At 30.6% G+C, this 53,887-nt stretch overlaps 5 protein-coding genes and 1 long non-coding RNA gene across 7 annotated transcripts; 4 read left to right on the top strand and 2 right to left on the bottom strand.

Annotated features, from left to right (window-relative positions):
• Nucleotides 1-2,348: 2,348 nt before the first annotated feature.
• LOC101252557 (polygalacturonase 3) lies at nt 2,349-3,773 on the top strand. The gene is made up of 4 exons (XM_026029100.2): nt 2,349-2,780; nt 2,871-3,160; nt 3,244-3,472; nt 3,555-3,773. Exons 1-4 carry the CDS (start codon nt 2,349-2,351, stop codon nt 3,771-3,773), a joined length of 1,170 nt encoding a protein of 389 aa, XP_025884885.2.
• A 7,195-nt stretch (nt 3,774-10,968) lies between these two features.
• LOC112940929 (uncharacterized) lies at nt 10,969-12,905 on the top strand. The gene is made up of 2 exons (XR_003245242.2): nt 10,969-11,389; nt 12,490-12,905. It is a non-coding gene; the product is annotated as an uncharacterized lncRNA (long non-coding RNA).
• A 6,800-nt stretch (nt 12,906-19,705) lies between these two features.
• Nucleotides 19,706-22,967, bottom strand: LOC101260601 (senescence-associated carboxylesterase 101). Of its 2 annotated transcripts, none has more exons than XM_004233289.5 (4): nt 22,391-22,967; nt 21,930-22,266; nt 20,819-21,367; nt 19,706-20,646 (listed from the first exon to the last, which is right to left on the bottom strand). In XM_004233289.5, the coding sequence occupies exons 1-4, from the start codon at nt 22,405-22,407 to the stop codon at nt 19,852-19,854; spliced, it is 1,698 nt and encodes a 565-aa protein (XP_004233337.2). In that variant the 5' UTR covers nt 22,408-22,967; the 3' UTR covers nt 19,706-19,851. The 2 variants fall into 2 exon arrangements, with proteins under 2 accessions (XP_004233337.2, XP_010317094.2); XM_010318792.4 differs by having other exon boundaries at nt 19,706-20,649; nt 22,391-22,766.
• A 4,190-nt stretch (nt 22,968-27,157) lies between these two features.
• LOC101260299 (DNA repair protein UVH3) lies at nt 27,158-36,484 on the top strand. Its single transcript, XM_004233288.5, has 15 exons — nt 27,158-27,416; nt 27,514-27,764; nt 28,241-28,410; nt 28,528-28,645; nt 28,997-29,074; nt 29,194-29,247; nt 29,733-29,917; nt 30,021-31,734; nt 32,804-32,998; nt 33,346-33,431; nt 33,638-33,896; nt 33,992-34,128; nt 34,217-34,301; nt 34,531-35,055; nt 35,555-36,484. Exons 1-15 carry the CDS (start codon nt 27,329-27,331, stop codon nt 36,227-36,229), a joined length of 4,620 nt encoding a protein of 1,539 aa, XP_004233336.1. The 5' UTR covers nt 27,158-27,328; the 3' UTR covers nt 36,230-36,484.
• Nucleotides 36,485-36,874: 390 nt separating this feature from the next.
• Nucleotides 36,875-39,739, top strand: LOC101260009 (RING-H2 finger protein ATL46). Its single transcript, XM_004233287.5, has one exon. It carries the CDS (start codon nt 38,133-38,135, stop codon nt 39,285-39,287), a length of 1,155 nt encoding a protein of 384 aa, XP_004233335.1. The 5' UTR covers nt 36,875-38,132; the 3' UTR covers nt 39,288-39,739.
• A 2,056-nt stretch (nt 39,740-41,795) lies between these two features.
• Nucleotides 41,796-43,696, bottom strand: LOC101259704 (UDP-glycosyltransferase 90A1). The gene has a single exon (XM_004233286.5). It carries the CDS (start codon nt 43,313-43,315, stop codon nt 41,942-41,944), a length of 1,374 nt encoding a protein of 457 aa, XP_004233334.2. The 5' UTR covers nt 43,316-43,696; the 3' UTR covers nt 41,796-41,941.
• Between the last annotated feature and the right edge of the window lie 10,191 nt (nt 43,697-53,887).

A 53,887-nucleotide genomic window follows, 5' to 3' on the forward strand; every position in this document is an offset into this window, starting at 1 on the left:
GTAACAAAAAAAACACAAATCTAATTATTCATGAAATAATCAATACTTTATGACAAAGTAAATGTGATCTGAGTATTAAGTACCATATAGAAAATTATCGTGGAATATGATGCACAGAAACAAAATCAACCAACAAGCCAAAATAAGCATTAAACAAGTATCTTAGATACATTAATGTTCATGTTATTTGATACTAAATAACAACAAAACATAAAAGGTACACAAATTCCATTATTCCTTACATACAGTGACAAAAAACACAAATCTAATTGCTCATTGAATAGTCAATACTTTATGACAAAGTAAATGTGATTTGAGTACTTTACTTATATACAGTTCTCTTCACTTTTGATACAATAACAATTTTAAACAAATTCACAAAAAATTAATGCATCTGAAAAACAACTGCAAATTTCAAAGAGGATACTTAATTGAAAAATAAGAATCATCAGATTAAAAAAATAATAGAGGATACATATATGATAAAAATTGCATACCGTGGATAATGTTGGTCGAATAATGGGAAGGCAATCTTTTTACCCTTTGGAATTTTTAAATTTTTTGAAATAGATACATATACTCTTTTTTCCCATTTTTTTCTTACTAGAACTTTGATTTGTTATGACTATGGGCTCATGCAATCTTCAATTCTTTGCTGTTAGAATCTCCTGAAACAAAAATTATAGATTTGTTAGATGTTAGATGCATAATGCAAGCCTAAACTATTGATACACAATAATAATAATTAAAAAAACGAAAATCACAATGAAAAAAATGAGAAAATCTAATTTGAACTCTGAATATAGTTGAATAGTCATAGAATTCTTTTGAATTGAAAATTATTTGATTTGATAATTCAAATCTTAGTGGGAGAGATTGAGGGCGATAATTAGGGAATGAAAAAGGTCTGATTTTGCTTCAAAATAATAAAGTATCCGATTAAATATTTTTAGGAGAAAATAAAGAATTTTTATATTTTAATAAAAAAGTATAGAAATATTGAAAATTAATAAAGTTATGTTATGTACTTAAATAATTTTCCTATTAAATAAGGAGAATTATATAAATGGGCCATAAAATATAAAATAATTATATTTTTATAGAGTCCAAATAATTAATGATTTATAGCATATACCCCTATTTAGTTTAAGCCAAGTTTTCCTTCAACTCCCTTTAATTTTAGGCTCAGCTCCCAGGCTTTTACATTATAGGCCCAATTTGCTCCAATTCAATTTTTTTGTCCTATTATTAATTATTTTTATTCTTTTTTTCTCATTTATTGTTTTTATCTTATCATTTATTACTTTGTTCTTTCTCATTAATTATTCTTTTCTCATTTTTGTTATTTTTATTCTTTTTTATAGTATCTTTTATTAGAGATACCATTTAGTAATATTTTTATTTTTTTCTCTTTTTTTGGTTAGTTTATCACCCGTATATATATATATATATATATATATATATATATATATATATATATATATATATATATATATATATATATATATATATACAATCATATATACTGATTTAGTATTAGCAAAAATTATCAATTGATGCATATATAGTAATTATTTAGTGAGTATCAATGTAAGGGATATATATTTGTAATTAATTTATATTTATAAAACATTTTTTTATTTTTCTATTTCCTCCGTTCACTTTTAATTGAAAGAATTTCTATTTTCAATGTCAAACTATAAAAACTTTGACTAACATTTTAAGGTGTATCTTTTCACCATGTTGATATGCAAAAAATTGCAACTTATAGTACTTTTTATATATTTTTTGAATTTTTGACTTAAAATATCAAATTAATGCAATCTAATAACTTTGAAAAACAAATTGATTTTTGAAAAGCACATCATCACAAATAAAAATGGACGGAGTGAATATTAAATAAGCTCATCACCCATAAAAATATAAAGTCAACTTAGAATAAGTATATTCCAACAACTTGAATTAGTACTGGCTAAATCTTTTTGACACAATTGTTCCTAATTCATTCGTAATTAATTCTATGCATATAATTGGGTCCAGAAAGCACTAGGTAAATGGGAAGTTGAAGGTCAGAAAACGTTATTTTTCAGTGTTTGTAACGCAAGTAGGTTGTCAACAAAATTGTCAATTTCATATTTATCTGAATTAACTATTCTTTTTTTTTTTCAACAAGAACCAAATCTGGAAGAAATAACTAACTTTCAATGAAGTCAAAAATAACAATTAAAACTCTTTACCTTCTATTGACTTCACCAATAAGGTACACCCTATAAATATCACTCTAAATTAAGTACTTCAATTCCTCATTACCTCAATTTGATCATTCCAAAAGTTTTTATTTGGACAAAATGAGTCCCTTAGCAATTTTCTTCCTCTTTTTAATCAACTCATCATTAGCAGCAAATACCAATATTTACAATGTCCAAAATTATGGAGCAAAATCCGATGGAGAAACTGATTCATCAGAAGCCTTTTTGAGTGCCTGGTCAGCAGCCTGTGCTTCTACTAGCTCGTCCACTATTTACGTGCCACGTGGAAATTACTTGATTCGTAATGCATACTTCAATGGCAAACGATGCCAGAGCAACGCTATTACTATACGCATTGATGGGACTCTCTTAGCTCCATCTGATTATAATGCGATTGGCAATGAAGAAAATTGGATAAAATTTGAAAAAGTCAATGGCGTTTCCATATATGGTGGAACCTTTGATGGTCAAGGTGCTTCTCTTTGGGCTTGCAAGAACTCCGACTACGACGACTGCCCTGATGGCACTACGGTTCGTTACGTTTTTCATAAAAAAAATATTTTTCAGTATTTGACATGATGATGAGTAAAAATTTCAATTTTACCTTAAATTTTGGCGCAGGCATTGAATTTTTACAAATCAAACAATATTATAATGAGTGGAGTAACCGTACAAAATAGTCAAAAGTTTCAAATTTCGATAGACGGATGTCGTAACGTAAAGCTACAAGGACTGAAGGTATCAGCTCCAGGAGATAGTCCCAACACAGATGGAATTCATGTAAAATTATCATCAGGAGTTAGTATTATGAAATCACAAATTGGTACTGGAGACGATTGTATATCCATTGGCCCTGGAAATTCTAACTTATGGATTGAAGGCATTGCTTGTGGCCCTGGCCATGGAATAAGGTTTGGAACATAAAATTTATTTTCATTTTCATTGATTTATCATTTCAACTAAAATTTATGTCGATAACATAATGTTGTTGCAGCATTGGAAGCTTAGGCTGGAAAAAGCAAGAGTCAGGAGTCCAAAATGTGACAATTAAGACTGTGACTTTCAGTGGAACAACAAATGGTGTGAGAGTTAAAACTTGGGCAAGGCCTAGCAATGGCTTTGTTAGAAATGTTCTGTTTCAACATATTGTTATGGTTAATGTTAAAAATCCAATCATCATAGATCAAAATTATTGCCCTAACCATCAAAGTTGTCCTCATAAGGTATTGATTGAGTACAAGTTAATTAATTTATATATCATGTTCCCTTACCTTAGTCTAATTATATTATTAATTTTTTTCATAGGGCTCAAGCGTAAAGATAAGTGATGTAACATATCAAGATATACACGGAACATCGGCTACAAAAGTTGCAGTGAAAATTGATTGCAGCAAAAGAAATCCATGTAGCGGCATAACACTTGAAGATTTGAATCTTAGTTACAATGATCATCCGACTAAAGCTTCATGTATTAATGTTAGCGGAAGAGTTTCTGGTTTACAAAAACCTGACAATTGCTTATAAAAAAACATAGAATAGATAATAATTGATTTGTATGATGCCATACATACTTTCACAAAAATGAAACTGAAATTGTAATTATTTATCATTGTTATGTTAAAAATTCAATATGTTACCTCATGTATCAAATATTAATGTTAAATGAAATGTATCACATTCCTATTTTTATGAAAAAGCTATATAATCTGCCTGGTTAGAGTAGAAAATTACTGTACTACTGTTGGCCCAAGTTATAAAATCAAGTTTTTGACTAAAATCATCTCTTAATTATGACTCAAATCTAATGTACATTTTTATATTATCTAAGTGAGCAAAAAATATTTTTATAGTATCCAAAAAATAACAAGAATCAACCTGCAGTCTATTTTTGTTAAGAAACTAATTGAACAAATAAAAATATTTTTTTTAATTTAGTCATGTCTTAGCTAAATCGAGAAGATCAATGTCACCTAAAAAAATAAGGATATGAATAAAAAAATAAATATTTTATTCTCATAATATAAATTTTGTTGTTAGTTTATATTATTTTTCTTTTTGCATAATCAAGTAAATTGACTTGCAACAAATAACAATACGTAAGTTGTGAAATATTTATACAGTAGGATTCAATGGTTTGAAAGATTATGCAAAAAAAAAATCATTTTAAAAATTCTCTTTAATACAAAAAAACATATAACACGTATATACTATATAGACAATTCATTTCACATTTTATACAATATATAAAAGTACGGTAATTTAGTTAAATTATGTAGACATTTTGTTGTGAAAAATTTTTTGTTGTGAAAATTAGATAATAATTACTTTATTTGAAATTTTTGAAAATGGAGTTGTATTTGGACAATTTTTTACAAGAATATTTAGCATTTGAATATATTTTGTTCGATTATTTTAATCCTTAAATTTCTAAAAATAAAAAAATCACCCAACTTGACTAACTTAATCGTGTGTACATATAGTCATTCGACTTAACACATTTTTTGTAGGTGACTCGAGTTTTTAAAAAAAATCGATAGAAAAATGAATCTTGCAATTTTTCAAATGTGCAAAGATGTTTTTTGTTCACTTTCTAATATAAAGATGTACTTTAGATTTAGGTTATAGTTGAGGGAGATTTTAGTCAAAATCTCTTTAAAAATCTACCAAATATGTCCCTAAACTCTATTTTTCTTATGAATTTATTTATTTATCCTCTCAAATTAACCTCATCTTTATTCAGTTGTTCCAACTTCTACTTTTTACGAAGTATTATGACTTCAATAGATAATTGCTAGAAACACGTTCAATTTTTCAGTATATTTTTTTGTTTTCTGGTTACAGAAAGACCAATATATTGAGAAAATAAATATAACATAATTCCTTTCTATATTATATCATATAAAACCAGGTTATTTTATAACCATTTTTTCAAAGTAATATAATTAAATAGTGGGAGGAATGACGATGAAACAAAACAGAATGACGATTTCATGCCTTAAAGTTGAGTCCGGAGACTAAAGGGTATAAAATGTTAATAAAAATTCTAAAGCAGTATATGAATATTTATTTTAACCAAAAGGGCAAAATCGCTGGAAGGGCAGCGACTTTGCTTGCCGGAAAAAGTAAAATCGCTGTCTTGGCAGCGATTTCTAAAATATTTTTAAAAAAATAAATCGCTCCCTAAGGAGCGATTTTCTTAATTTTTTATTTGAAATTAAAAAAATTTAAAAAAAATAGGAACAAATCGCTGCAAGCGCAGCGATTTGTCTCCAATTTTCTTTTATATTCTTTGAAATCAATCTTTTAGAAAAATTATAATTGCTACTTGTTTTAAAAAATTATTTAAAAAAATTATTATAAAAAAAATTATTTTGGAATAAGTAGTAGAAAATTTTAAAATTAAAATTTCTTTTAAAAAATTTAAAATTTAATTTTAAAAATTGTAAAAAAAAATTAAAAAAATTGATTGGAAAAAAAAAATTTGGAGACAAATCGCTGCCCTTGCAACGATTTGCTCTTAGTTTATCTCCAAATTTTTTTTTAATTTTGTCCAATCAATTTTTTTAATTTTTTTTTTACAATTTTTAAAATTAAAATTTAATTTTTTTAAAGAAATTTTAATTTTAAATTTTTCTTCTACTACTTATTCCAAAATAATTTTTTTTTAATAATTTTTTAAAATAAGTAGCAATTACAATTTTTCTAAAAAATTGATTTAGAAAAATATAAAAGAAAATTGGAGACAAATCGCTGCATTGACTCTATTTATTATTATGGTAAATCAGTGTATCAAGATGTCAATCTGAGATCTTATTTCGGTTCGATACGTCCACCTACGAGACTCACCTTTGGCTTTCGTCCTTGCAGCGATTTGCTCCTATTTTTTATTTTTTTTAATTTCAAATAAAATATTAAGAAAATTGCTCCTTGGGGAGCGATTTATTAAAAAAAAAATTTTTAAAAAAAATTTAGAAATCGCTGTCAAGGCAGCGATTTTACTTTTTTCGGCAAGCAAAGTCGCTGCCCTTCCAGCGATTTTGCCCTTTTGGTCAAAATAAATATTCATATACCATTTTGGAATTTTTATTAACATTTTATACCCTTTAGGCTCCGGACTCCCTTAAAGTTAACTGAAGCTTCCCTCTTTCCTGATCTCCATTACCCCGAAAATTCTTTTTTCATCACTCGTTGCACATGAAATCGAATAGTAAAGTTTAACGATTCTTCATTTTGTCAGACAATTTTATCTTTTTGGTTAAAAAAAAAATTGATATGCTCTCTTAAACCCAATTCTTTTCACCACATTGTTTCACACGAGAGACGAAAGAAAACAATTATAGACTTCAAACAATCGTTATTGAAATTTGAACCTAATTTATAATTAAAAGCTTTTCAAACTCCAATCTGTTAGTGCTGGAATTTTATTACTTGTTAAAGTTTCGAACTCTAACATCATGTCTTAGGATTGTTATTGTTTTTGGCGAATGTAGTTTTGTTCGGGTATTATATTCGTATTACATTTGAATTAGTGGCTAAAATTTCGTTTATTGGCTCAAAAGTTGGCCATTTAGTCAAAGTTTTACATATTAATTAAAAGCATTTTAACTCATATTAGCTATCGGTTAGTTTGTAGATTTTGAAAGTAAATTTTCCAAAAAAAAATTGAAAACATTATTTGATTATGATATGTGGTCAATTATTTGCTTATGACATTTGGTAAATTTTTGAAAATCTATCCTCCAAAAACTTTCGATTTATTGGGTGAAATTTTAGAAGTTCAAAAACAATTTCAAACATAATGATATCTGTGTCAGATTAGATCTTAGGCCTAACTCATCCCAAAAGCTAGCTCAAAGAGAGGAGGACTGTCCAAACCTTATAAGGAATTCAACCATCTCATTAATTATTGATGTGAGACTTTTGTCATTTTTTAACACCCCACCTCACGTCTATGCTTAGCATCTGATGCGTGAACAATTTTGATTTTTGAAGGTCCCAAAATCGAGTGAGATGGGATCCTGCTCTCTCTGATACCACGTGTTAAGTATTAGGTTTAACTGTCTAACCATAACTGTTAATTTAAAAAAACTTTTTTTCAGCAAACATAATGAACTCATTATTTTGAGTCTGTTTGTATTGTTATTGGGAAGTCAGAAGTGTTTCTCTCTTTTTTTTTAGAAAAATTATTTATTTATTTTGAAAAATTAAGTGTTAAGTAAATCCTTAGAAACTGCTTTTGAATGAAAGCACAAACAATTTTTCTATTGTAGAAGCTAAAAGTTTCTGCTTTTTAGAAAAAGACAAAGCAAAAAAATTATTTTTTTAAAATTAAAATATTTTTAATATAAAAATATATTTATCAATATATCTCTTATTAATTAATTAATATATCTCACAAGCCTCATTGATTTTCATTCAAAAAATTTATTTCTTAATTTTTATATGATAAAATTTATTTTATTTTTTATGTTATTATTCATATTTCTACTGTACATATCATTTACGTATTTTTAACAGAATTTAAAACAAATGTAACAACAATAATTTTGTGGAATAAAAAAAATGTAAAAAATAAAGATTTAGACGCTACCAATAAAGTGACAAATAGCAAATTTTCATTTTTTTAATTTATGTATTATTTATTTGAATTTGAAAATTTTAAAATTTTTAGAGTATTATAACAAAAAGAAAGATAATAATTGAGATTGAACCCAAGAGAATAAGTAACAATAACAAAAAGATTCTTCTGTTCAATATTTTTCTAACAATATTTATCTATTTACAATATTGATTTAAAAATTTAAATATGTGCATTTTAATTGATTAAATTATAAATATAACTAAAGTTTTTGTATTAGTTATTTAAAATAGTTTGTCTCTATAAAATAATTTTAATATTAAAAATACATTAATATTTATCATTTTCATAATTGACTTTCAAAAGCATTTTCTTAAAAGAAATAGTCAAACATAAATTACTTATCAAAAACACTTTTTAAACAAATTTACCGACCATAAATTATTTTTTTTGAAACACTTTTTAAAAAGCTTATCTTTTAAAAAAAATACATGTAAAAATAATCTAATAATACTATCAAACAGCCTCTAAATTAAATTCAACTCGATCTAATTTTCTTTTTTACATCCAAACCGTTCCTCCAAAGTGATGGATAATTTCCAAAGTGGACCCTGGTCCTAGCCATAGAGTTATGTCTTCTCTGCTTTTCCCGTCGAGTGCATTTCACAATTTCGTGGTTGCAGTAGGGTAAAATAAATCGTTTAATATATAATAATTTTAAAATAAAATATATGATTATTTTATTGTGTATTCAACCGAAGGTATTAATAAATTTAAATTATTTGTGAAAAAAATTATATATTTAGACATACTTTATTATCATATTTACTATTATTATCTATATTTTTAAAATATTATGTATCTTATCGGTGATACATGTATCTTTGCTCTAAGATACACTAAAATTGGGAGAGAGACGAGTGAAATTTTGGAGGGAGGTGAATAAGAATCATTATATATTTTAAATACATGTGAATTACATTAGATATACGCATTTGTGTGTGTGTGTGTGTATATATATATATATCACCTAATTTTGACCCATATATCTCGAAATGTATGTATCTGAATGTATCTATACACATTAAAATTTGATAAGATATGTAACATTGCAAATCAGAATGTATTTAAGTAATTAGCTTGTAACTAATGAAATCTATGTAAGTTTCCCATTATTTATCACATCATATACCATAATAATAAAATAAGTTATCCCCTCTCTCTCTATATATATATATAATAAAATGACTTATTTCGAAATAGTCCCTCTTCTTTGAGTTACGGCTCAAAGTGATCCTTGCGTTTTCACATGAAGCACTAATAGTCCCTCATGTTTGCAATATTGGTGTACTTTTGGTCCTTCTTCAAAATTTTATTTTTTTGCATTGATTTATCAATAACCTATTTATGGGATATTCAATTATCATTTTATATATTTAGTAGAAATAACAACTCCATATCAAAGAATGTTAGAAGAAAAACACTTTGTTTTGTTTAGTAGACAGGTAAAGTCGAAAGGTTCATTACGATAATTTCACGCGCAATAGTATAATTTTTTCTTTTCCTGCAAAGTCATATGTTAATTAGAAGTTCTTAGTTTAGCTGCACTAATATTTCTAGTGAACATAACAAAATGTTTTTCTTATCACCTTCTCTCGGATAGATTTATTATTTATATTAAATATATATAAAAGACGATTGGACATTCCTTATATAAAATTTTGAACAAAATTGATATTAAAAAATAGACAAAATTTTAGGATAGGATCAAAAGTAGATAAATATTACAAATACGAAGGACTATTAGTTCTCTACGTAAAAATTCAATGATCACTTTAAGCCTTTACCTAAAGATGAGGAATTATTTTGAACCTTTTCTCCCAAAACTCGTTGTACTGTAGTACTCGTTATTCGTTGCATCTACAGTTTTGCAGCGTGCAATACATCCAAAACGGATCATTACACTTTTGTTTGTCGAGGGAAACAGTTCATTCTCTGTAGTTGTACTGCTATTTTATTTTATTTTTTTATTTTTCTAGTTTATGTGATATGTTTGATTTCATGTAAAGTTTTAAGAGAAAATTGAAATTTATAAACAAAAAACAAACTTTATATATTATATGACTTTTAATCACTAATATTACAAGAGGAAATTTTAGACCTGTTACTATATACAATCTTTTTCTATCTTTGTCAATGTTAAATTGATTTTCAGAAACTATTTTGGGCAGTATACAATTGATGCTCAAAGACGGATGTTAGAACTTAGACGAGACACTTTTAGAAAAATTATTTAGCTCATATGTAGTTTAAACCTTTTTTTTTTCAAAATGTATTTTTTATAGATACTATTCATAGTTAAAATTAAAAAAAATGAGGTATTAATACTTATAAAATTACAAATAAAGGAATTAAAACATAGTAAAAGTTTAATGGATTGAATTATAACCCATAGTTCAGTTTAGTTTGACTTAAGTAAATTTGGATTGATGAAATTCATTTTAATCCGTTCAAATTCAACTCAATCCGTACATATTTCATCTCTAATGAGATTAAATGATTGTTTACCATGAATTCAAGTAACAATTTGACTCAAGTAACATTTGGATTGATCAAACTCTTTTTGATCCGTTCAAATTCAGCTCAATCAGTACATATTTCATCTCTACCATAGTTTAGTTTATTCAAACTCAAGTAACAATTAACGTCTCTAGTTTACAAGACAAAAAAAATATCAGAATAGAATTATTAATTTTTCCTTATTTTTTTCTGTCTAAATTTATGTAATATTTTTTAATTTTTTTTTCAAGAGTTATAAAATTTAAGTTTAATAGAAAATTTACGCATAGAATTTAATATTTTAAAATAAATTTTATATATATTTATAACTAGGATAAGATATATAAAAATTAAAATATTTTATGAAAAAAACTTGTAATCACATTCTTAAAAAGGCAAATAAAATGAAGATAGAACAGGCAAAAATGACTAGAAATTCTCTCTCCTCCTTATGGGAAGAGGCAGTACGAGGGAGACTTTGGGTAAAAGAAAAGAAAAAAGAGTGCACGAAAAACATTGAGAAGGTGGAGACTATCATCATCATCTCTCTTTATATTCCTTTCTCCCTTAAAACTTTCAAACCCCCCAAAAAATCAAAAGCAATCATCATGTTTTCTGAATCATCACCACCAAAACCTTACTTCTTTCACCGCCGTCATCATTGCTCCCACAACCAAAAATATTTCAAAATATCATCATTACCATCATCACCATATACTCCTCGTCAGAAAAAACGTGGTCATCATAATGATGTTTATCTTCGCGATAATGATAATGATAATGATGATGAAGACGACGAAGAAATTAAAATGGAGAGAGTATATTTAATTAATTGATTTGGATCAATTGAAACAAATCCATTCTCTCTCTAAACTCACTCTTTTTTTTTTTTGCCTTTGTTGGGGAATCAAGCTTCCTGGTCCGATCCCTTTGCTATTTCAAGCAAAGTTATCACGTTTTTTACTACTAGATCTCGCACTCGAAGAAATATTGCTATTTGCAGGTGGGTTTCGTTTTTTTTTTTTTTTTTTTTGTTGAAGTTTTTAGGTGTGTTGTGTTACTGAATCTTAAATGGATCTGTTTTTATCTAAATGCTATTCATCTTTTACTTCAATTCTATTTTCAAATGCTTTATATAACATAGATCGATGGATCTTCAATGAAGGTATTATAATCAAATTTAGGGTTTCAGTTTGATTAAAAAATATCTTTTGTATATATGTATTATTAGGTAAAACGTGTATTTATAATTGTATGAGAACATCAACAAAGTGCGCATACTTAAAGTTTTAGACTTGTCAAATATAATCATATGTATTAGGGGACATGTTTGGTGTTTAGATCTATGATAAATAAGCTAAAGAAATTAATTTATTGATGTAGCAAGTTACCGAACAGACTATGGTAAGATATTGAGCTATTGTTGTTGGGAATCTCAGGATTATTTCATCCCAAAATAAAATAATTTTGGAATTAGCTTAATACTTCAAACTAAATATGAAATAAAATTAATTATCTTAAAATTTATTCCAAATCAAACGAGTCTGGAGTGTTGTTGGACTTATTGAGATAATAATGGTAAGAGTTATTGGAATTAGTTCCAAATTTGAACTATCAGGTGGAGAGTTTGGCTTTACGTGTGGTTGGTTGGATTTTTTGCCATTATGTTCATCATTACCCTCATAAAATACCAGCAAACTGAGTGTGTGGATCTACATGTATTTGTTGTTTGGATTGATGTGAGGATATGGGATGCTTGAGTTGATATAGAATTGTAGTGGGAGGATTAGGATATAAGCTAGTACCATAAAGACTTAGTTATACTCGTTGATCGTTTATATTTATTGAACGTGTGTGATCATTTCATTTAAAAGTTCAAGATGTTATAGAAAAATACTAATTTGATTACTTATTATGTATGCTAATTTAGATATTCTTTCACGTACTGATTTGATTTATTTCATGGATAAGTATGTATAAGTTTCTTTTGATAGCTATTTTGATCTTGTATTACATATATGATTGTCTCAACTCCGAAGCTTTAAGTTATTAAAGAAATTGTAGTTTTCAATTACTTAATAAGAAAAGTATCTCGTTTGGCAGTTCAGAGAAAAAACAATAGAAGAGAAGTTTTGCGAATAGCCATCAAAAACAACTTAATTAGGCTTGATATATAGCTATAATTTGTAAGTTATAGTTCTTAGTTATATGTTAGAGGGAGGAGAGAGACGAGCAAGATTAAAAGAGGAAGGAGAGAAGCTAGCGAGATTGGAAGAGAAAGGAAAGAGGAAAGCGAGAGAGGTCGAAGAGTTTGGAGAGGTGAATTATATTTGTATATCTTCGAACTGTATATGTGTATCTATCAGATACATACTTGTATACATAGGTGTATAGCTAAATTACTGCTATGTAGAGAGGAGAGAGGCATACACAATTATAGCTAAAACGAGATTGTAAATGATAACTAATTCAAACTATAATTATATTACATAACTTACTAATTTGTTTAATTTATTCGCGTAATTTTTACTCAAATGTTAGAGCTTATAGCCCAACTCATGAATGTTACGATTTTAGCCCTAAATCTTTTCTTCTATTACAAAAGTGGCTAAAGCTTCTTTCTATCTCTTTTTTAATTAAAAATAACAATAAAAAATTGGAAATCAGGTAAGAAAATGGATAATTAATATTTATAGTTTAAATAAGGGAAATTTGTCAATATTTTAGCATTTAAGAGGACTCATTAGCAACAATTTCAATATTTAGTAAAAATGTTATTTTAGTTTGTTATGTATGAATATTATTATTTAATAACAAAAAGGAGAAAATTAAGGGGGGAAATATTTAAAAAAAAAAGGCAAGATATTTCAAAAAAAAAAAGGCAAGATATTTCAAAAAAAAAAGGCAAGCATCCTTAATTTTCTCATCAGTTACATTTTCAAATAAAATTTAATTTTTTTTTCTCCAGAATTTTTATCTTTTTAAAATTATATTCATTCCACAATATATTCTATTTATATTTATTATAGTTTTTATTAGTTTATATTCATTCCAATATGTATGCCGAATTTATATATATAGTCATTTAAGAAATATATTTGTATTTTCATATATTTTTTTCCTATATAGTTATTTTTTTCTTCAAAAATCCTGTATGTATTCATTTCAATATGTATTTTATTTGTATTTTTATTTATTCTAGTTTTTATTTAGAATTTTATATAATAATATATAAAATACAAAAAATTAGTATGATGAAAAAGTGAATGAAATATAAAATTGAAAAGAAATAATTGAATATTTGGTGTACTCATTCTTAAATAAAATACATAACTAGTTGACATACCTTTAGAATAAATATAAATTAGAAAAAAATGTCAAATTCAGTTGACATACCTTTATTAGTTTGTATTCATTCCAATATATATGTCAAATAAAATGTAGCTATTTAAGAAATATATTTGTATTCGTATATATTTTTCACTGTGTATTTATTTTTTTCTTTTTAAAATCTTGTTTCCTTTTCTAAGTCGTATTCATTTCAATATGTCTACTATTTGTATTTGTATTCGAATACAAATAAACTAATAGAAAGTTGTTCTTCTTATAAATAAAATACATAACTAGTTGACATACATTTGGATGAATACAAATTAGGGACAAATACAAGATTCATAAAGCATGCAACATGAAATTTTTAATAAATACAAATATTGATAGTATATATAGTGATTTAAATATAAATTAAGAAAGCATACCAAATTCTAAATAAATATAAATACAAAACAAACTAATAGAAAATTGTTCGACAACTATCCGATCTTCGTCGTCTTTTTCAAGATTCTCACGAGTAGACAAAGATTCTACATTTGCGTTCTGAATTTGAGAAAGGTTTTGCACACCAATGAGTCTTGTAAATGTTCTTACCCTCTTTCTTCCCTCATTTTAGCAGCGGATCATACATTATACACTATTTGTTAAGTAATAAATAAATTAAAGGATGAAAAATCACCAGAAATTGGTTAATTAAGATGAATACCTCTAGTAAGCCTTTTGGATTCAGCCATTGGAGAGTAAATCATAACGGAAATTGAAAAATACAAACAACATTTTTTTAAGATTTAAACAAAAATAAAATTAGAAAAGAAATCTGAAAATAGGATAGAGATTAGAGATACCTTAATCAAAGGGATTCTTGTTGATTCAACTTTGGATTAAAAAAACAACCAAAATATATGGAAAAAAAATATTTGCAACTTCAATGTTGGAGGAAAATCAGAAAAGATAATCATGAGAGAGAAAAAAAATTAAAATGGAAGAGAAAATGATTATTATTTTAAAAAAAAAAGATATATAGAATTAATTGAAAAAAAAGAGATAAAATAGGAAGAAAATTGGGACACATAAATTTTTTAAAATAATGACATTTTTGACATTATTGCTAATATTTATAAAGTATGGATATTTTTACTAAATATGTTACTTATTTTGACTAGTTTACTAATTTTCCCTTTTAAGGGGAGAATAATCCTCAATGTATTATAATATTTATGCATACTCCTTCATTTTGGTATTATTTATCATTATTTCTATTTTTAGAACCAAACTATAAAAATTTTGACTAACATTTTAAGTTGTATTTTTTAATCATATTAATATGCAAAATAGTACTTTTATATAGTTTTAGAATATTTAATTTTTTATTTAAAATATCGAATTAATGTAATTTAATTTACTTTTGAAAATTAATTAAATTGACTTTCGATAAGCGCCAAACAATTTCGAACGGAGAAAACAATAAATTGAAAATATGCTACTAGTGTTTCTTGTTCTCTAGTGTCTATTTAGTAGTGTGTCTTTTTCAATAAAAGTTGATGCCATTAAATTCAAAAAGTTTAGCTTTTAATGGTACAATGGAGAGAACCATATTGTTTTCCATCATATCTTGGTATTTCCTTTTTCTGCTTCTTTCCCTTTTACGAGATGTGAGAGTACTGTTTGTTAATCTATTTGGTCATGAGAACTTTTCAAATACTTTTTGGAATTTTTTTTCATTTTGTTTGAAATTTACTTTATATTGTATTTGAAATTGTTCTGAATTTTTTATTCCCTATAAAAAAAATTAGTTGTTGTTTTCATGTCAAACACATCCAAAGGGATCGTTTGGTTAGGAGTAAGCTATTTCAGAATTAATTATTTCAGGATAAATTACTCCGTCCATGTATATGGAATATCTTATTCCATCACTAAGATATAAATGATGGAATACGCAATTCAAGGATCACATAATACCTTCAACCAAAAGCATGGTAAAATAATCCTAAATTTTATCTTGAGATTATTATATCTTATAACCTCAAACTAAACGACACCCAAGGTATTATTCTATACGAATTTCTATACCAAACACACCTTTGGTATAGAAACAAAAATTATTTTTTCTAGAGATTAAAAAAATGGAGAATCTTGATTTAGTTTTTTATATATAATAAAGTGAAAACATGGTTTTGAGTGTTTTCATATTTCAAATACAATATTAGGTTGATTTTCAAATAATATGAAAATCATTTCGAAAAAAATTAGTTATGGAATTTATCTAACAATTTTAATTTATTCATTGTTAAATGTGAATATTCTTATAATTCATAATTAAATAAAATTAATATAAAGAATTTACTATTTAGCTAAAAATTTCTGGGTGATAATTTCTTATTCCTAGTCGTGATTGTAACTCACTACTCATCATCATTACATAGCTTATGGCTCCCTACTGTTGACCAGCTTTTTCTCTTTTACACTTCACACCGTTCATGTACACGTCAAAAAGATTAATGTTGATGTACTTATAACGCTGTCCAAAATATTTATATAATAAATTAAATCAAATTTGAAAGGTGAACAAATTGATATGATATCTATGATGAGTAATACTCAATCGTCTAGCTAGCTAGTAAAAGTGATCGACTAAATTTTTATATCATTAGTTAAAATTTGTTTTCGATGTTTAGTTGTTTATATAACTTATGAAATATATTTGCATGTGTATTTGAATCGAAAAAGATTCATAGAAATGAGTAGAGTTTTATCACTACTAGTCTTAGATAACGAGATACTCCTTCCGTTTCATAGAGAATGATTTGGTTTGACTTGGCACAAAGTTTAAGAGTATAAAGAATACATTTATATCTTGCGGTTCTAAATTAAAGTTAGATTACATGTACAAAATTGTCCTTTCATCTTGTGGCCTTAAACATGCCAAAGTGAAAAGCTGAAATTACAATTTTATTCATAAAAAAGAGAAGAGATCATTCTTTTTGAAACAGACTAAAAAGAAAAGAAGATAATTTTTTTTAAACGAAAGAAGTAACATTTTAAGTATATATTAATATCTAATAAAAGGGAATAAGCAAACAACATAGCATCAACACGTCTCCTTGTGATGCCTGCTTGTTCAATAGAGATAGAAAATAGTGTGGTGGATTTTAAGCTTCTAAGTTTGTTCACTTATATTCTAACTCCACCTCTGATGGAACCCCCTTCTAGATGAAGATGATGATTGTCGATAGTGAGGGTAAATAGGCGATTGGATAAAATTTGAGCGAGTTGAAAATGGGTTAATATTAAATGGGTAGTAAATCAATCTGCGCTAATATTAAATGGGTAGTAAATCAATTTGTTCATATTTGATATGAGTATAAATAGATTGGATAACAAACGGGTTGGATAAAATAATAGTTTATCTATATTTATCTATATTTCATGAGTAAATAATACTCTATTTAAGAATTTAACATGGAGAAAATATTTTAATCTTTTTTAAGATTACAAATATTAAAAATGCGTCATAAAAGTAAAAAAAATCCTATAACATCTCATATAAAATAAATTTATGTAATAACGAGTGCAAAATATTTTTAATTTCAAAGTAAATGAATATTCATATTTTAGGACTAAAACATATTTAATGCACTTTAAGCAAGATCAATAGTAATACATAATATGGTTATTTTACATTACTATATATTATCCAATATAAAATTAAACAAATAAAAAAATTAATTATAATTAACAAAAGAAATATACATTTAAAATATTTATTTTAGGAGGGCCAAAGACTTCATATTTTCAATTAAAGAGAAAAATAATTAGTTCTACCAAAAAAACATATAAGGAAGAGAAGTTACAATATTTTTAGTGATATCATGATATTTGAGTGCATAAAAGTTAGAAACTAGTTTGCCGTTAAATTTCAGTTCTCTAGTCTTGATAAAATATAGGGAAAATTTCATATATGGCAAACTTATTAGATTAAATAACATTATATGGGTATAGTTTACCTAATTACATAATATGGGTATAGTTAAGTTATTAAAGGTGTCTTTAATTTTGTATATAATTTTTTTTATTATTATTTATACAATTCTATTTTAAAAAGTTGTTTGTAACTGAAGCATTAAATATGGTAACAATAAATCAAGATAATGCCACAATTTTAGGGAAACGTCCCTATTTTCAAGCCATACGTTCAAATTCAAAAAAAAATTCTGTTTATAATAAGTCATGTACAAATTAATTTCTGTATATACATACCTACCTATATATACAAAAAAAAATAAAAATAAAAAGTCATTCACAGATTATTTTCTGTTTATATATATGAACTTACCTTTTTTGTATATAGTATATACCGGCACATATTCAATGTCTTTTATTGTATATGCACATCCAATTAGATTGCAATAAATATACATATACAATCTTATTGAATAAATATATACATGTACAAAAATGCATTTTACGAATTTGTATAACAAGAGATATATGTTATTCAGGTTTTTAATTGTATATAGTATATACTAACACTTATTCAATGTTTTTATTAATTGTATATGCATATTCAATACATTATATTCGATAATTTATATATAACTACTACAGTATACAAAATTATAATCACATATGATATTTCCCCATCTATATATAATCCCTACTACTAGCTATTAAAACAGACATGTACATATCAATTTTTGTATATGTATGTAAATTTAATATATACTAACTTCAAAAATTTGTATATAACTAATAGAATATACAAATTCTAATCATATATTCAAATTTTTCATCTGTATAACTAAGTCCAATTACTATTCTGTATATATATACAAAAACCAAAAATAACATAAACATGCAATATACTATATACAATTACTCAAATGGAATATACTATATACAATACTTAATTTAATGGTTTTTGTATATTGACAATTAATTAACAAAAAAATTGTATCTAAGTTTGTGTTTTAAGACACTATCTCATGATTATGAAGTTCTTCAGATCCGACTTCACAATCATTTTCCTTTGATTCAAATAGTACAGCTTTCCTCTTTCTTGTACCTTGTACAATTTTAATGCCTCTAGCTTTGGCATTTTTAATAACTTGTTGAACTGCCATAGGGTCGTTTTTTTTCCTTTGATCTCAGCTCTTCCATGGTTTGTTCTTGTATAAGTTGTTTTGATTTTCCCAAAGACCCTACATTAACCCCAAATTCTTGAGTTAGCCCCATTGAAAAGGATGGTAAAATGTCAACAACATTGACATGCAAAGGACTACCTCTGGTAATCCTTAAAGATGTAGACGATTCGTTCATTGTTTGACGAATTTTAGATCTATCAAGACCAAAAAAACAATTATTTCATCAAAATATATGAAAAAAAAGAAACAGAACACATATACAATTTTTAGATAAGTTAGAAAAAAAGGTAAACAACTAAAATTAAGGATAACTTATGAAATTGACTTCAACTTAGGGAGGAGACTTCAACTTCAGGAGGGATTACTGAAATTTTGGACAAAAATTCGAAATTCAAATCTGATATTGGAGTATTAAATGTAGGAGAAGACGTTAGAATGGGGAAAGGAGAGAGAAAATTAATTGTGAATAGGAGAGAGAAAATTAGATTGTGTATAATTATATACAAAATTAGAAAATAAAGTTTTTATACAATTGGTTACATAATAGGTTGTGGGCCCCCATTAATTATAGCAAAATAAAATAAACTATAATTATATAATGTAAAAAAATTAAACTATACCCCTAATATATAATTAGTTATGAATGTTTGCCATTTCATATAATTTTCCCTTATCACATGTATATATACCGTGTATATCACTGATCATACCCATATTTTCATGGATATATGTAATATGTGTATGTTATACATGATATATAGGAGATACAAAGGGGATATACATAGATGCAGTCGTTTTCAACCTCAAGTTTTTAATTTGAAAATCAGCTCAAATTCACCTCAAAATAGTCCCCAAACAATTTGAAAATTGATATTCAAGCTTCTTAAGATATTACAGCTGAAAAGTAAAATCCAGTAAGATAAAACTTCATTATAAACAGGAAGGGATACATTGTTACATGCCAATCTTATTAAGTATGCAACTAAAGTAGTTAACTTTTGTATTCTCCATTTTCCATGTAAAATGCCAAAGGCAAATTACTCAAACAGCTTAGAATATCTTGCCTATATTCTTGCCACCAATTCATGAAGCTACTATGAAGCTGGAAAATATCAGAGGATACTGAATAACTCCTTATCATATTCATAACATATCCCCCAAAATTAACCAAATACTCCCTTGCATTTTCCTTCTCTTGTAGACTCCCTTCTCTCAGTCTTTTGGAATTTATAATAGCTTCCTCCAAATATGCCCAAAAGCACGAATCTTCGGTGAGGCTAACACACTTCCTTCTATCGTTACCACTTCCAGACGGGTTGTCTTCTCTCCTCCATTCCTCCAACTTTTTATAGTGCTCGGATCTACCAAGATTTACATAGTCTGTGTTCCCTGGTTTCATATAGTATGCAGCTATGTCGAGTGGTTCGACCATCCTTCTATAGTTTGTCCCTGCATACAGCCAACGAGTACGAAAAACTGCCTCCTCTCTTTGTGGCATTTTCTCTGCTTCTGCAACCATTGTTTTCCAGTACTTAGTGAGGACTCTTTGGTGCTTGACAATTTCTTGTCTGCTTTTGACAGCATCCCTGCCTCGATACTCACTGCGTTTGTAACTATCATAGTAGCCTCCTTCTTTCAGGGTTACTTTCTTGTACCACTCTAGCCATGTCATAGCTTCTTTCATTTTGTTTAGCTTCTTCCCAGGATCAAAGGCATTCCTCTTCTTTGCAAAAGATTCTTCCACTCTTTTCTTCACTTTAGTCCTTATAGAGTTCATGTTACTGGTCTGCTGCCACGACAAAATATATGCATTGTAGAAGTTAGAAATACAGGTTTAGAAACAAGTTCTATAAGTTTTTCGAATGTTTATCTCTACTGATTTCCTATTCATTCAACTTCAGCTCAAGAAAAATGGAAACTATACTTGCTTTCAGTTAAGGAGTAAGAGTTTGTTTTACCTGTCCACCAATTCCGATTGCTTCTAGCTGTAGATCAATACCTGCTTGAAGTTGATCCACGCTAAACTGAAACAACTGAGAAGCTCCCTTAAGGATTACTCTATGCTTGAGGCGTTCCAAAACCTGCTCATAGTCGAAAGCCAAGGAATGATTGTCCTGGTGTTGGCTATTTAAGTTCATTTCCGTCATAAGATCCAAAACTGATTCAGGTTCCTCAAAACAAGAGCAGTCTGAATCTGAGCACAGCAGGAACATACCGAATGGCATGTAAATACATGGTTGGGGAATAGAACCAGCAAAGACATTAGTAGGTGAAATTAAAGATCTTGGGATTGGATCTTGGTTGGAGACTACGTGCAAGAAGCTTGAATTCCATGATGGACGTTCTGATATGGCTTGTTGCAGGCCACTATCTCCAAGAAGAGGTGAACCAAAAGTGATACAAGTGGGACGCTTATTACTGTCCTTAAGTAGCCAGAGAGTGAATAGAGATGCCACAGAACCTCCCAACGAAACTCCAGTGATTATTAGAGGACTAAAACTGTCCAACTGCAGTCAATCAGAATGAACAAAATAGCAACATGAATATATGAACAACAAGGCTCCTGCAGACCAAACTAACACCATAAAATCTATAAAAGATTCCTTTTTTTTTGGGAAAATGCATAAGTAACTCTCAACCAATGCCCGAAATCCCAGAGACAAACTTATACTATACTAAGGTTCTATTACCCTTTTAACTTATTTTATAAGTCATTTTCTACCTCTTTTCGGCCAACGTGACACTGGTTTGAAAAAAAAAAGTCAATAGAACCTTAGTATAAGTAAGTTCAGAGAATAATAGAACCCTGCTATAGTATAAGTGTGTCTCCGAGATTTCGAGCATAGGTTGAAGAGTTACTTTTGTGCATTGTCCTTTTTTTTTTTTTTGCAACTCTTTGATTCTAGCTTTCTACCTACTATGTCTTAAGACTACAACATTGAAATAGCATTTCCACACAATTTTAAAGTTTCTTTGCATCTTTTAGTTTCGTACCAAGTTAAAAACAAATTGAATCTAGCACAAGAGAAATAAAAATTTTTGGAGAGAAATAGAAGAATATAATAGTACCTGTTCTTTGAGGGCAGAGAGGTCATTCAGTAATGAAGCAAAAAGGGTTATTGCAGCTTTGTTAACTGAGAAATGAGGGTTGAGTTTGGTAGAAATGAAGTCAAAAGGAGATTGAGAGCCTTGAAGCTCTTCTGAAGAGACCATTTCTTTCTGAAGATTACAAGTGGGAGAGGATACAAAAGCAACAATAGCACCATTTGAATGATATGGGTAAACTTTAAACAAAATTGGTTTATTGATATAAGGATGACTGCTAAGGGCAGAGATTGTGATCCAAGAATGATGAAGTAGATCTGAGCTCAGAAACAAATTTGCCAATTCTTGGCCACTACTGAACCTGTGGAACAAAAAAAAAAGAAGATAAATTGAGTCATGTAAACCAATACAATCTTGAATAATAAAGCAAAAAGATTTGAACTTTTTGTAGTATATGCTATAAAAGAATAAAAATTGTAACTCACAAGGAAACTTGGCTCATCTTGGCCTTTGGAGAATTTGAGATATTCCTAAAGGCATAGCTAACATTTAATATAAATAAGCATAGTAGTAGAAGATAAAGTTAACATACAAGTTTGACAAATGAGAAAAGTAGATGTAAAGGACAAGAAGAAAATGCCCAGAAATTGAAGGAGAAGAAGGGACGGATGGTTTACTTCTTGATTTTGCTTGACTCTCAAGTCTACTAGTATAACTAACACTCCCTTCGATTCAGTTCAGTTTATGTGACAGTGTTTGACATGACACAAAATTACAGAAATGTTAGAGTCATTACGGGACAAATTAAAGAGTACATATGAGTACTTGTAAATAGAAATCGTTTAGTTGATTGACTATCTCAACTTTCGATTTGTTGAACACAATTTTATTTCCACTTTGTAATTATCTCGTCCCCACACCCCCTGATTCCTTTTCCCTCTCAATAATTAAAAAGAAAAAGAAAAGGTAAGTAGTCGTAATCAGTTAAACTTCTTGGTCAGCTTTAGTTTAATCATCTTCCATTCTTGAAGACTTTTTTTTCCTCTGCAAGTTGAACAAGTCCTACACTATTAATTAATGCCTAGTGTACTATATAGACATGAATTTGAAAATTTGGGGAGGAGTTGGTGGGAATAAGAGGATGATTCCATTATATTTAATTCAAGAAGATAGTGAGTAATAATATTTCTTTATATACTTATTATACTTAATGATATCCTAAAAATAAAACACATTTATGGTGTTTCCTGAATATAAAAAAGGATCAATTGAAATATTTAATTTTTTTGAAAGGAGAGAGGAGTAAACTAGTGGTAGTTTAATTTTTAAAATGTAGTACTATCACAACTACAATGATTTTTGTAACATAAAGCATAAAGTGGTATATTCTACATGTCACGACATAAACCAATTAATTAGTTTGAAGAAGTTGCATCCCAACTTCCTATGTATATGACATTATAATAACATGGTCATGAATAGTCTCAAACTCATATGATAGAAGAAAACTTTAATTAGTAGTGTGTGGAGTACTATATTAGTAATTCATAGAAAAGTTGCTTGCCAATTTTTATGGTTGTCGTTTTCTTTTTGAGGTGGAATTAGAGTGAAACAGATATATTCCGTAACTTTCAAAACAATTAACAATTGACCTCTTGTGCCTGTTAAAGAAAGGGAAGCTGAAAGCCAATGAGTAAGCTAGCGTTTGGCCATAGATTTTCAAATATTCTTGACAAATATTATTTGAGTGAAAATTTGGATGAAATTTCACCATGTGTTTGGCCATAAAATTTGGGAAATATATTTCACCTTTTTAGAAAAATATGATTTATACACACAAGTTTTAAAAACTATCAAAACTAATTAAAAGTTTGTATTACAAGTCAATTGAATGTTAGTTACAATAATAACAAATAATGTCCATGACACTGAAGCAATGTGGTAATTTGGAGCGAGTGCAACAAGAATTATTCCATACATCGTGAAGTAGATAAAGTACATGACTTTGTTAACTAAAGCTAATTTTTAATAATTTTCATCAACAATCATATCATTATTTAATATTCACTAAATATTTCATCACTATTTTGGTGTTCACGTAAAAAATGATGTAATACAACGCAAGCAACTGCTAGAAAAGGTGTTTTTGTAAAAGATAAAAGATTGGGGTAAAGTTTTAATTTTTAAAATATCCGAAATAATGATATTTGGCCCAAATACTAGAAAAAACTAGTATTTGAAAATTTGAGATATTTGCCAAAAATATTTGCCAAATAATGACAAATTGTATGGACAAACATTATTTTCCAAATTTTTCTCAAATATTATTTGGAAAATTTATGGCCAAACGGGCCCTAAAAAACTTGCAGAAAAACATTGATTGGGTCAATTGTATTCCAATCACAAGCTTTTTTGAGTACGACAATTACAGCTGAAATGTTTCTCGCTCAAAAGGAACTTCTAAAAGGCATAATACATAAATATATTTTTTAACTTGGCTTTGAATCATATTTATGTCCTTCAATTTTGATTGTGCACAAGTAGACACTTAAACTTGCCGAAAGTTGAACAAATAGACACATGTCCTATATGTCATTATTTGTCCTACGTATATTTTGTCATGTAGGACTCATATATTTATTTATTCAAAGATTGGATAGTTAAAGTACATGTTGGTGCAATATAAAAATTGAAAATCAAAATTAAAATTTGAAGTCAAGTATTAGGTCTAATCCACGTATTATGCCCTTCTAAAAACTTTCTGTTTTAATATCTTGAGCTTGAACTTTTACCTAATTGATGGAGTTTAATCCCCACATTGCAATTCCCTCGCACATTTCCCCTGCCATTACCCCCAAATGAAATTGATCAGACAAAAAGGATAACCATCTCAAATGAACATATCAGTTCACCTCCACCTTTATCAGTTCAACTGTTGTTGCATCAACCTCCTATAGTGAAAATCACCCACTAATTTATCCCTGAAGAGGGCAGTCCACCTGCCCTACCCGTGACGGTGGTTCTCTGCCACCCACCACCTGTCCCACAATACTTTTCCAATTTCTAGAATTCGACATAGAGAAGGGTATCTCTGATTTGTTATTAAAAAATTCGACTTACTAACCAAATTAGTTATCAGAAAGCACCTAGTCTCCTCACATACAGCCACTAAATTTTCTCAATCAAAATTCAAAGACAGATAGAAGTTCAACCACCCGAGAAAAACTAGATATTTTAGTACTAGCAATTGAGGCAATGCCGTAATCAACAGCTGTGTAACGATACTGATAGAAAGAGCCAGCAGGAATTAGTAACTGGACGATATGTGATTACATTGTTAGAGGCAAAGAAAAGGTTGTTCTATTTGAAGAAACACCAGCATTTTACAAGAATATAACAAACACATGGTACAGCATACTGTGGATAAATTTAACGTGTCACAAGTAACCACGCAATCACTTAAACATATTGGACAAAAACCAAAAAAATGAATGTACGTTAACAAGAAATTGCACATCGAAACCAGATAAGGTTTTGCTACAGAAATAATTAGCTACAAAAAACTTTTACGCAATAAGTAGATATTGGGGATCTTCAAGGAAATTGCCTAATTTGAAATGTTTTTGCTGAGCAACTGCTGAAAAAAGAAGCTACCATATCTAACTGGAGATACATAGTTAACCAGTTTGAAACAAAAATCAAGTAAATTTCAAGTGTAAACAGACCTTACCTTATAAATATCATTTCCAATATACACAGAACTCACATGGATTATTCATGTTATAGAACAGTAACAAAGACATTTTCCAGGTGTATTCACTCTACTTACAAAACAATTCTAAGGTATTCAGAGACATTAGCAAACATAACTACACTCATCTGACTTGAACTCGCCAACAACTATGTCTTTTGTCTTGTAGTACCACCAATTGGAGGAATCACAAATCTTCATAAGCTCAACTCAAGGCCTAATTAACCAAATCACATGTATGAAAGTTGAGTTTAGATGATACTTTCTAAAAGTTACTGTTAGACTAAAAGCAACTAATGTCAACTATACGTATAACGTTGTTACAAGATGCTCTACAGGCTGCAAACAAATCTAAGCTGAGCACTTGCACTTGTGCAGGGTATATACATCATTCTAGAATTATATCAGCATCACAAATGTATTCCACTAAAGCTCAACATCTCGAAAACACACAAGTGAATCTAAGTATCCTGAAACTACACTACCACATTGATCATGATCCTGACCTCCTTGGTAGTTGGTTCTTTGTTTGTTTGGCCCTCCTTGATAGCTGCTCACATAATTTGCATCCTCCTCTTGGTCTTGGACATGATTATGTTGCTCCTGTAATAGCCCACTCGAGCTTTCAACCACATGGACCTTCTGTGCCATCATCTCCGCTATTAGCTTAGTCAAAAGTGTCATTTGGGTAGAAAGTTGGTCTATTGTCTCATCTCTGTCTTGGGTGATTGTGGAATTTGAGGACCCATAGGATACATCTATCCATTTATTGTCCCATGCATGTGCTTGCTTAGCTACTCAGTCCAATATTTTACTCGCCTCGGGAAAAGTCAAGTTTAGGATTGCTCCTTTCGCCATATTATCCACAAGAATTTGATTCTCTGGGTTCAAAGTATAGTAGAATCTCTGCAGAAGCGACTCATCTGTGCAACGATGTTGAAAACACATTCTAGTACACTTTTTATACCGCACCCATGCTTCAAGTAGTCTCTCATGTAGCTTCTGTTTGAATGTTGAAACACAGACACCTCAACTCCACAATCACTACCTGGGAAAAGAATTCATCCAAAAAGCCTCCAAAAGCTCATCCCAGTTATGGATTGATTAAGCTGGAACAAACCATCTTTTTGATCCCTTGGTAACAAACCATCAACCTTTAAAGTTGAAGGTGAATGATGTGTATTACATGAACAACCTCCTCTTATAGTTAATCTCATGCTATATCAATGGTTTTAACGAATTCAACCATTAAGTGAGAACATGCAATTTCCACTTTGAAGTTCTCTATAATTTGAGTATCAATAATTTTTATGTTAACGGTTATTTGGTTGCTAGGATACATGAAATAAATTAGGATATTTTATGAGATTAATTTTCACCTTTTATACCAGATAACCATCACACTTTTTTATATAGAATAGTTAATACCACTCAATTTTTTTAGTGTAAAATAATTTCGGAGACTAATTATTAACCATAACCAAATAGGAAATAAAAAAATAAGGTCATTGTTACCTAAATGGTTCTAAGGGATAATAAAAACAAGCTGCCCAATTTGCCCCTGCAATAACCAACCGACTTCCCGTTCCATTTTTTCAACCCATTTGTACTAACTTGGCGGCAATAGTTCAAAACTGTAACACAATCATCGACAGTTTAGTGGCAAACTGAAATGGGTGTTCAAGGTCTCTGGGATCTCATCGCCCCTGTTGGCCGCCGCGTCTCCGTCGAGACCCTCTCCGGGAAAAAACTGGCAATCGGTAAAATCAGTTTCCTTAAACCCTAACCCTAATTAATACAACTCAGTGATCATATTTATACTCATTATTATCCCATGTGAAAATTGTTTTTTATCAGATGCGAGTATATGGATTATACAATTCATGAAAGCAATGCGAGATGAAAAGGGAGAGATGGTGCGGAATGCTCATATTTTGGGATTTTTCCGTCGAATTTGCAAGCTACTTTACCTTCGGACCAAGCCAGTGTTTGTATTTGACGGAGGTACACCTGCTCTGAAACGTCGAACAGTGATTGCGCGTCGCCGCCAGAGGGAAAATGCTCAGGCCAAAATTAGGAAGACGGCTGAAAAGTTGCTCCTTAATCATGTTAGTCGCTCAATTATTTGGAGTTATGTGTTGCAGACTTGGTACATATGAGTGTACCATTTTTAGAACAACTTGAGTTTTTGGGATATGACTGGTCATACAATCTAATATTCTTCAAGTGTTTTTTAGTTAATAACAACGTATTTTCACGGCTTAGGAGCATGTTAAAACGTAAATAATCTTTGTCCTTATCTGTTGGATGAGATGGTCCATCAAATTGAGTATATGTTTGCTTTTTGATTCTGGATCACATTAGTGTTCGTCATCAATGCTGTCATGGATTATCATGTAGGCAGAGGACAGAAACATTGATAAAACCAATATTTCCTTGATTCTCTGTTTTGTTGAAATTGGAAATTGGCAGTGTTTGATGTAGCTTAAAATGCACTCAATTTATTAGCAACCTCATTATGGTAAGCATTTAGAAGTTTGCATGATGTTGGATAACTTTTTTTTTTATCCATTTCTACCTGCAGCTTAAGGCAATGAGGCTCAAAGAGCTATCTGTGGATCTGGAGAACCAGAGGAAACTGAATGATGCAAAGGGTAAAAAGGTTATAACAGAAGCAACTGGAATGATGGAGAACATGGCTGAAGGAAATGCCTTGGGGGTAGAAAATTATGACAAAGAAGCATTGGATGAGATGTAAGTTATAGTAGTCAGTTGTGTGATCGTTTTTTGTCATAGTTGTATGATCTTGTTGCTTTATACTCGAATGTGGACATTAGTGATTCTGACACTCAGTTTGACAAGTTAATTAAGGTTGGCAGCTTCTATTCAAGCAGAGGAAGACTGGAATTTTGCTGATGATGCATCAACATCTTGTGCTGCGGCACCTGCTGAAAATGATAACACCGATGAAGATGAAGAGATGATACTGGTTAGCATCAACTGCTTGTTGATTTCATTTTCATCTTCACACGTCAGATTTAGACAGTGCAGGGTGCAAGTCACTTTATTTGAGTAGTAAAATGATTTTTTGATGCTTTTGGTATCAGTACAACTTATAGTTGTGTGTGTAATAAAACTAACAAGTATCAGATCTGTTGATGCCTCTGGTGCTGGAAATCTGTATAATTTTTTGGTCAGGCTTATGCCTTCAATTTCTACTATTTCAATCTGTGGACTTAATTGCGTATATGTAATTGGTATGCTTGTGATAATATTTGACGAGGTTATGAATAGATTTTTCTTCTATTACTAACCCCCAAACTCTCTATGCAATGTGCAGCCAGATACACAAGGAAAAGTTGATCCTTCTGTTTTAGCTGCTTTACCTCCATCTATGCAACTTGATCTTCTTGGTCAGGTAATGGTAGTTCTTTTACTTATGGAAGAAGTATCCAGTTGCTACTCCCTCAAAAGGGAGATAAACTGTTTATGCTGAATTTCTCTCTTTGTTTGATCAATTGATAACTTGTTTGCCAGATGAGGGAGAGATTGATGGCAGAGAACAGACAAAAGTATCAGAAGGTTAAGAAGGTATATCATTAAGTTTTCTTGCGCATCAGTACATAATGATCTCTCTTTCTGCAATTGTTTTTGTGTTTTTTTGGGGCTTGTATCTTCTTAAGATACATACCTTTTGTAGTTTGAAGTACAAAATTTATAGTTTGGGCACAGTATTTCATGTTTGACTGCACAATATCTCAATATTTAATACTGGTCCTTGTTTGTGAGTTACATTAGATGGATCGTGATGATTTCTTTTAAACGATCTATTTGTTGTTAAAAAGTTTTTTCATCAGGTTGATGGTTTAGTTGGTACTTCTGTCACATGCTACATAATTTATGATGGTGAGCTTCAAACATTCTTTAGTCCTTTTCCAGGACTATTGAGCTTACAATTTTATCTGTTATGTTGTCCAGTTATGTTAGTTGCGGTTGGTAGGTTAAGAACTGGTGCTGTGTTCCTTTTGATATATTCTTTATCTTTTCCTTTCTAATTCTCTAGTTGCATCTCTCAGGCCCCGGAGAAGTTCTCAGAACTGCAAATACAATCTTATCTGAAGACTGTTGCTTTTCGACGCGAGATAGGTGAAGTTCAGAAAGCTGCTGCCGGAAGGGGAATAGGTGGTGTACGCACTTCAAGGATTGCTTCTGAAGCAAACAGGGAATTTATTTTCTCCTCATCTTTTACTGGGGACAAAGAGTAAGTAACAATCATTTGGTTTGCTCTAGTGATTCATTCATTTTCCTTTTCTTGCTTAAATTATCAGTGTCCACTAAAAAAATTGCACGTCGGTGTTTATCAGTGTCCTTGCATCTGCTGGGGAAGATCAAACTAGTAAGAAGTCAAGTGAAGTACAAACAGAAAATAATTTGGCAAATGCTGCAAGTGATGCTTCGACAAGGAAATCTAGTAGCGTGCTAGAATCGATTGTGTCTGAGCCTGAAACGGCATTTAATGATGATGTGGAGACATATCTGGATGAGAGGGGTCATCTTCGAGTCAGCAGACTGAGAGCCATGGGTGTTCGTATGACTCGAGATTTGCAGAGAAATTTAGATTTGATGAAAGAAATTGAGGAGGAGAATGTGTCCAGAAATAAAGATTTTAGTGATGTGCCTACTGTAAGTGACACTGATGTACATACCCCTGTAATTGTCTCTGACACAATTTCGCATCTGAACTCATCCAATCCAGATGATGATGGGAAGGCTTGTTTAAACAACAAAAATGAACAGTCTGAGTTGAGAAGTGGGACTACAATTCAGATATCTTTTGAAGATAATTTTGAACATGATTGTGCCAATGATGATGATGATATATTTGCGAGTTTAGTGGCAGGTGATCCAACGATGGAATTTCTTATGGATCATTCCCCTTCAAAGAAGCAGTCTCTAGATTCTGCTTCGGATGTTGAGTGGGAGGAAGGAGTGATTGAAAAGAAAGGTGACTTGCTAAGCAATAATTCTCAAGGGGAAAGGCAGGCTCCACTGGAGATAGATGGCATGGATGATGAGGCTGAAGTAGAATGGGAAGAAGGATGTGTAGACATTTGCGAGGATCCTCCCTTACTTCCGTCAGATTCAAAAAGCGCTTATAAAGGTGCTTTGGAAGAAGAAGCCAATTATCAGGAAGCAGTAAGGAGGAGTCTTGAGGATATGAAAGATCATAGATACATTGACAAATCTCATGAAAAAGAGATGTCTGAAGAAGCTATTCAAATAGCTGCTCAGGGTATAAGTAGTGAATCTTTTGGTCAAGAGAACTACTGTCCAACGGTACACAAAATTCTTCAACAGAAAGATTTACCATCTGAAATTCAGACTGCTGACTTGCATGATACTGTTCATGAGATGGATATCGCAGGGAGTAATAAAAGTTTGGGGAGCCATATGGGAGAACAATTTCAAGCTAATTCTGGTTACGGAAATATGCAGATTGAAAAAGCAAACAGTCATGCTGACAGAAATTTGCAAATTGAAAAAGCAACCAGTCATACTAACAGAAATTTGCATTGTGACATACATATGGAACCGACCATTCCTCTTGATGGATCAGAAGTTGACATGACTAAAAAGAAGATAGCAGATACCACTGTTGGGGTTTCGTGTAACAATAACACACAAAGTGCTTCAGATGTTACTTCTATAGAACAATCAACATTGAATGAATCAATGAATGCAAGAACCACTGATGCCCAAGAATATGAATCTGAAGCAGCCGCACATCATTATACTCATGAGACAACAGAAATCACCAAAGCTTTCACCGAGGGTTTTACAACTGATATCAATAGCGCACAAAACCTAGATGAGGAAGGTGCTTGTGATGACCCATTATTTGAGAGAATCGGCAATTTGGACTCCGCAAGTACAAAAGAAGATCAAAAAGTTATGATGGCTAGTTTGGAGGAGGAGATGCATGTATTGGATAAAGAGCGTGAAAAACTAGGAGATGAGCAGAGAAAGCTTGAGCGCAATGCAGAGTCTGTTAGCTCTGAAATGTTTGCAGAGTGCCAGGTAGGTTTTTGATGATTTTTTTTTCAATGCAATTCTAAACCTACTTTATTTCCAAATAACAAATTTTATCAGAAGGAAGTTGTTTTACACTAGAGAGTAGGAATTTTTGGTTGAGGTGTTCCTTGTCATTGTATTTAGGGCCCGTTTGGATGGGCTTAATAAAAGTAGCTTTAAAAAAGTACTTTTGAAAGTGCTGAAACTTATTTTTAAAATAAGCAGTTATGTATTTGGATAAAAGTGCTGAAGTTGCTATGCCAAACGTGAAAAGGGAAAAATGGAAGAAAGAGATGTTAGGGTTATGTGGGTAATTTGGAGATTGCATAAAAATATTAAAGGCAAAAAGATAAAAATGTGGTCAACTTAAAACAACTTATAAGCTAAAAATAAAAAAGCACCCCTACACCAGCTTTTAACTTTTGGCTTAAAATAAGTTTTTTTTAATTTAAAATAAGTTATTTTGAGTATTGCCAAACAACTAAATAAGTCAAAAATCAGCTTTTAAGTCAGTTTGACCAGCTTTTAAGCTGAGCCAAACAGGCTCTTAGTATCTCAATTTTGCCGAAATGTGCTTGGTGGGTGTGATTGCATGTTGATCCTTAGTGATGCCAGTTCAGTTTTGTCATTGCCATGCCATACTGTCTGTTCTATCTCAGTGAATTTTTTGCAGCAACTCTTTGGGTGTAATGTTCTAGTCTATAAGACCATGCCTTTTAGATGTAGTGCCTCTAGGCTAAGATCATGCTTTGTATAGGAGTATCTCATTTTATTTAAATCATGTAATTTTGGTGTATCTTGGTTAGTTTATCAACTTGACTTCCAAACATGCATGTTTGTTTTTTGCTTAGTGACTTTGGCTTGTGTAGTAGATTATAGAAATATCTTTGAAACTTTTACATAGATACATCTTTCCTTATCAAAAAAGTACTTTGTCTTTTCCTGCTCCAGCTTCTGGTCTGCAGTCATCTGCGTTGTTTTTGTTCTCGATTTCTTTTCCTTGATGTTTTGTGGTGAATTGGTGATATAGTATCAGTAGTTCAGTTCATTTGATTTACATTTTTCTCTATGTTAGGAGTTGCTCCAAATGTTTGGCTTGCCATATATCATAGCTCCAATGGAAGCTGAAGCCCAATGTGCGTACATGGAACTTACAGATCTTGTTGATGGTGTGGTTACTGACGACTCTGATGCATTCTTATTTGGTGCTCGAAGTGTATACAAGAATATTTTTGATGATCGCAAATATGTGGAGACATACTTTATGAAGGTTCATCAGTTTTCTGGATATTCTTCTATCCCTTAAGTTTGTCTCTGTGCAACTAGGTTTCTACAGCTATACTTGTTTAGGTCATTTTCTTAACGATTTTTTTGCCACTGCAATGGTTAAATGATGCTTGTAGTAAGATGAATTGTTTTTCTTTTCATGATCACTATCACAACCACTTCCCACCCCACCCCACCTGTCCAAAAGAGAGAATAAAAATTGAGCATAAGAAAAGAAAAGGGTTTTGAGGTTGGTGGTACACTTCGTGGCCAATGTTCATTTCTTAGAGAACATTGTAGTTTCCTTTCATTATTAGTGCATGTCATTGATCATATATCTGCTGTTTGTAGGATGTGGAGAGTGAGCTTGGGTTGGATAGAGAAAAAATAATTCGTATGGCATTGCTCCTTGGGAGCGATTATACTGAAGGAGTGAGGTAAACCTATTTCTGTGGCTCTTTTACAAAGTTTTATATCCTGCTAATCAGGTGTCTCTGCCTCTCTTGTTGACTCCGCCAATTAGTCTTGTTTGCGTATTCTCATCAGGAGACCATAGATAGTATAATTCTTTTACGTGAAGCATCTATATAATTATGTCTTAGACATTCGGAAGTCCTTATCCGTTCTTTCTTTCACGGTGCAGCGGGATTGGTATTGTTAATGCTATTGAAGTTGTAAATGCATTTCCTGAGGAAGATGGTCTTCAGAAATTTCGTGAGTGGGTGGAATCACCAGATCCATCCATTCTCGGGGGGCTTGATTCACAGGTAGGTTCCAACTCTAGGAAGAGAGGGTGTAAAGGTGGTGATCCTGATATGAGTTGCTCAACCAGTAATCTGGAAGGCAATGCTGCTTCCGAGGACAGAGCTGAAAAGTCGAGGCAGAGTTTCATGAATAAACATGTAAACCAGTTGTGCGCTTTTGCTTCAAATCTATTGTCTATTTGATAGGAAAAGCATGACCTCACTCTTTCTTTATGTTGGGATCGTTTTCACAGAGAAATATTAGTAAAAACTGGCATATTCCTTCTTCATTTCCGAGTAATGCAGTAATTTCAGCATATACGTCTCCTCGAGTTGACAAGTCGACAGAGCCTTTCGCATGGGGGAAACCTGATGTTTCTGTTCTTCGGAAGTAAGTTGTACACAATTTTTTCCTTAGAAAGGTCTAATGAGGATTAGGATTTATATATGACTCTTAATGAGTATTTTGCTTGTTGCAGAGTTTGTTGGGAGAAATTCGGCTGGAGCAGCCAGAAGGCAGATGAATTGCTAGTACCTGTCCTGAAAGAGTACAACAAACATGAGGTTGGTCCTTTTTTCATATTCTTCTACCTGTCTTATTCAAACAGAGTTTCTTGCTATTGAAATCTATAAAAAAAAATGTGTGTAAGTAAATTGTGTCAATACATCACTTTTGTATTGTTTCTGAATGATCTGTACTTACAATTTCCTTTTTGTGGTAATTTGTCTGATTGGAGAAAGAGGAAGCTGATGAAGACTTTTCTCTCACTTTTCCTTTATTTACTTGATGTAGACACAACTTCGACTGGAAGCCTTCTACTCTTTTAATGAGAGATTTGCTAAAATCCGTAGCAAGAGGATAAATAAGGCTGTTAAATATATGACTGGGAACAAATCCAGTGATTTAATGGACGGAAGTGCACAAGATGCTCCTGGAATCTGTAAAAAAAGAGTAGTAAAATCTAATGATATGAATGAGGAAAAGATGGAGGATCCTCCGAGGGGACATGAGTCTGCTGGTGCTGATTATGAGGAGACTACAACAAAAAGATCAGTTGGGAAGCAGTCAAGGAAAAGGAAAGGAGGGCATCTGCAGACTGAACATTTGGAACCTCCAGAGGGAGCAGGAAGCAAGCGAAATACCAGTAAGAAATCAAGTGGTAGTATAGGAGGACGGAAGGAAACAGCTCGATCTGTGTGGAAGGCAGGTAAAAATTCCTCCAGATCCTCCAAAATAAGCTCTGAGGGTGAAAAAGATAGTGATATAGAGCAACAATCACAAATCGAGAAGCCTGAAAAGACAAATCAAACAAGAAGGGTAAGTCATTTTCCTGCAATATTAATTGTAGTTTAATTTAACCCATAATGATTACACCTTTTTGAGCGAAATTTACAAACATTAAGAATAGCTTTGAGAACTCATCTAGATATTATATTTTGTAATAGTGGAAGATACTCATTGCATTGGTGCTAATGTCAAGTCATGCCTTGTTTAGTGTTCCCCTAACCTCTACTGAATATCCATTAAGAATCAAAGTTGATATTCCATTCTCTCAGGTCCAATACTTTCAAGGCAGCTTTTGGAAGTCTTTATCTTTACGCCTATGATATTTTGTTTCTGCAAGTCCTATATATATGGTGTTCATAATAGTAGTATCTTGTTACATGTGATGTATGATATATTACTCACTTTCTACATATTCAGTGTTCAGGAGAAGGGAACTTTCTCTCTATTATCAATTTCTGTTTTATTTAACTTTAAACATCTCCAGTTCATGATTAATATTTTTTCCATTTCGTTCTAATTGAAATTTCAGTCACAGCGTCATCGGAAAATAGTAAATTACAGTGAGAAGAGAGATGATGAGTCTGACAAAGATGATGGAGATTCTACTGCTGAAAAGTTAGAAAGGAGAGAAGCAGGAGTAGATGTGGATGTAGCTGAACGTTATCCTGCTGATTCTAGTAAGATGAATGAGAATGATGCAAGTAATGATTACTGTCCACAAGAACTGCCAAACCTTGAAACAAATGCTGGTGGGGCTGAGATGGAATCTACTGCTCAACCAATCTTTGATGAAACTTATGATCCTATTCCTGGGGATCTTTTGTCTAAGGAGTACCTTAAAATGGGGGGTGGGTTTTGTTTAGAGGAAAATGATGGAGATATGGAGCATGAGATAAATGCTTCTAGCCCTATTTTATCAGTTGAGGGTTCTGATATTTATAATTCTTCTCAGCTTTTGGGAGATGAGAATAATGGTAATGCTTCAAATCAATTGATTTCTAGCCCCTCAAGGAAAACAAGTGAGAAGCAATGTGAAGCAGGGATAGGTGCATCTGAAATTGAGCAAGATTTACACAACACAACTAATATTACTTGTAACGATGTATCCCCGCACCTAGAAAATATGGGGAAGAATGATTATGTTTCCAGTTCAGTATTTCTCCGTGCAATGCCAAATTTGAGGAAGCGGAAAAAGAATAGCTGATGATACCAGCGCTGCTGTGTCGGGTAATCCTTTGTATATGAAGTAGGTTAGCATGTAATTTCTTTTCATCTTTCTCATTAAATGCTTGCATCATTGTGGGAGTACCCACCTTGTATGATTTTTGTATAAGCGGATAAGTTATTGAATTCATCTGTCGTGTAACAGATAAGCTTCCAAGCTGCATTTGTGGTACTTACTGCTTAGTGATGAACTAACAGGGATTCATGAGTAACAAAGTTTTTGGTCTTGCTAACACATTGCTGCTGCAATCTTTCTTTTTCTGGCAAGAACAATTATCCTTATACTTGTCCTGATTTCCTGGATGTGATGTGTTAATAGTTTTGAGAGATAAAGGCATTTAAGTTCTGACTTCTGTATTATGAAAACCTCGAACCACTCGAAATAGGGCTCTTACAAAAGTGAGCCGATGTTTGGTGACACTCACTGGTGAGTGTATTTCCTTGGAGACTAGTTATTGTTCTCATGGTAGTGTAACATATTTGTCAAATGCATTGGCTTTGGTTGAAAAAACCGTGATGACAAGTTGTCGCCCTACATGAAAAAAGCTACTTACAGAATAAAACGAATGCATATGTTGGGACATGAATCTGCTAACTCTTTCTAAATTGTGTTTAGGGGTGATGTTGGTGGGACGGTTGCTCCCCACTACCAATTGTCTCTGGATAAATTGAACTTAATCACCAAGAGTGGTTGTATGGAAGCAACGAATACAAGACTTGTATGTGATACACACATTTATCACTTACCAATTACCTTAAATGACATGCATTTCCACTCTAAATAGCGATGTGAAATTATTTAATTTGGTACAAAACAGTGGGTGCAAGTACCAAGTATTTTCCTGTGGTCTGTGTGAATGTGATGTGGGGACAGATATAGTATTGACTATTGACGATATTCATTACAAGACACACAAGAGGGAGTTGCTCAGATCTAAATAAGGCCCAAATTTAAGAAGATAAAAAGAGCTTCCAAAAATTTTGTAATGTAATACACTAAAATATTGTTTAATTTTAACATCTTTAATATGTCACGTGAGATATCGAAATTAAAAAAACGAATAAAGGAAAAGTTATAAAGAGGGGGAGAAAATTTCATATGGGCCCCTTCGTAGATCTAAATAAGGCCCGCGTTAGGCAAAACGGGCCTCGCGGGAAACGTAAATAAAAGCCCAATTGCTACCAAAATTTACGCGCCTTATTTTTGGTGCGTGCGAATATTTAAAACTTGTTTTTTTTTTTCTTACTACTTTCCCTTTTCTCTTTTTTACTTTTTTTTCCTTTTGATTTTATTGGGAAGTAAAGAGCAAATTGTGCTGTTTCTTTTTGGCATTCTTTACTCTTTATTCTTGGAGACTAGCGACTTGTCACTGCCTCCCTTTGGCTTTGCCTCTTCCATATCTGTCTCTTTCTTTTTCCAGTTCACCCACCAAATTACAATCCACTTTGTCAGTATATATATAGAGTTGTATGTATATTTTGCTGTATGAGATATTCAGAGAGACATTAAGAGTTGTACATGCTCAAAGATTCAATCTTTACTCTTTTTGTTTTGGTTCTTAGATCCCCTTAATCTTGAATTCTTGTTTTTGCTGAGGCAAGAAAAGATTCCATTTTTTTTTCAAAGGGTCTTTGTGTATTCAGTCTTGGTTGCTAATTGTGGCTATTTGGGTGTCTTGTCAGCTAAACATTTGGCCTTTATCTTTTTTCTGTCTGGGTAATTTGTCATCATCTTTCTGTTTATTGTACAATTCTTTGAATAAATTGCTGCTTTAAGCACCAGCCAGCTTGCTGCAAGGCTGCAACCTGTAATGCTTTGAAAGAAGTCATAGTGAAAAAATTTAAGTTGTTTCAACTTTGGTTTTTCTAGGAATGTGCCCAAGATGATCTGTTTATTTACTGAAGTTAGAAGAGTGCAAAGATTGGATTTTGGGCATACCCATTTGAAAATGAAGAAAGGGGGTGTGTTTGCATATGCCCCTTCTCTATCTCCCACATCTCACTCTACATTTGGTGCAAATTATAATTTTCACAAAGCACCAAGCCTTTCTCCATCTTCTTCTGGGAACAAAATCAGTCCAGTTGTTCTTATCATTATAGTCATATTAGCTGTTATCTTTTTCATATCAGGTCTCCTCCACTTGCTTGTTAGATTTCTTATCAAACACCCTTCTTCTTCTTCTTCACCATCATCATCTGAGTCTAATAGACAGCCAGAAGTTTCTAGCTCTGAGGCCTTGCAAAGACAATTGCAGCAGCTTTTCCATCAACATGAATCTGGTCTTGATCAAGCTTTTATTGATGCATTACCTGTCTTTGTGTACAAAGAAGTAGTTGTTGGTCCTACTAAAGAGCCCTTTGATTGTGCTGTTTGTTTGTGTGAATTCTCTGAAAAGGACCAGTTGAGATTACTCCCAACTTGCAGCCATGCTTTCCATATCAATTGCATAGATACATGGCTCTTAACAAACTCAACTTGCCCCTTATGTAGAGGGACCCTTTTCAATCCCGGATTCTTAACAGGTTTTGATTTTGATAGCCCCATAGAAGAAGATGGATGTGCTGGTAATAGAGATCATGTGTTGTCTGCTGCTCAGAAAACCATTGAAATTGAGGAAGTTGCTGTTGATAAAGCAACATTTCCTGTAAGACTTGGTAAGTTTAAAAAATTGAATGTTGGTGCAGAGGGAGAAGGAGAGAGTAGTAGTAGTAATTTGGATGCTAGGAGATGCTATTCATTGGGTTCATATCAGTATGTGGTGGGTGATTTCAATCTTATGGTAGACTTGAGCAGTGAGCAAAACGCGTATAATGTGAAGCTTGCCAAGTTGCGCGAACGTTGTGCTAATTTATCAATAGAAAGTGATGGGGAGGAGGGGAAAAGGATTAGTATTGGAACGAAGACGGATAGCTACTCTTTTTCCAAGATTTGGCTTTGGTCGAAGAAGGGAAAATTTGCAAGTTCTTCAGAATGTCAATTGGAGAATTCGCGTCCTAATATGAACTTAACATGGTTGGCAAAAACAGAAGACAGTTAAAGGACATTATGTTTTGTTTTCGCTGTTGATCTTTTTGTTATCTGATGGCATAGAGGTACTGGAATTCATTGAGATGCTACATATTAACAATCTTAGATTGTAGAATCGATACATACTTGTATCTTGTGATTGCTTGTATTTGTATTTTATCTCTTGAAGTCCTACAACATATTCGTTTCTGAGTCGAGGGTCTATCAGAAACAGCCCTCTACCCTTACTAGGTAGAATAAGGTTTGCGTATACTCTACACCTCTGCAGACACTTGCAGTTGCCAAATTTACTTCATATCAATATGGTTGAGAAAGCATCTTGATTGATTTTTTTTTGGGGGGGGGGGGTAAGGTTTTTTACCACAATCTTTTGTGCTTTAATAGTGGTGAGATCCAAGAAAGGGGTGTACTGGAATCACTTCATCTCATTTGACTTCTTAACATAGTGAAAGTTAAATGTCATCCTGCCATCTTTATTTACTTTTTTGTTATGCTGCTAAGTAACACTAATCATGCTTAATCTTAGTTGATCATAATTCTTACTTTGGGAATAGATGCAAAAATACCTCCTCCTTTGGAATTTAGAGCTATATATCCTTTGTCAAATAAGTGACACACATATACCTGATCGTTTAACGAATATAACATATTTACTCATCTTATTAACAAACACATATTTATTGAATTGAAAAAAAAAATATGTCCTAAATTGGTTTTAGTTTCAAAAATATCACGTGGCATTAAAAAATCACCTCATTCGTTTTTTTACCCCTCCAAACTCCACCAGTTGTGAACAATATAGACACCCACCTTTCGCTTAGCGCTATCTGTCACCACCAAAATCCCAATCCAACATAATCCAAAATTAACTCTGAACTTTTGATGAAATTGTGAACAATCAAAAATTGTATCAACATTTTTACTTCGATGAAAAAAGTATTAAGAGATTGAAAAACGAAAAAAGGTGAGTGAATAGAAAATTCTTTTTCTCACTTTCACCTAGCCTAGCTGCAGATTCTCCTTCAGACACTGGAAGTAACATGTCACCTGGTGTTTGGCCTGATATTATGTATTCTACGTAGCTTGATACTTCCCAGTTGGGTATGAAGATAAGAAAAAGTGAGATTGTGAAGATGGAGACGGCCATAGCAAAGAGAAATAAAAATTGGATAGAGAAAGTAGGTATATTAATCAAATATAATAAAAGAATAAATGACATGGAGTGACCAATATACACATGTATCATTTTATAATTATACAATGTCATTTTTTAATTATTTTTAAAATTATGTGTCAGCCGTTTGTGATATGCGCACAGTTGAGTAGTCAAAAAGGTGTTTAAAATATTGTGTTTTACTGAGTTCAGGGATTAATGACGACAAAAGAGCAAGTAAAAGAGTTCACAATATAAACACATATAAGTATAAGGGTTCATCAGACCATTTCGTCTTTAAAAAAAATCAATTTTAGGATTTTTTTTAAAAATTCAATAAGTTTGTTAACAAAAGGTAAATGTTCTTTGTTTGTAAGACGCCTAAAGTGTGTATGCGCTTAAATCGCAGAATTTGAGGTACATTTATCTTTTTTTCTTCATTTTATCTTTATGACAAGATGTTGGGTTTCTCAGATTTATAAGCATCCTCTACCTTAAACACTAAGATAGTAAATTCGAGTCACAAAAAGTGGGAAACTTCTTTTATTCGTTTTCTCTCCCTTATTATAAAAATGAGAAGAGAAAGAGAGACAAATAAGCAGAAGCTTCAAAGTAAACAAAGAAGTATGGTGATTGGTGCAGGGCGGATCCACATGGTGTCCGCCGGATGCTCGAGCACCCATTAACTTCGTTACGAAATATATATATCTATGTAGAAATTGATAGGTATTTGTATAAAATTAACATAGAATACCTAATGAATAAATTGTATAATTGGCTCAATGGTTCTAGGATGGGTACCTAATATTTTTTTAATGTTATTGTACCAAGGTTCGAATCTCATTGTTAACACATATTTTTTATAGTTTCACTTCAGAACACCCACAATCTTAAAATCCTACTATTACTTGATGAATTGAAATTAATCATAGTTAAATTATGGTGAATCATTGTGGGGGTCGGGTAATCAAAAGTCAAAATGACAATATTTCTCTTTTTTTTTTTTTTGGCTGTGTTGTTATATAGTACGCACGGTATTAAAAAAGCAGAAATTAAGCAGGTGCATGATGGAAACGAGAAAAAATAAAATATAGATGTTTATTAGAATGGCCTACCAAAAATGTGAACATATAGTAAACTGAGAGCAATAATAAATGCATGTCACGTGTTTGCATATAAATATTTTTTTAATCACTAAATTATAATAATTTATCAACCTCGTACTTCATTTAATTATGAGATTGTAAATAAAACAGATGAAATTCTATTCTGATGCATTCATTATGTTCCGTATGATTCTTCAAAGTGATGTTCATTTTATTTAGTAAATGACTTACCTACTGGAAAGCATTTAAAACGCGATAATTCAAAACTTCAAATTCTGAATCATGAGATATCCAAAGGGTGATCAATCGTTTAGACAAATATTGTAATTCTCTCGTAAGAAAATCACAATTTGTTGTTCAAGAAACAATAACAGAGAAAGGATAATAATAGGGTTTTCACACAATTCAAACACTTTTACTTTCAGTTAACTCGAGAATCAGCTCATTCAACGTTTGCCATGATGATCCACCTTCTTTTACTGCATTAATGGCTGCTTCTCCAATCTCCATCACTTTCTTCCTTGCCTCTTTGCCTTCATCTCCTTCCATCAACTCCTTTGCTGACTTTTCTAGTCCTTCCCACTTCACGAACCCTCTCACTGACCCATCACACGTCTCGGCTCTCACTCCGATCTTGATTACCTCCACAACCATTCTTGCATTCAGGTGTTGATCAGCCATCATTGGCCATGCAAGTATAGGCACCTTTGCGCATATGCTCTCGATCACTGAATTCCAACCGCAGTGACTTAGAAAACCTTGAACGCTCCCGTGGCTCAGGATTTCTCTTTGATTAACCCACTCTGTTACCACCAGTCCCCTGTTTTTCACTCTGTTTTCAAACCCGTCTTCGACATCATCTACACTTCTCCTCACTACCCACAAAAAGTTCACTTCAGATTTCTCCAACCCAATTTTGATTTCCTTGAATTGTTCAGGAGATAACTCTGCTTGGGTCCCGAATGCCACGTATAAAACTTGCTTCCCCTGTTCTAGCATTCTGTCAAGCCATTTGATGTACGAAGGTTTCTCTGAGACTCTTGCCGGCTCGTGAAACGCACATAAAGGTCCAATGCACCATGATTTAGGACTAGAGATACGGTTACAACACTCTACATAAACAGATTCGAGCTCGTAAAAGCTGTTCACAAGTAGACCATAGCTTTTAGAGGTCGCCATGGATTGCTCCTTGACAAGATCGAAAAGGGGGCCTTTGGGTTCTCGGTCTCTGAAGGGTAAATCAAAGTCATTCCTAGTGATTTTGATCCAGGGTAAATCAGGGACTTCAAATAGCTCATCATCAGACACTTGTGTCCTAAGAACTGAAGCAGCTGAAATCGTCAAGACCAACGAAAATGCATTCAAACCAAAATAAACAAGTCTTGGGATACCAAATTTGTTAGCTGAATCTAAAGTCCACCCGAGAAAGCCATCAGTGATCATGAAAGTAACTGAAGGAAGAGACTCCAAGGCCTTTTCGAAATGGGGTTTCATCAATTTAGTGGCGTTGACAAAAGTAGGAAAAAGGGACATGGATGGTAGTTTATCAGTGCTTTCCACGCCTGGTGGAAGCCCTTGTATGTTTTGAGGAAAAGGGATTTCGATGATACTGATGTCGGTGCCGGAAAGGGAATCGGAGAAGAACGGACGATTAGCAGGAGTGGTGAAGATGGTGATGGAGATATTGCGGCGGAGAAGAAAACGAGCAAGATCAAAGATAGGAATTGTGTGGCCTTTGGACATGAAAGGGAACACAACAACATGGATAGTACAAGCCATTTCTCAGCACTCTGTTCCTCGGCTTTGAGAATTTTGGGATGGCTCTGTATTAATAGATTCAATAAGTAAATAAAAACATTTATATGTTATCTAGCTAAATATTACGAAGATAGGATGAGATACGAAATGTGGGTTCGTGGGATTGAGCAGGACGTGATAAGACAATAAATTTGACACTATTTAAAAATCACCAAATTTAGAAAGAAATAAAAATTTTAAGATTTATTATCAAAATTTTTACATGACTTGGTGATTATAAGTAAAGAATGAAATAAAAATTTAAAGTAAAATTATTTCTAATAAATAAGGTAATAAGCTGTATAACGTAAAAAAAAGGAAATGTATGTTATTTTTTATCATATAAGTGGAAACATAAAAATCTACATACTCTGTCTCTAATGGTCTCATCTTATATAATGTTAATTAAAGAAATTTTTTTTTGAAGTATATTATCTGAAATAAGCTATATAGTTGTGAGATAAAAAAAAAAGTAATATATTCTTCAAAATAAAAAGAAATATTATTTTCAAGTGGAATATAAATGAGATTTCAAAAATATCCTTCTAGAAGAATTTAGACCACTCTTACTGTCAACTTGGAATAGCAAGACCAATAATGCTAATTTTTTGGCAAACGAAATCACATTTATCAAAAAAAAAAAAATTGCTTGTATTGAGAGAATGCAAATGAAAATTTAGCTTTAAGCAAATTTAATTAGGGTAGGTTTGACTTCTATTTGTCATATTTAAAATCTATTTATATTAATATAATAATGATTAATATAATTATTTTATTATATTATTTCTATTAATTGTTATAAATTACATTTTTTTTAAAAATAAATATTTTTCTAAAAAAATATGAGATAAAATTTCACTCTGACTTGTCATGTATATTTGACGATCTATATATGGCCATCAACGTTAGCTCAATTATATAAGCTATAAAGTGGAGGGGTCAATTTTTTCATTAAAGAAGACGACTTTTTGCACTAGCTTCAACTTCAATGTCTCGTTTATTTGGTATTACGTTGCGTCCTTGTCTTCTCATTTTAATAAAAGTATTTGCAAGTAGAAAAATAAATTAAATCTTTTATATATATAGAAGTTATTGTTTATAAAAATATCTTAGATATTTAGTAGAACTTTTCAAAATTTTGTAGTGTAAATATCATTTGATATTTATATTTAAGAAAAATCTAGATAGTCTAAAATATTAGATATTTTTTAGAAAGATATTTGTAGATAAGATTAGAATTGTCTAGATCCTTATTATCTAGAATCATCCTTAAACAAGTATAAATAGAGTGAACTTACTCAACTGTAAAATAAAAGAGTCTTTTTCTATAAACAAGTTCTGCTTTCTACATTCCTCTTCTTTAATTGAATCTACCGATGTTAGTTAACGATCTTCAGAAGGATTCTCCGAGTAAACTTTTCTTCTGCTATTCTCTACATGGTATCACAGTCAAAGCCATAAATTATCTTGCCGTTATTATTTCAAGATCGAGTTATTGGTACATTCAACTGGTTGTCTATATAGATTTTAGGGGTCGTGTTAATGGATTGGGGATAGAGTTGTTGAATCAATCCAATTAGAAGGTATGGAAGACATGTATGGAATCATACCCTGTGGGAGGGAATTGTGGGATGTTGTTAATGGAAATGACACAAATCCCCCCGACGATGAACCAGAAAAATAGTAATGCGTACAAGAAATAGAAGCAGATTAATGCGAAGGCAGAGTTCATTCTGAAGAGGACAATCTTCTCCAGTTTATTCGATCATATTATTAAGTGTAAATCAGCTCATGAAATAAGGAGGACCCTCGATCGCTTGTTCAACAAGAAGAATGAAGCTTGGAATGAATTGGCTAAGACCACTCAAGATAATCTTTCTATCTCCGGATATTTTTTTTAAGATTAAAAACTTATGTTCTAAGATGTCTTTGTTGAATTCGAAAGAGACTATCTCTGAAGCAAGAGTGAGAAAAATTATCATTCGTGGTTTGAAGCCTGAATATATTCAATTTGTAACGTCAATTCAATTATGGGCTCAATAACCATCCTTAAAAGAATTTGAGAATTTGTTGTCACATGAATTACTAGTCAAATAGTTGGCTGGTGTATTTGTTAAAGGAGAAGAAAATGGTCTTGTAGCCAACAAGGGAAACTTTAAAGAAAAAACAAGAGATATGTCACACTCTCGATCCTCAGGTGGTTCACGTTCACCTAGAGAGAAGGAAGAGATATCGAGCCAAGAAAAGCAATATGGCTCAAAAAGTTGTTGGAGAAAAAAAAGAGTGGGAAAAGTATTTATTAGCTGAAGCTTGAGTAATATATGATATGATTTCTGTCAACTGTATCGAAGATTCAGAATATAATGCAGTCAATCACGTGGAGAAGCAAAACAATGATGTCATCAATATGAAGCAAGAAACTCTTAAAGATGTTCATATCGGTGATATGATAACTTTTATAGAAGAAATAAAAGAAGTAACTCTTGAACAGGCACTGTTTAAAAGTATGTGTGTTCGATGGAAACCTTCACGGGAAAACCATTGAGGACATTATTGAAAGTTGAAGTCTCTAGTGAATCATCTGTAATGTTAAGGTCACTATATGGCTTAAATCGAACATTGAAAACAAATGGAAAAAACGATGACTAAATAGATGAAAAAGCTGATATTGGAGTCTTGCAGGCAAACGATATGATTTTAGAAAGCTTTGAAGCTGCCAAAAAATCTATTGAGGAGATGATAAGAGAAAATGGCAATGGATATGATGTTAGTGTTGAGAACTTATAGGAAATTGATAGTGTTTCTTTGGATAATGTAATTGTTGAGAAGTTAAGATAAAAGGAGAGTTTGAGAACTTAACAAGGAGATAATCTACGTGGATCAACAAATTGTGAAAAATCTTTATCATTTGAAGAAGGAAGAGGAGTCCGAGAGAAATTGTTGAAATCCTCACCAAGACATAGCGTAACGCTTCGTTTAAGTTCTTCCACGACAAGTGTGGGATAGTTTCCAAAAATTTCACTTTAAGGGGGAGTGAACAATTAAAGTTGATCTTTTGGAGATACAAAAAATATCTTAGATATTTAATAAAATTTTCTAAGATTTTGTAGTGTAAATATCTTTTATATTTGTACTTAAGAAAAATCTAGACAGTCTAAAGTATTAAATATTTAAGGGAGATATTTGTATAAAAGATTAGAATAATCCTAGATCTTTAATATCTAGAATCATCACTAAACAAGTATAAATAGGGTACCCTTTCGTCATTTGTGAACAATCAAAACAAAGACAATTCAAGAGTCTTTTTATATACACAAATTTCTCTTTCTAGCTTCTAGTTTTTTCGTTCTTTCGATCTTAATTAACGATTTTAAACTAGTATAAGTATTTTCTAATTATACTTTTCTTCTGTTAGTTCTTTCGTTAAAGCTTTTGATCTTAATTAACGATCTTAAACTAGTAGAAGAATTTCCTAGTTATACTTTTCTTGTGCTATTCTAGGTAAAAAGGAACAGAGCAACGTGGATAGTAGTTCGGATTTATCTGAACTCTGCTTCTCGGCTTATTAATTTTTTGAGTTCCAAAGTAGGCTTTGGTCATACAACTTTCTTTTTTAGAATATAATAAAAGGAAGAGTATGCTATCATATTTTTACTATATAATATAAATTGGAAAGGAGGGAGTAATATATTCTAATGGTCTCATTTTATTTAGGCAAATGGTAACTAAAGATAAAAAAGTCTTTATATATATATATATATATATATACATATATATTCTTCTAAAATTCATATTTAAACCTATAAATCCTCTATTTAGCATACATGTAGTTCTGAATTGATTATAAAGTGCGATTATCTTTATTAGGAAACTTAAGAAAGTTTCACTAATTTAGGAGCTAACTATTTAGTTTACAATATTACAAACTTTATCAAAGTTTGGAGCCCCTATATACGTCAACATACATATATATTGAAATGCATGAGGTCAATCATGGCAAACGTTGTAATGAGCTCATCAATGAGTTTGCTGAAAGAAGACAGGTTTGAATTTATCGTACTTGTTCTAAAATATATCTTGTCTATGAAACTATCATAAATACTTATTGACAATTAGACTTTCTAAAAAATTATTCATAATTGTTACTCTGTCTAGTTGTTCACTTTTTTTTAGTAGTCATTCTTAATTACTTGTCCACTTTGACAAATCAAGAAAATATTAAAAAAATTACTTATTACAATCTCAATTAATTACTTCGAAAAAAAGTAAAACTTTTGAAAATTTTAAATTTTTAATTGATAACTTCATAATTAATAAGGATAAAATGGTAAATTCATTATATTAATAATTGTTATCTTAATATATAAATGTGTCAATTCAAAAATGGACAAGAAATTAGGGACATATGAAGTATAATCTTTTAACTGTGCTTATATAAGTTGTTGAGTTAAAAAAAAAGTGTATGTTAATAGCCAGGGGAGTTCGTGGTTCGATTTGAAATGGTTATTAATTAAAATCAAAACCAAACCAATCTAGTCTGTTTTTAAAATTTCTAAAACCAAAAAAAATAAAATCATTGGTTTGGTTCGATTTGGTTCTGTTTTTCTGATTCATTCGGTATGAAAGTAATAATTTCTTTGAGGCCATACATATCTCAATAGACACAAACACCAAGTACATGAACAATCTACAGAAAAGCTAATGTCGATTTAGTCATGCAATTAAGCAATATTAGAGTTATCATTACACGAACAAAATGATTCATTTAAGAATAAATGTGACTATTGTATGTGAAGTACAGTAGATAAAGACTAAAATGATTTTTAATGGACTTAAATTTAGATTGTTATACTTAAGCTAAAATCTTGGACTTGGGCTAAAGTCTTGTGCTTGAAAAAATGGAAAAGTTAAAGTCTTAAGTTAATTAAAATTTAATAAAATATTTTTAATCTATTTATGAATAATATATGTATATACCTAATTTATCGGTTTAGTTTGGTTATTTCTGCGATTGTTATTTAATAAAATTAAAACCAAACTAAATAGTATATGTTTCCAAAATTTAAAAATCAAATCTAAACAAACTTAATTAAAAATATTAATTTTTTTTAATCAATTTAGTTCGAATTGTGATTTGATTTAGTTGTTAACCATAACCATCAGCAGCCCTATTAATAGTAATGTAAATACTGTGAATTGCTGTAGCAAATTGGTATCTCATGTGACTAAACGGATGGGTTAACAAAAGATTTAATATTAAAACATCAATTAATACTAAACATAATTAATAGAAATAGTGTAATAAAAAGGTCATGTCGCAATTTTTCAAATTTGCCAAAATTAAAATGAACGGAGGGGATAGTTTATGTCTACCCAATTTAAATTTGGTGGAAACAAAATTTTCATTTCTTTATTGCATTCTCTAATCCGTAGTATATGCAAATCTCATATCATATTTTCATATATTATATTTTGTTAAAATCAGTACTTCTAATCTAATAGCCTGTTAAGAAATAAAGTAGTAGAATTTTCAACTATCATGAAACTATTTTTGCATAATGAATACATATTATTGGTGTATCATATAATTATGGCAGTTTTGTGTTTGATATATTCATTAAATATTATGTTTATTTTACTTTACATTTTATTGCTTTTTTTGCGCTTATTGTTTTGTTAAATACTCCTTTTCATGAAAGGAAAGAGAAATAAATATAACCATGAAAATATGGACAACAGACAAGATTGGAAAAATCGTATTAAAAAATAAATTATTAATTCAAATTAAATGCTATAATTATAATTTATTTTATTTTTAATTCACAGCAAGCATCTCATTTTTTTGTCATCTGGTTCGATATACAATTAGTCATTTTCGATATAAAAATGTATAAAATGTGTTTCTATTTATACAAAACGAAAGAAAAGTATATGCAAATACAAATATATATTTTGTCCTAAATACTTATAATTATACAAATATAGATCTCATTAAATAAATTACAATGTATAAATGAATATATAAAAAACTGAACAATTTATATAAAATTAAATGTTTCTCGTGAATTACACAAATCAAAAGCTCCATAGCGAACATTTTTTTTTGTATGGAGCTTAATTACACAAACTATATCTATAGCATACAAATATAGTTTTTATATTTATTATACATAAAAATTCCTTTTTATTTTTCAATACAATACTTTGTTAAGGTTTTTTAAAAAGATACAATATATAAAGGGATAAACAATTATTATTATTATTATTATTATTTTCATTAATATAATTCTATTTTTCTTTAAAACCAATCAATGACGGTAACTTTTTTGAGTAGGAAAGTATTTAGTTTATTGACAAACAAAAAGTTGTGGTTATTCGATGTTAATATCTTTGATAAAATACTTTTTGTTGTGGCTATTCGATGTTAATATCTTTGATAAAATACTAATTCTAAATTGGCCTTACTACATATATTAGTAAGAATTATAAATAGGGCTGGGCATAAACACCGGAAAATCGAAACATCTTATCGAATCAAATTTTTTTGGTATTTCGTTTTTTTTTTGGTTTTCGATTCAGTAATCGATATATGTTTTTGTATTTTTTGATATTTCGGTTCGATTTTCGGTATGTAATTTTGTGTAATTCGGTATTTTGGTTTACCGAAATATATTATATTATAATATATATTTATATTATATTAATTATTAATCTTAAATAATAAATATTATAATTTAAAATAAAAAAATTAAAAAGTAAAAGACTTTTTAATATAACTATTTTTAGCCCATTAAGCTGAAAATCAAACAAAAAAATTTGTAAATTTTTAAAAGCCCAACTAAGCAGGCCCTAAAAAAACCGAAATAACAAAATCGAACCGAATCGAAATATTTTGGTTCGGTATTCGGTACACAATTTACAAAAACTGAAAATCAAAAAAATCGAAAAAAAATCGAAACCGAACCGAAATACCGAATGCCCACCCCTAATTACAAATAATTGAATTTATCGTCAAATATTTATGAATAATTAGTGAAGTGCACTTATAAGAGCTTGAACAAAAGTTAATTATTATTCACGTGAGTGCATAACTAAAATAGAAGTGTCAAAAATGAACCTAAAAATAAGTAATTTGCTTAATTCACCCATAATTTTAAGGATTGGGCTTAAGATAATAAAAATGGATTAATTACGTGAATATACAACTTAAGTTTACATATTCTCCATATTTCCCTTATTTTTTTTAAAAATACTAAAATCTCTATTTTTTAATAAGTCTAATTTAACAGATACATTATTAAATTAGAATCCTAATAAATCCTAACCAATTAAATCTTATCCCTAATTTTACTCTTTATTTTCTCCAAATAAAGAACCCATTTACACCACTCCCAAAATTAATGCGTCAATTTCTCAACGGTTCATCTTCTCAATTTTGAAAATCAAAATTTGTGCTCTCCATCCGTCAGCCTTCGTCTAATCTGTCCGCCATTTTTGTCTACTTTGTCAGCCTTTGAAAATCAAAATTGTGCTCTCCGTCCGTCCGTCTTCGTCTAATCTGTCCGCCATTTTTGTCTACTCTGTCCGCCTTAAAAAATCAAATCGCCAATTTCGTCTACTCTGTCCGCCATTTTCGTCCAATATTCTTGAAAGGTATTGTGTTCTTCTTCGATTCTCTCTTTTCATTCTTCTATTTTTCTAATATTTCATGGATCATCTGTCATTTAGTATTGGGATTACTCAAATAATCACTTCAAACTCTAAACAAATCTATATTTTTGAAGATCCAAAATTGGTTGAAAGCAAGTCTAAGAGCTTGCATAATTGGTTTGCATTGTGTTGTTACAATTATGTATCAAGCACAATTTATGTTTCATGTATCATGTTAAAGTTTGTCGTTTATATAAAGTATCAAGTAGACAGACTTATGACTATAGTTACACGTATGTATCAAGTACAACTTTGCATTTTTTGTATCATGTTAGTATCAAGTAGACAGACTTATAATTGTAGTTACACTTATGTATCAAGTACAACTTTGCATTTTTTGTATCATGTCAGGCTATAAAGTGTCTGTTAAGTATCATTTTGACTGACGTATGATATGTTGTTAGAATTATGTATCAAGTTTATTTTTGCATTTTATGTATCATATTAACAACTTTGCATTTTTTGTATCATGTTAGTATCAAGTAGACAGACTTATAATTGTAGTTACCTTTATGTATCAAGTACAACTTTGCATTTTTTGTATCATGTTAGGCTATAAAGTGTCTGTTAAGTATCATTTTGATTGACTTATGATATGTTGTTAGAACAGATTGGGCAGCATTGGATGCATATAAAGACAAGAAAACTGGAGAACTTTTGGGTCCACAACATTCGTTTAATGTGGAGTTTGCTCAAGACAACATGCAACAAATAAGTGATAGCCTGTGAGTATTGTTTATTATTTTATTTTATTTTTTGTATCTATTCATCCTTATAATTATTCTTATTGTTTTTGTAGTGATTGCGGACTATTCGTAGTTGTATATGCAGAATTCTGAGTGACAAAATCAACATGTCATGTAATAGTTTTAAGAGTAGCTATCTTCGCAAAAGATATGCGATTCTTTTATTGAAGTATGGTCTCGACAAGATGAATGCTGGATATGTTAGCAACAGTGATGACCCTTCAAGAATGAAGAATGTATTAAACCCATCATCTGAAGATGAAATTGTTAATGTAGGCTAGTTAGTTTTCAATGTTTGATTTTTTTTATTTTTTGGAGTTAAACAAGATGTTTGAAGTATTTATTAACATAACAACACATATTGTTAAATTATGAAAGTGTTTTGATTTTTAAAATTATTTATTCTATTACTTTAATTTTATTTTTATTACCGTTATGAATTCAGGAATTATGTATACTGTTATTGGGACATGAATGTCATTATTGTATCAAAACTATAATAATAATTACATTAATGTAATTATTGTCATAAAAAAACACTTATTATATATACGTAAATATATTGCATGATACAAAAAAAGAAAATTATATACGTAATTATATTTTGTATATGATACATGAAATATCAAAATATATAATATCACAAACAGTGATACTAGTTATTACACTAGATACATGCTAGTTTTTTTTTAAAAAAAAATTAATATCTTTTGTACAAATAAGATATATTCAGTACTATGATTTATATATATTACGAACAATTATTTGTCCTTCAAAATATGAAATTTTTTTAAGTATCTACACACATGATACTATATTACTAAATTAAATTAAATTAGAACTGATAATAATTTGGGTGAAATATCCGCAATTAATATTGATTAAAGTAAGTTTGAACAAAGATTATAAAATAAAGTATTTGATATATAAATATAATATAAAATTTAAATAGTGTTTAACAAAAAAAGAAGAATTAGTCTGCCAAAAAAAAGGGAAGATCACTAATGAAAAATTATAATTTAATTTAGAGTTTTATATTGGATAAAACTGATCTTGAAACACACAAGTTAATGCTTTTTTTATGGGATTAATAACTGTAGCATATTAAAAGTAGGAATTAATTCAAATTTCAGTTTTTAATCCCCCAAATCACTCAACAAACGGATAAAATAGCATAATATAGAATGTATCCGACTGTTTTATTATGTATCAGAAACTTCTTAAAAATAAGGGATTTTTTGTAAATTGAAAAAAAGTAGGGATAGAAGGTAATTTATGTTTTACACTATGTCATTTACATAATTTTTACAATAAAAATTGGGTTTAATTTCAAGGGCAACTTTCACATATAGCAAACATAAAATTCATATTTGTATGCTATAGCAAAGTTTGCATAATTGCACTCCATAGCAAACATATAAATGTATAATTTGCTATACATATACAATTAAAGCGAATTGTATAAAATGAAGTGTATAAAACGAGAAAGAGAAAGAGAATTGGGTAGAGAGTTGTATAAAAGAAGTGTATAAGATGAATTGTATGTGTAATTATAAGTGTATATAACGATTATATGCAATTTGAATTTGTATAAAATGAGGAAGAGAGAGACAAAAAAGATTTGGGCAGAAAATATACAATTGAATCGAATTGTATAAAATGAAAAAGAGAGAAACAATATACAATTTAAATTTGTATAAAACAAGAAAGAAAGAAAGGCAAAAGCGAACGAAAAATACATGTATTTATACAATTTCCTCTCGTTTTATACAAACACAAACACATTTTATACATTTGTGTTTGTATAAGGATATATAATTATTTAAGAAAAATCGAATTTGGAGAGAGATTTTAGAAAAAATTGAAAGAAATTGGAAGAGTAAAAATAGCTAACAGATTTGTATTAAGATAGATGGTGGGCCACAACCAATTAAAAATAATTGATTTGGGAAGAAATTTTAAGGATAACTAAATAAAATAGGAGAGAAAAGATAGGGAATGAATTTGAATAAAAATAAATCTTCTGCTTGATGAGTGGGTCCGAACCAAATGGCAAAATTTGTGCAAATTTGCTACGGAGTACAAATGTTTCAAACAG

This window comes from Solanum lycopersicum, chromosome 2, assembly GCF_036512215.1.
Source record: "Solanum lycopersicum chromosome 2, SLM_r2.1".
NCBI lineage: Eukaryota > Viridiplantae > Streptophyta > Magnoliopsida > Solanales > Solanaceae > Solanum > Solanum lycopersicum.

Coding starts and splice junctions, on each gene's coding strand:
- LOC101260299 (XM_004233288.5), top strand. CDS start 27,329: ATGGGTGTTCAAGGTCTCTGGGATCTCATCGCCCCTGTTGGCCGCCGC. Junction 27,417..27,513: donor CGGGAAAAAACTGGCAATCG/GTAAAATCAGTT, acceptor GTTTTTTATCAG/ATGCGAGTATATGGATTATA. Junction 31,735..32,803: donor AAATGTTTGCAGAGTGCCAG/GTAGGTTTTTGA, acceptor TCTCTATGTTAG/GAGTTGCTCCAAATGTTTGG.
- LOC101260009 (XM_004233287.5), top strand. CDS start 38,133: ATGATCTGTTTATTTACTGAAGTTAGAAGAGTGCAAAGATTGGATTTT.
- LOC101260601 (XM_010318792.4), bottom strand. Junction 21,368..21,929: donor TCTCTGCCCTCAAAGAACAG/GTACTATTATAT, acceptor GATTGACTGCAG/TTGGACAGTTTTAGTCCTCT. Junction 20,650..20,818: donor CAATCGGAATTGGTGGACAG/GTAAAACAAACT, acceptor TTGTCGTGGCAG/CAGACCAGTAACATGAACTC.
- LOC101252557 (XM_026029100.2), top strand. CDS start 2,349: ATGAGTCCCTTAGCAATTTTCTTCCTCTTTTTAATCAACTCATCATTA. Junction 2,781..2,870: donor ACTGCCCTGATGGCACTACG/GTTCGTTACGTT, acceptor ATTTTGGCGCAG/GCATTGAATTTTTACAAATC. Junction 3,161..3,243: donor GGCCCTGGCCATGGAATAAG/GTTTGGAACATA, acceptor ATGTTGTTGCAG/CATTGGAAGCTTAGGCTGGA.
- LOC101259704 (XM_004233286.5), bottom strand. CDS start 43,315: ATGGCTTGTACTATCCATGTTGTTGTGTTCCCTTTCATGTCCAAAGGC.